At 39.0% G+C, this 60,948-nt stretch overlaps 1 protein-coding gene across 9 annotated transcripts; it reads right to left on the bottom strand.

Annotated features, from left to right (window-relative positions):
- Window positions 1-16,139: 16,139 nt before the first annotated feature.
- LOC147625427 (low-specificity L-threonine aldolase 1-like) lies at window positions 16,140-29,383 on the bottom strand. 9 transcript variants are annotated; one of them, XR_015268980.1, is made up of 13 exons: window positions 28,344-29,383; window positions 26,537-26,751; window positions 26,225-26,365; window positions 25,872-25,983; window positions 25,682-25,732; window positions 24,062-24,133; window positions 18,412-18,544; window positions 18,276-18,334; window positions 18,087-18,187; window positions 17,893-17,959; window positions 16,881-16,987; window positions 16,703-16,794; window positions 16,140-16,433 (listed from the first exon to the last, which is right to left on the bottom strand). XR_015268980.1 is itself a non-coding variant. In XM_086818764.1 (11 exons), exons 1-11 carry the CDS (start codon window positions 28,596-28,598, stop codon window positions 16,392-16,394), a joined length of 1,248 nt encoding a protein of 415 aa, XP_086674890.1. In that variant the 5' UTR covers window positions 28,599-29,383; the 3' UTR covers window positions 16,140-16,391. The 9 variants fall into 9 exon arrangements, 2 of the variants coding, with proteins under 2 accessions (XP_086674890.1, XP_086674891.1); XR_015268982.1 differs by having other exon boundaries at window positions 16,881-16,984; XR_015268979.1 differs by having other exon boundaries at window positions 16,703-16,987.
- Between the last annotated feature and the right edge of the window lie 31,565 nt (window positions 29,384-60,948).

Raw genomic sequence — 60,948 nt, 5'->3', positions numbered from 1 at the left:
ATTAGTAATCTCTCTCTCAAATTCTTCATTTACCTCTCTCCAGATTGGTCCCTGCTCCCTTACGTTGTTCTTAGAGACTGCCATGAAGTCACCATCTGGTCCTCTTGTAGATACCAAAAACTATCCATATCCTCCATGTCAATCACCATATCGAATGTGGATACTAGCCAAGAGTTGTCATGAGATGCCCACCTAATGGCCTCATGTGGAGGAACAAGGCGACATAGAGGAACTTTGGGAGGATGGGTAGAGTGTTTAACATAGAATGACTCCAAAACATCACTCATCAAGCCTAATGGAACTCTCTTACCCAATTAACGGCAATGATGAGGATCGTCTTTTTTGGCACCTTGGTCAGCATTCTCATGCTGCCCCTCAATGTTGTCCTCAACTTGAGTCACTCTGTGCCCACCATCTTGAGTACCTTGCACCATTGTGAGACCATTGCTTGGCTAGTAGTTGTGGGCCGCATGCTCTCATTGAGGACATTTGAAGCTTCCTCGAATGCTTCATCATTAACAAACATACGTCTTAAGGGAAACCTTTGCTTCTTAAATGGACTACCCACCCTAGACCTAGAGGAAGCCTCCTGGTCACTAGCATGTTTATGACCAGAGGGCCCATATCTAAGTTGCATGCCACGTCCTAGACATGCAATCAAAACATGAAACCATGCAAAAATCCACTATAAATATCAGCCCACTAATTTACACTCTAATTTACACTCAATAAGAATTTAGTATAGAAAAATCATTGACCTCTTCCACGCTTGGATTGACCAACATTATCGGCTCCATGCTTGTTGCTAGTTCTCTTAGGAGCCAGATCAATAATGTATGCTGCATAAGACCAATTTCAAATGAAATCACAAACAATTTCAAACGAATGCATACATGCCCACCACCACCACCACAAGTGAGGTTACTAGCACCATAACCTTACATGTCACCTCCTGCACAAAAGGTACCACCATCTAACTGTTCTTAGATATTTGAGCACCCGTGTGCGCGGGTGCTTCTTGAGATTTCCAAGTGTACTAAAGCAAGCCCAAAATTTTGTTTAGCACCCAGGACCTTCAAGGCTAAGTCACATAAGGCATGCCTTTTTTTATGTGTACATGAATTCTTATATGTGTGTATTGCATAGCTGTATAGCAGCCTAAAACCATGCCTTGAAAACCCTAATTTAAAGGGCACGCACATTCCCACCACCACCATAAGTGAGGTTACTACCACCACCTTTAGTATCACCCCTAAGATTTTGGCACATTTTGGGTTCAACATATAAAAGAAGAAGAGAGCTACTGATGAATTATTTACCTCGATTTTGTTCCAAGTGCTTAATTGCACATAACATGCCTCTAGAGGGAATTTCTAGTTTATGGTTATCTCCAACTCGGTGCACAGCTATCCCTTGCTATGGACTCTAAGCACCCATCACGGCAATACATGCCCTAGCGTGCACACCCCCCACCCATAATGGCACTACAAGCCCCAATGTACACACCCCCAACCCACCAATTATGGCACTATAGACCCCAGTGTGCACACCCCCCTAGTGTTTCTCCACAAGTGGAGACGGGGGCTATCCCTTGTGCTGGACTCTAACGGCACTACTTGCTATCCCTTGCTGCTTCTAATGGCAAAGCAACCGACAACAACCAATGACAAACCAACCATTCTGAGCTCTTCGAGCACCCATGCATGTGTGGGTGCTCCTTGAGATTTCAAAGTGTACTAAAGGGCACACAATGGGGTAAAGGGAACACACCTTAATGTGTGAATCTGCGAGACCAACAGCAGCAACTGACGGCAAAGCAACTGTTTTGAGCTCTTTGAGCACCTATGTGCGTGCGGGGGTGCTCCTTGAGCTTTCAAATAGTAGTAAAATAAATCCCTAAAAGAAACTCACATGTTCAGATGCCGCGAGTATGACTAGGCTGTTGTGCACAGTTAGCCACACAGTAGTGCAAGGTCAGTTCTTGATGTGGTATGGGACTTTCTGCCTTTTGAGGACTCTGTGACTTCTTCTGAGGGCTTTGTGACTTCTTCTACAAGAAGCCTTTTGTGATGGCAGCTCTATTTATAGTGCTCCTACATCTCAAAGCCAACGACATGGCTTCAAATTTCAATGGTTGTTGCTTTGAGGCAGGTGCTGTTGCCCGTTGTCTTCTTGTGCTACTATTCCCACAAGCTCATTGGTTTTCTACAAGAAGCCAACAATTTTGAGAGAGACAGAGATAAAGGAGAGATTGAATGGCCTATAAAAGCTATAAGTTACAAAAGAAACTCACAAAATCATGAGCTTAAGAAAAATCAACGGGGTAAGAGAGAGAGAGAGAGAGAGAGAGAGAGAGAGAGATTGAATGGGTGATAAAGAGAGAGAAAACATTGTTTGTGTGTGTGTACCCTTGAGGCAAAATTCGATTATGCTGACATACTATAGTTCGTTGATCAGCTTATTGTCAAACCCCTCAAGTCACCCAATAGTAAAAGAAGGCCCTAAAGTAAGTCAGATGCCATACTACCACCACATTAAGCAAAATGTGGTGACGTTAAATTTAGAGCTCACATGAACTTGGTTGTGCCCTTGGCTAATCACCCATGGAGTATTGCATCTACAACTTTGAACTCCTTGGATGACACACTATTTTGAGCTCTTTAAGCCTTCTCAAGAGTACTTCTTAAGGCTATCACATCATTGAACAATGCAAAATAGAGCTCATACCTCTGCAAGGGAAGCACTTCGTTTTTTGACTGAGAGGATGTAGAACCAAACTAGGAGATGTTCTTTTTTATGAGGTAGAGTTTTATTTTGAAACACAAGATAGCAAGGGTTGAGGCTCAAAGCATTCAGTTTAGGGCTGTAGCACAACGATGAAGGGTACCCCAACAACATCACCATCTTCCTTTTGCGCACCATAAACTCATCGTTTCAATGTACCATATTGATAAGGGTTCCGCTCCAAGTATTTTCTAATTTCAATGTCAACAATATTAAAAGATAATAGTAATATTAAAATTTTTTCCAAAAAAATCAAATCTTTAGATTAATTAAAAAAATGTAGTTCACATGATTTTGATGTTGATGGATGGCTTGCATTTAAAGCTTCCCTTATTTGATTGGTTCTAGCCTTGGCCTAAAGGATTTCTTTAAAGCTATAGAGATGTGAATAATAAATGTGCATCCAAAGAGTAATTCTTTTAAATAATGATGGGAAGTGGATAGAGTGTTTTATCCTTCCTGACAAGAGGATCTCATGAAAATCATTAGACATGCTCGACTTTTTATAAAGTAGTTATGGACTGCTTAATGAAATCAATGTGGCCCCTACTCTTACCTTTCTCCTTATTTAATGTCTAGTGGCTTGCAACCTAAGAAAGAATTGTTTCACAAGCAACTGTGGAAATGAAAAATGTAGAGGCTGTTATCTCATGGACTATTGGTGCACAAAACCTTAGTCGGCAAGTTCAGATGAGAGGGGATAAGGTCCTACTGAGTGCCTATTTCTTGCAAAGTCTATTACCTCTAGATTTCAAGCTTGTGACATTGAATGCAATGATTCAATTTGGTAGTGAAACTATAGAAGTCCAAGCACCCTCTCAATGGGATATTGAGGGCCTGCAATATTACTTGTTGGATGCTTCATTGTCAAGTAGCTATGTTACGGTACACACTATTACCTCTCTATATGTTGCTAATAGTGAAGAGGATGTTGATCTATGCAATGACAAAGAGGGACTTTTAATGATAATGAGGACATAGAGATAGTTGACCTTGAGGAGCCCACCAATAATTTATTCAACGTTAAGGGATGACTTGCTAGTGATGATCCTATAAAAGACCTCCCTAAGGGGTCAGATGGTGACATTTTGGACTTTGAGAAGATGGATAAAGATAGACATGCGAACGAATATAGATAGTAGGATAGATGATCCAAAGAAGAGGAAAATCATCAGTGTTTTGCCATGGATATTGGAGTTTACAGGTGCCCACCACGTGAGGAAATTGATTAATAAACCACAGAGACCATATCCTATTTCTGAGTTACCAAGGGAGTATGGGCTACTACACCTCCCAAGAGAGAACTCTACCCATTCATAATCGAGAAGAAGAAATAGACAACTATCGTTGGGTACTTACCAATGCTTTGAGCTCACGTCCCTTAAGGCTCCCCAAGCTCGCTTTTGGAAGCTCCACTCCAATCTCCACCTCCATGTTGTTACCCGGAGAGTTTCTCTCACCACAATGCAAGGCAATCTACCTCTCACTCTCCCACACACATGCATAGAAAAGGAACATGCACTAGAGTACACTCTCTCTCTCTCTCTCTCTCTCTCTCAAAAGACAAAGCAAGAGCTCTCATAGCACAAAGGGGGATTGTCTTCTTTCATTATGATAAATTGCCTTTTTTACATTTGGCCACCATGGCTAATAACCCATTGGTAGCTACGTGCAACAACCTCGTAGTTGGTTGGTGTCATTGGAATATTATTTGGTAGAAACATGTTGAGTTTATTGACACTGTCATCCAGGATGTCTGATTTTTGCAGCACCTGACACCAACTACAAAGGTTTAGCACTATGGGATGTAAGGGGAAAAAGAAAATATCAGCTGGGTCAGTTAGAATTATATCCCCTCGTAGGATCCCCATTATTATGGTTGGGTCTACATCCCTTTTTGTGTTTTGATGAATTAGGGTTAGGTCTCCTGAATTAAGGTCTTCGGTTAGGTTAATTTTGTATTGAAGAAGAGAGAGGGTTAGTGTAGGATAAAACAATGTTAGAGTTTGAGGAGGGGCCCGAGGAGTTACTAGCAACAACGAACCTATCTCCGAGGCATGTTCAGTAAGTCGGTGTAATTCATCTAGTTGATCAGTTCTTTGAGATCTTTGTTGGAGGGCGAGCTGGTATTCTAAATCCTATATTTTGAAGTCTTTGGTGGTGAAGAGTAGTGTGGAGATGGTTGCTTCCTGCGCATCTCGAGCAGCGGCCAGCTCTTCATATCTTATTGCAGCTTCCTTTGCTGCAATCCTGGAAGCGGTGGCTTAAACATTAGCCTCTTCAATTTGCTTAGCTGCTCCTCTGCTAAGTTTTGGTTGTGCTAGTTAATTGCTGGTGTACATGCTCAAGCACTTATTGATGTGTCTAACTAGCATCTAATCTATCTTCATTAACTTTGTAGTGATCACTTCATTGAGGGCTTTCAGTTTCTCAGCATGTGCTTTGTTTAGTTGTTCTCTTTCTGTTTGGAGGCTTGCCACTTTCTATTCTTCTTTAGCAATGGCTTCATTAAGTGCGTTGAGTTGCCCTGTATATCTTTCTTCCTTAGCTTGGAATGTGGAATGGGCTTCCTTTAGCTACTGTATATGTTGCTCTTCTTTCTCCTTAGTATGTGCCACTTCCTTTTGAAGTTGTTCCTTTGCTTGCTCTAATTTGGCCTTGATCTCCTCATTTTCTTTGGTGGTGTGGAGTATAGTCTTGCTGATTAGCCTATTATTGCCCTCCAAGGTTTGGAGCCTTGCCTCTTGTTCTTCGGTTGGCTGTAAACTCTTTAGGATCACTTCTTTGTGTGTGGCATCCACCGTAGCTATTTTCTCCTTAAGCGCCTTCACCTGGTCAATGGAATCCTAGACTTGTTTCCAGAGTTTGGCATTCCTGTCATGCAACATGTGAGCAGTAAGCAAATGACATATCCATACCCTTTTCTCTTGGGACCAAATATCTGCACTTGTGGAGGCTAAGTCTTCTATTTGGTGCAGCAAAGCATGTCGAGGCCTTCCATGGTCTCTTCTAGTAGGAAGCAATCAATGTCGAGGCCTTCCATGGTCTCTTCTAGTAGGAAGCAATCAATGTCGAGATTGTGCAAGAAGGATCCTTCTCCTATTGTGTCTTTAGTGACTGCCTTCACTTTTGCTGGGACTTGGAGTCTCGTCGGCTCTCTTTCTCTTCTCTACGTCTTGAGGTTCTTGAGTTGCCTCTAGTTGTGCTAAGGTGGCCTCTTTATTCCTCTCACCCACATCTATTTGTGGCAATTGTTGTTTTGCTAGAGCCTGTGTTGCACCAATCTCCGCTAAGGTGGGTTGATATGAAATTACTGAATCGCGGAGTGGGGAGAGGTTTTTGAAGACTAACTGGTCAGGGCTTGAAGGCGGTGTGTGTATTGCTGACTCTGGAATGATACTTGTTGTCAAGCTTATATTTTCCCTTTCTTTTGCTTCCTATTGCTCCAGAACTTGTTGAAAGGATGAGATGTCCTAGGCTACCTCTTCTTCCAAATGTTGCGTCTCTCATTCAACCTGTTGGAGGCTGCCCAACATCTTTTTACTTTTCTTTGATTTCTTACCACCCTTCAACTCTTGAATTAGCTCCTTAGCCTCCTTCAGGATTGCTTGTCCTTGCTGTAGCTCTTTTGGAATAAGGGTAGATGGCTCCATGGATTCTTTAGTGTGAGGTACCTCTGCCTCCTGAGTGCCTTGGGGAATGAGAAGATTAGCTGCATAGCTGAGTACTTTGGTTAGGAGATAAGGATTACACACCTTGGATGGGTGTGACTTGAGGTAATTCTCCATTTCTCGGTGTATATACCAAGCACAGTCCTCCTATTTCTCCTCATGGACCTTTGCTATGTGATTGAGAGGGACCCTGTTATATCTGTCCACTGGCTTTACTTGCATGAGCATTGACATTTCTCTCTGCAAGCTTTCTCATCTACTTCATCCTTGATATTTTCATACTCCCCCCTATTTTATTAAAGGAAACCCTCTTCAACATGTCCTCCATGGGCATCTGATCGATTGTATGGACATGTGCCGGTATGGGGAGGGGGTAACTGTAGAGATTCTTGTATTATTTCCTTTGTAATGATGAGGACCTACTCATTGGAGCCATCCGCCTTTGTGACTATACCTCACTTGGTATTTTTGTCATAATACTTAAGAAATTTGGCACATACGTGTGGGTTGATGGTGTGGGGAAGGACCTCTACCATTTTGCCAAGTCCTTCCTTCTCCAGTTTATTATTGACATCGGTATCTTCTAAGATCTTCAAACACTCTAGGCTATGATACTGGAATATAATCTTCTCACATGAGCTATCTAAATGTCTTTGTGGATCACAGTACCTTGTAATTTCTATGCATACGGCCTAAGGTAAGTGAGCTTGGTACCGCGTGGTGCTCTTTTCCTCTTTTGTGCTTGTGACCGTGTGGTACTGGCCTAAGTTATGGCCAGGTTTCCCTCAACCTCTGGTTTGGAAGTAGCGGAGGAGGCCGTCTGTAACATTTGAAAAGAACATCAGTCTCATAGTGACTGGTAGGAGCTAGCAGTCCTCCTTTTTTTTTGGTGTGTGTTTGTGTATATTGGTGTTTAATGGGAAGAGTGTTAGTGGGGTGAGAAATGAATCAATAAAGGGTGTGTATTAGTGTTTGTTGAGAATTAGTCCTAATTCGTGAAGTAGCAGGTCGTGAAATGGCCGAGTGCGAAGTAGCTATGCATGAAAGGTTAATCCGTGAGGTGTTAACCCATGAAGGGTTAAGTGTGAATTATTAACACGTGAAGTGTAAAGACGTGAGGGGTTAATGCGTGAAATCTTAACCTGTGAACTATTAGTTCGTGAAAGCTTAACTCGTGGTGAGGGGTTAAAGCATGAAATGTTATTATGTGAGGTGTTAACACGTGAAAGGCTAACTCGTGTGAGGCTAACCCATGAAAGGCTAACCTATGAAAGGCTTAACTCGTGAAGGGCTTAACCCATGAAAGGCTTAACCTGTGAACTAGCAGTAAGTTATTTTGTGAAGTAGTAGATTGTGGTGTCATGATTATCAGTGTGGAATGAGTGCTAGTGGTTAGCCCTTGAAATGAGCAAATGACTTTAAGCGAATGGTGCATTGTTATCCAAACCAAGAGTTTAGTTTGGAGTCTATGAAATAGCAGACTGCTATTTCACAGACCAATTTCCTTGTCATGTGAATGGATTTGGTGGGAGGTGTCATCTTCTAAAGTGGGCGGAGGATGAAAACCAGAAGGGAAAGGATAGACGCAATCGATTAAGAGTTGTAAAATGTAGAAATGTGTTTGAATGTGTCACCTAAGAGCTTTAAAAATGCTTTTATGCAAACAAATGAAACGATCGAAAGCATGAGGAGCTCCTACCTGAGAATCAATGGTCGCAAAAGCAATCAAATGATGATGACGAGCGCATTCCAAGAAGACGATGAAGATGATGATGCCAAGAAGAAGCAATGGAAGCAGGTCGATGAAAAATGCACAAAAGGGAGAAAAAAGATGTATTTATGATCTAGCCATCGGCCATCTTAATTGGGTATGCCACGTGTCCGTGTGTGATTTGTGGAAGTTTTTTAACCATTTCATGGCATGAACTAGCATGAGTCAGTTCACGACATGAAGCTGTACCCCTCGTCATCCTCCTTCCTTTTATTGCCACATGAACCAATGTGGTACTTTGGAGCCTATGGGTATGTGTTGTTGCAATCGCTTAAGTTCTTAGTGAGAACTATTGATTTTTCCTTCCATCCAGTGGAGGAGTACATACCGAATCCTGGTGAGTCTTTTTTGGTTCTCTGACATATCGAGAATATCTAGCTCAAAGAACCCTTAAATTGGGATCTCTATTTGGTGAGACTCAATTTGTTGATAGTTTCTCCATGAGAAAAAGTTGAACCAAGCCAAGGACAGGGTAAAGAAGACGTGCACCCACAAGCATAGGAAGCAAATAATTTTGGTATAGCTTGAAGGGATTGATGGTTATTGCTATTTGTGAGACGAAGGAAGAGGATGCAAAGTCAAAGATATTGTTTTGGGAGAACCTCAATGCTATCATGGTTTAATGTGGGCATCCCCAATGCCCACTTTGCTAGCTTCATGGGGGGAAGATGAAGAAGAAGCCAATTGGATTGCAATTCGGACACTGTACAATGGGGGGTCTAATAACGTACTTGTTGGACGAGAGAGATCATGTCTTTTCACTGGGGAACAGAGTTTGCAAAAGCACACAAAGAAACTTGTCCTAAACAACAAAAGAGCAGATCATCTAAGCATGTGCGAGGAGTGGAGGTTATGTAAAATAATAGAGGTTGCATCTAGGAAAGCTAATACAATTAGGAAATGGTGGTGAGATGTGATCGTGCCAAAGGAAAATATTAAAGTATTAGAAAAATGGTTTAAATGGTGGGAAGATAAAATCTCGCTGGGACTACCTACACATGGATATATGCAGTATGTCATCCTTGGTATTTTTTCCTTAAGTAGATAATAAAGGAATTTAGAGAGTATTACTAATCTTTGGACCTTGTAGGATAATAGAAGTCCTTGTGGGAGCGGGCAACCATTCTAAATACAAATCTTTATGAAATTGTGCATGCTAGGCTGGCTAGCTAAGGTGGAAAGGGGAAGATTTCATTGTATGATGCATGCGTCTCCGATGTGATCAATTTGTATATTTAATGTGCAAAGCAACTTCGATATTTGACTGGTCGCTAATGGGACTGAACTCGATATGGATACTTTTCTCCACGAGAGTTGGTTATGGGTAGCACGCCAGGTCCTGCTTGTGTTGCCCGTGTGGTGCAAGGAGTAGTTGTTGCTGGTACCCCTATTTTTGAGGAGCCATTACTTCATGTGGTGATAAAGAAACGATGCAAAGAAAGAAGAAGTCAAACACAGATAATAGTTCACATAGACTACGCAGGGTAATGGAATCAAGACATTGCAAGCCACATGGGCATCCATGAAAAATTAGGTTTGACACAACTTGTCAAACCAGCCACTGCATCCACACGAGACAATTGTTTGTTTGGATGAATTTGATGAGGTTGATGCAAAAGCTAGAAGAGAATGAGATGTGCAAATGGCACTCGACTCTAGAGATGTAGTGTTAGTTGTCAAGGAAAATGTGCATAGGACATTGTGGGCCATTAGAAGAATGCCGCCTCATTGCAAAAGAAAGTGTTTGGATTGATACAAAGAAGAAACTGCACAAACATGATGGACAATAGGTCATCAGGACTAGTGGCCCCTTCTTTCATGTCGGAAAAAACATATGATGGAAAGCAAATATCTCAATGGATGTGGTTTTTGTAATCATGATGTAGAGCATACATGGGGTGTGGACAAACTTGTCAAACATCCACCAGGGACACCATCTAAATTCTTGCATGCAAGCATATGTACTATGTTTATATGCATGTCTTAAGTTTGCAACGTAATCAACACTTGATTATTCATCAATCAATTATCTCCATTAGGGATGTGGCCTTCATGCTTGATCAGCCTCGTCTTATCAAACTAGCATCATGCCCATAGGCTAGACAATTCACAAGGAACTATTTCGTATTTTAGTATGCCCTAAACATATTTATTTAATCCTTAATAATATGTATTGTGTCATGTGACAAGTAGTGCTGACAACCCGATTTGTTGTGTAATTTTCCTAGCTAAAAGTAATTCCCCGTTAGAGTTTTGCATTACCCTTATCTTCTCGGTTACGTTTTAGGGTATTTCAGCTATACATCCCAATATATGTGCAATTTTGAGGGCTAAATCCCAGTTTATTCACAACATTGTCTTGATTTTACAATTCAAGGAAGTTGAGGAGGAGAGGGTTGATTTTTTTTTAACTTCATATTCCTTCTACTTCGTATGTCTATATAGTGGCACGTACATTGGATTTATTCTTTGGATAAATTGCGAGGCCCATGTGGCCCAACAGTCTACATTGTGGAGTAGAAGAGCCACCACTTGGACTGATTCTTCACTTTTACACTGTTAAATGCATTATCATGTGCTAGCCTTCCGTATTCTCGATGCTATTTGAGACGTGCATATTTAGTAGCCATTGCTTGAAGGGTTTCTTCAGGGAGAGCAGCATGAACGAGACCTCAAGCCTGCGTACACCATCATGGATGGGCTCTTAGTAGTAAGATTCTTTGTAAGGCTATAAATGGCTTCATTATAGTCATGGCAGGTGGGAGAGGTCCTTGGTAATCTCCTTTTTGCACTCTCTTCTACTTCAAAGAATAGGTTGGTGGGATTAAAATGGCCAAGTGGGGGATCATGTGCCCACTGTGGTGTGGTTGTTTGATGTGTTTTGGGTGGTAGATAAGAGGTTATCCATTCTTGTATGGTTCTCCGATCTGTTCCAGGCGAGACCTCACCTGCTTCTTGTGGTTTACTTCCCTCCTACAACTATGGTGGTTCCTCAAAAGCTGTGACTTTTAGGTACCCCCTGGGACATGTTTTCTCTCTGTGGTGGTAATTCGTTGGAAGCTCTTATCATCCTTTGGCTACTCATCTATAGATGTGCCCAAGGGTGACTCTTTTTCCCCTTCTTCTTGCTGGCATCCTCAACATGTTTTTTTTGGCTCCTTCACTGGGTCCTCTAGGGCTTGACCTTCCCAATTTTCCATGCTTATTGATGAGAATGGCTTTTACTTGACCATGCAGGATTATGCGATGCTAAATTCTCACTCCTGACCAACTTATACTCCATGGCACTATATTTCTTAGCGCCCTCTCTAAGGACCATATTCTTAGGGTTTACAACTTCAATACCTCCTGGGTGCTTGATTTATTACTCTCAAGTGATAAGGTTTGGTTATAACTCCTACACCTCTCCCTTAGTGCATTCATATACTACTTAAGGTGGATGTGGATAAAGAGAAATGAGATGAGATGGTTGTCTACTCATATGGTGACCCCTTTTACAATATTGAAAAAAAAAGCGCAGGCTTGGGTAGTGAGTTTTGTTGATGTAGTTCATAGAAGAGTCTGTTGTTGTAGATCTCCTCATTTGCGATTGCTTAACAAAGAAATCGATGTTGCAACCCTCAATGAAGGTTGTATTGTGGAAGAGTTTGTGTAGATATAGAAGCCCAATTTGTAGATGGTAAAAAAAACCCACACTTTCCTAGTGTGATCATCAATGAATGTACTTGCAACCTATAACAATTCTTGCAGTCTTACTTGGTCCCCATACATCTAAATATATAATATCCAATGGCCTTGCACTAACATGCATTTTATGTAGGAAAGCATGTGGCATGCTTACCAAGGTGGCATGCTTCACATACTTCATGCTGCATACTATCAACCTTAAACTTCAACAAACCTGCAAGAATATTTTGGGCCTGCATAGACTTCATCGTCATCTACTGGTGATCCAATAGAAGTAAGGGTATCTACAAGCCCTTTAACCTTCAGTGAGTAATCATTTATACTCAACATTCCTCTGGTCACATTTTGTAGCTCCTACATCTTTTGAGCTTAGGTGTTTATGATGTACATCTTCACCAAGGTGTCCTCAGCCTCCTTAGGCATTTATACTAGGCGTTTATGCATCATGTATATGCACAATCATAGAATCTTTCATATTGATAAACAATCAATATATCACCTTTCTGGGTCTTTCATCATGTCATGCTTTATATGCTTGCACCTTTTAAGGGGTGGCATTTTCGTCACCAATGTTTGGCTCCTTTTCATCACTTGTGAAATGAACTCACAATATCCTCTTCCCATAAGAAAATTAGTAATCCCAAACTTCCATGCTTGAAAGTTATCCTTGTCTAGCTTCTTGCTCACAATTTAGAATAGACTATCAGACATGATTGCAACTTACCAAATGGTACTTTAAAAAAGCTTTCACATGTGTTGCAACAAACTTGCTATCTCCAACATAGTGGTATTGTAAACTTGTTATATTGTAACTATATGTGAACTAGTTACATATACCTACAATGTTGAGAAATGTGGTGCCAAAGAGCACAAGGAAGAGGTTGGGAGTGAGTAAGGTACAAGGACATCTAGCAAGTTGCCACATCATCAAAGCTAATTTATCCACCATGAGCTCTCAAGCAACTTAGTAGCCACCTCACATAAAAGAGGCACCTTCAAATAATGTAAACACAATCAACTCATCTTAAGCAATATCAAGTAAGCCCATTTGGTTGCATTTCTTGTTCATGTCTTTTTAGTTATTCTTTACTCTTGCTCATATCTTATTAATCATGTTTGCCATTTGATTTAATCCACCTTAGCTTAAGCCTAGCCTTGGTCCATGTTTCTCAACATGGTATTAGAGCCGGGACAACTAGACTTGACAAGGTAAATAGGTTAGACTTGCATTACTCTACGTTGATAGGTTGCATTAGATTTTTCTCTTGCACTTGCTAATTGGTCTTAAAAAAAGACTGCTACACAAGGAAGGAGATAAATGGTCTTGCACTTGCATTTTAAGCATTAAGGCAATCAAGGGAAGAGAGATTAGTAGAGCATCTTGTTGTTCACCCCATCAAATAGCATCGACCCATCAACTTGTGGTTCATCAAAAGATTAAGCAACCCAAGTGGCCAAGTAAAACAAGCCTAGGCCATGTCAACAATAAACGCAAGAGAGAGAAGCAAAGGCAAAATGCTAGCAGGCAGCTAAAGAGGCATAAGAATCAACCGACGAAGATTTGATAGAGTATCTCTAGAGATGGCACAACACTGGTAATGGTTTCTACTATCATCTCGCTGTGGTCGCTCCCATCACTGCTCCAATTGAGGCTCTACATTGTAATAATTTTTGTGGTCTCAAGACCAACACTCTTTCTGCGCCCAAGTAGGGAAATCCCTTGAGCACTTCTAATGGGAGCTGCATAAGCTCCATACTCCTATGGCATCCATACAACAGCAAGCTGCTCGAGACAACATCCTACCTATCGCCTCTAACCCTGAAGCCGATCACGAAGCTTGCCGGCTTCCAAAGGCAAAACATTGAGGACCTTTGGATGGAGAAAGAAGACAACCACGACTTGTAGAAGCCACCATAGCAACAACCAGTTCACGATATCTCCAAAAAGCCAACTCGTGGTGCAGACAAGTAGATAGGGTCTTATCCTAATTCTCATTGTGGTTCACAAAAATTGGACCGTGCGAGTGACATAAGTGTGGAAGCCGAACGGGTCATCAATATCTACAGCACTAGTTGAGCTCGATATCTCAACACACATTGCTATGAGTTAGGACCCAAAGTGACAAGCACTAAATCTCTATAATCCTTTCATGATTCCCTTGCACCCTCATGCAATCCTTAAAAAGCTAGAAGTGAAGATCAAGAGAAAAGTGAAACCAAATACTTTGGTGAGCTAATCGCTACTATGAGATTTTGATTGTAGTGAAGAGAAAAGTGAGAAACCAAATACTTTGGTGAGCTAATCACTACTACGAGATTTTGATTGCACAGTCAAATCCCATTCACAATTTGTTTCAAGCCACTTAATGCTCTCTCTCTCACACACGTGGATGGATCTAATGTGGTGGTGTACGTAGAAGGTGTCTATTGATGATAAGACTAGTAATGCTAGTAAAGACATGATTTGATGCCCATGGACTTATACACTTTCAAGAAGAATAGGATTGACAATGTAGTGTGTGCACACAACTTATTAACGAGCATACTAACAAATGGAAAAGTGGTCTTCAAAGATTATAGATGGCCAATTTCATCTAAGATAAAAGCAAAGCTTATCAAGCTGGTGAAAATGGAGTCATAGAAGGTAAGCTTCATACATCTTCATAGAGGTGCCTTTTTTCAAATCATGGCATGAGAGATAGTCATGTTAATTTCAATTCATTGGTTACTATAGAGAAAGTTGATTATGGTCTATGGTTTGTTGGAAGCAAAGCATTATTTTGTTGGTTCAACCTCACTTATTAATTTGTAAAAGATAACACAATGGGATTGTTGAAGTTGGGGGGGGGGGGTGGGGGAGACAAGTTGGGATTTGAGACATTATATAGAAATGAGACAAGCATAACAATAATAAAAAGACTAGCCAAAATAAAGGGAAATTAGAACATAAAACTTGAGGGTAGTTTAATATTTTCTTCATAATTGATTGCTGATGATAGATAATATTAGGAGAGAGAGAAACGAGAGATATTAGAGACCAACTAATGAGATTATAATTAGTTTAAGTGGCAAAGATCAGAAGATTATATATCATATAGCATTGGAATGAACATTCAAGGTTATATCATACGTCATTGGAATAAACGTTCAAAATTTTTAACATTTCGGCTGGTTTAGTTAACGAATGCCTATAATTTAACAAATTGTTATGTTAGACAATGAAATAGGCCATGGATATGTGTGAGGGTTGAAATATTTGTATGATCAACTTGCAGCTTTTGGTAAAATAATCTAGAACAACCTGAGTAGATTACACAAACTTTCTAAGAGTAGTTCAAAGCATAGTGCCAAATCATAATCACCATGAACTACAAAATTTCTCAGTTGCAATCTCTTTCAATATTATCGAGGAAACGGAAAAAAATGATTGTATTTCATCATGTAGTCTATGATTCAATAAATGTTGTCAAAGAAAAATATCTACTAAGCTTAAAATAAAAAATACCTTGTTCCGATTAAAAATACCTCGCTCCTCGCTCCGATAGACAACGTGCATGTAAAGAAGGTTCATGCAGGTTGGACGTTTTCTTCTTCAAGGTATACCCTTTGTATTTGATGCTTTCCTCGGTTCTTGGAGAGAGTAACAAATTCTCATACGTTTCCCTATCAAATGAAAATTTCGGAATATCCGTAGTGCGTACTCTTACGATTTGCTCATACTATACAAGCCTCCTACAATTGGGAACTTGTGTTCTTTACCTACCATTTGCTCATTCCATGATTGCTTGTCTATATCTACTGCACCCTTCTTCGAAAGGCTTTTTCCAATGTTTCCCCTCGTCTATAGCTTCTGGGTTTAGACATCATATGACATGTAAGTACTATATGCAAAAAGGTTCAATTCAAAAGGATTTAAGCCCGAATTTAAGCTCCACAACTTGTCCATACTATCTCGTATCATAGATCTGTCCATACTATCTCGTATCATAGATCTAAGCCCCACAACTTGTCCATACTATCTCGTATCATAGATCTTTGCAGGGCTATGCATTGCATGCTCATGGCATCCCTCATGATTTATGTTTTGTATTTTTTGTTTTATCCCCCTGTATTTGCAAACCTCTTTTTGGCAATCCTTCGATACACAAATACCTTAACGACGTCTCTCTCTTCTAATTTCCTACCCTAGAAGCCGAAAACCCTCCCCGCAAGGCTACACCCGTGGGTTCTCAGGATGATGTTTAGATTAATCATGGATAATAAGTGTGTACAAATGTAATATCATCAAATGAAAACATGCTTCTTTTCAACAAGCACTTCTGCATCAAATTGTCATTTCCATCTACAACTTGTTGACTATCAATAGATACACAAATTATGTCTACTACTTCCGAAAAAATCTTCTTTCGGAATTGTGTACTAACACCAGAGCATACACATCCAAGCTGAAAAGGTTACTGTTTCAGAATGGCCATTGACTATATGCTTCCATTTGAAATTGTTGAATGCATCAACGTGTCCTGCATTCAAAAATACATTCCCCAAAAAAAAAAAAAGATTATATACAATTAAGAGTTTTTCTAGAAACTCTTAATCGAAATGACATAAGATTCATGAGGCAAATATTTAGTGAGCTCTAACATCTCTCATAGTGACCTAGTCTCAATCTTCTGGCTACCCCACCCCCCACCCCCTTCTTTCTCTTTTCCAGCACAGACAAAACCCTCCTACTCTCCCTTCTGGATCTTACTCATACTACCACCCTCTGGCTAAAGAGAACAATACGCACCACCTTGGTCCCATAACATGGGGTCCACGTTGCTCTCTCCAGTGTTTTCGGCAGTGGTTCCTCATTCACACACATGTATCTGCTTCATATTGCTGTATACCAGGCCCACAATCTTAGATGAGAGAAAATTTCCCCCACTGTAAATAGATAGAGAGACCAGATTCCAGAACATGTCCACCTTGCAGGATTAGGCCTTTTTGTTTGCATGCGACCTCCACCGCAGGCATGTCTTCACATGCTCCACCTCTATACTTTATGGTCACTTGCACACTCGCAGCTTTGCTGCTGGCATCCATACAAGGTGAAATACAGTTTCAGAAAAGTTAAGAAACAAAAGCATTGCCTACACTTAGCATCCCCGGCCGCCTGCACCCACTTCTTTCCCCTTCAATCAACAAGACAACCGTGGGGGTTTAGATCTCATTTTGCACTCACTTTGTTCTAAAGCCTCAGCTTTCCCATTCAGAACCTCACATGTATCAAACCAACTTTACGCTAAACAAGTCCTATGAAGATGGGTAAGATGTCATGGCATAACAATGCACAGGTGATGCCCCTTTAACAACAATCATGCAAGAAGCATGATTGCTTGTTCCAGGAGATGGATGCTATAAGGTAGGTCAACCCCTTTTGAGCTTGGTGCCTATACCTTAGCTCCTGATGAAGACCTACACCAGATAGCCTGTAAGTAGACGCAGTTGCAGCCTGCTGAAGATTCTGCAACTTCCCTAGATGAGTCACAGCATTTCAACAGCCTTGAAAGATAAAAGAATCAGAGTGAACCTATCAACGCTTTTGACTCTTTTTTGCATGTGCGGGGGTGTTTATGCTCTACATGGAAGAAGCCTGCTTCTTGCCCTCTCCAGGAACGCTATGAGGTAGGTCATCCCCTTTGAGCCTGGTGCTATGCCTTACCTGCTGATGAAGTCTCTAGAAGGCTTTTTGGGAGGGGGAGCTCAGTCTAAAAGAGGAGCTAAGCCTTACAGAAGCAGACACCAGATAGGCTGTTAGTAGACACACAGATGCAGCCTGCTGGAACCAACTTCACTAGATGACTCCCAGCATTTCAACGGCCTTTAAAAGAAGATTAGAAAAAGAAGAATAGTTCAGAAAGTAAACATATAAGCGCTTTTGACTTGGGGAAGGAAGGGGGTGTATGGGGGTTGGGGTGTGGGTTGGAGAAGCACTACCTGAAAGCACTTAATGGCATACTCTACATCATCTTGAGAGATCTGATGATGCATAACCACCCGAATCCTGCAATGCACAACATAACAGTCCTTGATATGCTACACTTGACACTTGCTAACTTAGAGAACCACAGCGATGCTCAGTATACCCTACACGTGCATGCATGTAAGCGAGGATGGGTAAATGACAATACTTATTCTTATGTAGAGCCAAAATTAGCACCCCATGTTTCTCCAGAGCTTCACAAATCTCTTCTACACTAAGTACCGATTCTTTTGTGACCTCCATAATAACCTATAAAAGGCAAGTCCTTGTCAGGCTAACAAGTCAAAGGTTAGATTTCACAAAAAAACTCACAACTGAGTGAACATCCCAAAATCACCATATTAGTTTCCACGGAGGCAAGATCAACATGTAGCCCCTTTATAGTGTTCACTCCATCTGTAGACATAAAATAAGAGTATTACACCACACAATGTACTGGAAGGAAGGTAAGGTAATGCAGAGAGCACATATACCTGCCAAAAGACGTGCATTTTGATGATCAAGATGGAGCTTGCAGGCTATGTCTCTCAGAGAAACCAAGGCTGGTGCTGCTAAAACTCCAAGTTGTCTCATACCTCCTCCAAGAGCTTTCCTCACCCTACGAGCCTTGGTCCACAAAGAAAACATCTTCAATATATGTATTTGGGAAGAGAAAAAAAAAATCCAGAAAAGCATTCGCCGATTTGGGCGCTTTTGGTAGATTAAACTTTTTTTTAAGAGTTTAAAGGCCCCCTCTAAGGTTTAAAGGTGTGTTTTTTTTAAAAGAATATATATATATATATATAAACACAAAAGCAAAAGCTCAAGTTGCTTTTGGGGAAGGTTATATAAACCCCTTAAGTTTTTGACAATTATGTGTCAAAAATCAGATTTTCAAGAGTTCAAAGTAGCTCTCGAAGCTTCTTCTTCGGAACATCAGGCACAAATCGCCACCCAGATGCAAGCCTTGCAAAACTCCCTCTCTCTCTTGACCACTACTCTGTCTACTCTTTTGGGTATGAATACCTTGGCCTCTACTTTAGGCCCCAACATTACTCCGGAACCGTTCGGGGGCGAGCAAAAGCAGCGTACCAAAGAGATCGTGAGGCACTTGGCTACATAAGTGGCAGTTCCATTTTCAGTTTCATCCATATGATGATGGAAAAAAGATCCAGTTAGCAATAGGTTTCCTCTCAGGCAAAGCTTTGCTTTGGTGAAAGGAACTCAATCCTAAGCCAACAACTTGCGCACAATTCGAAGACATCTTCAAGAAGGAATTCCTCAAGAAAGAGGATGATTATGATGATGTTGCCCGGTTTACAGCTTTGACCATGACCTCACAGCACCTCACTTATGAGGTCTACCTCCAGAAGTTTAGGAACTTGCAGATGAAAGCTACAAAGATGGATCCCACTACTCTTTTGGGGTTCTTCGTAGCTGGTTTACCATACTCATACCGTTTACAGGTTAAAAATAACAAATGCAAAACATTGGACGAAGCCATTCATTCAGCTCAAATCTATGATGATAGAATGGTCTCTTCCAAGTCTAAACCCGTTACCGAGCAAGGGAACAAGCACAAAAGAAAGTTCTTCGCACCTATGGCTAACACGACTGAAGGAAAGTCTTCGGACCAACCTTCGAAGAATTCAAGTTCGACACCCGCGAAGAAGAAACGACTCCTTAAGACTTTAAAGCTCAAGAAGGAAGGACGTTGTTTTATCTGCGAAGAAAAAGGACACATGCGTAACGAGTGTCCGAAGCAAAAGGATGCAAAGACCAACGCGAGACCCAAGCCAAAGGCAGCTAACCAATTGTCTTTGACAGGTACGTCAATTACTGTACTTTCTCGCCCTAGTACATGTTCTGATTGTTTGTTCAACTCTAAAGTTTTTGGCTTGCATGATCTTCTCCGAGTTTATGGAGAAGTGAATGACCATAGAATTCACATTCTTCTAGACCCTTTGTTAACTACAAACTTGTGCAAAAATTGAGCCTTGATACGACACCCAGTGAAAAGGCAAGTATGGGATCGAAAGGCGGAGATGCTTCCAATCCAGATTCAGGACTACAAAGATACTCTGGAATGCTATGTTATGCACCTAGAAAATGTAGACTTGTTATTAGGGATTGCGTGGTTTAAGACTCTCTTCAAGTCCAGATAGACTGATCTAATCATATTTTTTTCTTTTCAGCATAGGAAAACCCAGTATAGTATTTTAGGTGATTGTATACATCTCTCTCAGGGACCTCTTGTAAATACAGTTGACTTTGGAAATATAATGGATTCTTCTTTGTATACCGCTTTCCATTGTGTATTGTTCTCATACCTTCTATGAATGTCAATGATTAAGTGTATTTGAAAGCAAAGAATTACAAAAGATACTTGATTCATTTCAAGATGTATTTCTTAAGGAACTGCCATTGGGTTTACCACCTGAATGGGCAGAAGATCATCGTATTGACTTGATCCCTGGTGCTCATCCTGTCAGTATTCCACCTTACAGGATGAGCCAAGCTGAGGAAGATGAGTTGGCTAAACAACTCGAAGATTATTTGAGGATGGGCCAAATCCGTCCAAGTAAATCACCTTGGGATGCACCTGTGTTGCTTAGGAGAAAGAAAGACAACACCTGGAGAATGTGTATAGATTACAAGAGATTGAACAAGCTGACAATTAAGAACCGTTATCCTCTCCCTAGATCAGATGGCCTTATTGACCGGTTAGCAGAAACAAAATATTTCACGAAGATAGATTTACGTACTGGCTATCACCAGATATGTATTCATGAAAGGCATGTCGAAAGAACCGCCTTTCGAACTAGGTATGGCCATTACGAGTTTCTCGTATTCCCTTTTGGGTTAACCAATGCTCCAGCCACTTTCCAGCAAATGATAAACGATCTTTTTCGTGAACATTTAGGAAAATTTGTGGTGGTGTTCCTGGATGATATTTTGATATATAGTCGTACTCTTGAGGATCATGTTAGACACCTCACGATTGTCTTATCTATTTTAAGACAAAATCGACTATATGCTGACTATGACCGAGTTCAGAAGGTTCAGGACTGGCCTATACCGCGAACAGTGAAACAACTTCGTTCTTTTCTCGGTTTTGTTGTTTTTCTTCGGAAATCTATGCGAGAGTACTCTCAGCTCACACTACCGATGACCGACTTATAGAAATGTCATGGACGTAAGTCAAATCAACCTATCACTTGGAATAACGATTAGGATATGGCCTTCAGACTTTTGAAAGATAAAGTCAAGTAAGCACCTATCTTAGCATTACCTGATCCTAGTCGGCCTTATGTTCTTAAAACTGATGCCAGTGACTGTGCCATCGGGGCTGCTCTATTTCAAGATGGTAGACCGGTTGCTTTTGAAAGTAAAAAGCTAGACAACACTCAATCTCGTTGGCCAACCCTTGAGAAGGAGCTTTATGCTGTGATTCATGCTCTCAAGGTTTGGAGACATTATTTATATGGCTCCAAGTTTGTGGTATTGACTGATCATCAGTCAATCAAGTATGTATGTGATACGGATGATTTGAGAGGAAGGAAAGCTCGTTGGACTGAGTTAATGCAAGATTTTGATTTTGAGGTTCGTTATCGGAAAGGGTCCATGAATAGTGTTGCAGATGCGCTTAGTCGAATTAGAGAGGTGAATACTTTGTCGTTCACCGAGATTTCTCCTGACTTATTTCAGTCATTGAGAGGGCTTTGCAGGAGTGATAGTTATTTTGGTCCATTTTGGCAAAAGATCCAGCACGGCAGCTCATTGATTGACCAAGACTCAATGACTAAACAGTCTACCATTCAGGCTGCAGGAGGCCACTGGATGATTCGGAATGGTTTACTATTCCATAATGACAAAATTTTGTACCACAGATCTCGGACATTAGGTCCAAGATTCTTAAGGAGTGTCACGACGTCCCTTCTGTTGGACACCGTGGGGTACACAGGACCCTATCGTTAGTGACACACACTTTTTATTGGCCAAAGATGAAAGGGTATGTAGAAGATTATGTTCTCAAATGTCAAATTTGTCAGGGAAATAAAGCTGAACGCTTTAGACAGGCTGGGTTGTTGCATCCTTTGCAAATCCCAGGTAATAAATGGGAAAGTATTTCCATGGATTTTATTATCGGATTGCCAAGAACACATCAAGGCCACGATTCTATTTGGGTTGTGGTAGATCGCTTGACAAAAATGGCTAGATTTTTACCGACCCGGAAGACTATTACAGCTACGCAATTAGCACGGCAGTTTATCGAGCAATTGTTTAGATTGTACGGTTACCGCAAGACATAGTCAGTGATAGGGACTCTAAGTTTACGAGTGATTTTTAGAAACTTGTTTTTGAGAAGTTGGAAACAACTTTGAATTTGAGTTCCTCAGATCATCCTCAATCTGATGGCCAGACTAAAGAGTGAATCAGATTTTGGAGGATATGCTTCAGGCATATGTATCCAAAAGACAGAGTTCATGGGAGGATCATCTTCCTATGTTAGAATTCGCTTATAACAGTACTAAGCATACGAGTACAGGTTTTAGTCCTTTCATGCTTATGTATGGTTTTCAACCTAGATCACCTATTACAGTAGGATTCTCCGAACTTCAGCATGATCACCTATTACAGTAGGATTCTCCGAACTTCAGCATGATGCAGCACGTAATTTTTTGCAAGATATGCAAGAAATGTTACAAGTTGCGAAGGAATCTATTAGAAGTGCTCAAGACCGAGACAGATTTTATTCTAATAGATATCGTTCCCCCAGAGAGTTCTCTGAAGGAACGATAGTGTATTTGCGAGTTCCGAAAGATTCTGAGAATTTACGGACGAGTCGATCTTCGAAATTATCCCCTAGATACTGTTGACCATTTCGTATTACACGAAGGATTGGTTCAGTTGCATATGAATTGGATTTGCCTTCTCATGTGAAAGTTCATCCTATATTTCATGTCAGTAGACTTAAGGAGGTACTGGGTGGAACAGACCAGTTAGTTACTCCTCAAGAAATCATAGATGTTGAGAACATGACATTTGTTCCACACGAACCTGAAAAGATTCTTGGATTTCGTGAAAGAAGATTACGTAATACGCTTATCACGGAATACAAGATCAAGTGGAAGGATCGTGTTGAGGACGACGCTACATAGAAGACATTGACTACTCTTCAGAGAGATTACTCTAGCTTTTTAGTGAGCTCAGGAGTGAGCTCTTAGAGGAAAGGGAGTATGTCATGTGCACAGTGTGTATCTATCGTGTGCTACACGCACACAAGACTAGCTTCGAGGTTTAGGGAAGCTTGGAGCTAGGCAGGCTGATTGGCAAGCTTAGTTAGGAATAGACTAACGAGCGGATGCCCAAGTGTGGACGCCCGATGACCGGCCAAGAACCTATAAAAGGGTGGCCAAGGTTAGTCATTAGTCATATAGAGTCTCGCGAGATTTGTGAGAGCTCTATGGTCTGGAGCTTGGATCTAGTGCAGACATGCACCTGCTTTTCGCAACCAATGCCGACAGCAGTCTCGAGGCCCGCGAGGGTAGCTTCGTGGCGGTATGGGACGTCACGAGGTAGAGATTGGTTGGTACGTCAACCTAGTTAGCTCAGCTCGTGGCTCGGTGGCGACAACCAAGATTGTGGGCTTGCCCACGCTGCCATGGTTTGGAGGCGAGTCAAGTCTACACCCCCTTCTTGTTTGTTTGGTTTGTTTGCATGTTTCGAGTCTCGTACCAGGAGCATTCCACGAGGAGATCCGGTGTGGATTTGACAGCTATGAAGAAATTTGTTAACCAAAGTACCATTTTAGGAACACATGATCTGCTTTTTGCAGAGCGCTTTGTAAGGTAAGCATGGAACAGGCCCACATAACAGGTTTGCACTGATGAAATAAGTTAGCAGTGACAGTCTTTTTAAGGGGTTAAGCTGACAAGTCCTAGTGCTGCGGGTTGTGCGCATATATGTCCATGGTCAGCCCAATTATGGGCCAACATTGATCACAAGCCTACTCCCAACCTGGACACCTTAAACACGTTGGCATCCCCATGTTACTCATAGTTTTCTCATTTTTCCATTAATTGAACGTGCATGCATCCTTTAAACAAGGAACTGACAGAATCAAAAAGATAGTTATTCAACCTTTGCAATGAATTCAGAGGATCCAACAATCACTGAACCGATCGGTGCTCCCAAACCTTTTGATAAGCAAACCTACAAAAAACAAGCATTTGTGTCATGTGAGCATCGACAAAAAACCTTGCACATAAATGCACATTTGAAAGCAAACCTTTAAAATCACGAGTTTGGGTGTCATGCGGATACTACTGAGACTTTTGTTGAGATCTCCTTCTCCTAAACCCTATAGTTAGATGACACCTATGGTGTCAGCAGCAGGCCTCCATCCCATCCAGAATCATATGGGCCAAAAACAGATCCTGCAACCTGCAGACAGTGTGTGCAAGGACACACTCCTCAGGTCATCCTGGTACCTGAACATCAGTTCGTAAGTGAATACCACCTATCTAGTGGTGAGTCAGATTCCACAAAGCTAAGTGATTGGTTTAACTATTCAAAACGGGTAATCTTTGGATGTTCAATTCTCCATATAAGAGAATATAGTTCTTGATAGTACCTAACCCGACCTATATAGTGTGCATACTGTTGGATATTACTAAGGTTAGTTGTGAAGCTAATTAGGAGTATGATTAACCTAATGCTTCAATAACCTCTCTTCAAAATTCTGAGTGTTGAGCCAGGGGGTATGGGTCTCATAGTTGCCAAAAAACCAAAAGCATACCCGTACGAAAAACCCTCTTGTGTCTATTTTTACATGTGTTTGCTTTTCTTTTTTTTGTGAGTTTGCTTCATGTTTTATAGACATCTTGATTCTGGAAAGAAACCAATTTTAACAAAGTTTGGCTCTATCTTCTACAGTCAGGCTAAAGACATGCATGTTATGTATGTTTCGACATTCTACAGGTAACAATATGTATAAGCTATAATTTGGCATATTTCTGATACGTACACCGCCCTTTTTAAAAAAGGTTTATGAAACGGTTTTTTTTAAAACCGCTGGCAACAATGGTAGGACTGCCGACCCCTCTGGTGGTTGCCGGATGTGGTATGGGATGTTGCCAAGGCAGTTTATGGACAAGAGGTGGTCTATGGTGTCGGCAGGCCCCTTGACCCCATCCAGAATCATATGGGGCCCAAAACAGGTCCTGCAACCTGCAGACGGTCTGTGCAAGGAAACACTCCTCAGTTCATTCTGGTGCCTGAACATCAGTTTGCAAGTGTCAATTAACACCTATCTAGTGGTGAATCCGAGTCCACAAAGCTAAGTGATTGGTTTAACCATTGAAATGATTAATCTTTGGGTTTTCAGTCCTCCATCCAAGAGCACTCAATCAGAATTATCACACAAAAGCACGGTTGTTGATAGTGGTTGATAGTGCCTGCGACCTATACAGTAAGCAATTGGCCATGTTACACAACAGTGATCCCAATACCAAGAAGCCCTATCAAAGGCACCTTTTAAGGGAAATCATGCACTGCATCTGAACATGAATGATGGGGTGTCCAAGCCCCTGCCCGTTTGTTGATGCAGGCATTCCTCATGCGGGCACCAACGATACCAGCTTTGTCAAACCTTGTCATGTCCAAATTCAAGAAGTGAGGTGTCTCCTCAGCTATCAATGCTCTTTTATTACACTTTCTCACAATGCTTGCAAGTCAAGAGATGAGGGAAAGTAACCTCACCGAAGCTGAGTCTGCAGCCTGCACTAATCGTTCAACTGGTACTCCCACAGCCTGCAATCTTGCCAGTAGAGGATTTTAATTACTTTAATCTTACATACAATACCGATTAATGAAAAGTGTAAACTAACAACAGGAGGCTTTGACTGTCTGTGATACTGAGCCAGCAGTATATGATCATAGAGAAACCTACATCTGCAGCATTGAAAATGCGTGCTCCATCTATGTGCAGCTTCAAGCCATAACTCCTAGCCAAGGCTCCAATTTTGTCGGTGTACTCAGGACTAATGCATCTCCCTCCAGAACTGCAAAACCCTTTCTTCGTGTTACCATCTCATTTCATATACGTAATGGCTTGCAAACTAGGTTAATAATAATTCAATCATGCAGATAAACCATACATGTCAAGGATCTAAGCTACTATATAACAATCTACTGAGAGAGAGAGAGAGAGAGATTTAATATCATCTCTGAAAGTCTAGTATGGCCTAGGAGGCCAAGCACAAACTTGCATAGTTGCCTTTGCAGCTTTGTTATGCCACCTACATTCCACTCCAAAGTCGGTGTTTGCTTTGATCACCATCTTCCATTCTCAAAATATTTGTCCTCTTTTTTGTACCACCCCTCTGGTAATGCCCCCACTCGGATTTGATGGGACACCAACTCTCTCCATCTCCACTCCTCAAGCTGCAGCAGTTTTACCAGTGGGAGGGGAGAGAGAGAGAGAGAGAGAGAGAGAGAGAGAGAGAGAGCTCGTGAAGTGCGCGTGCTCACCACCACTAGTTATAAGCAAGCAAAAACATCGAAATTACACCATTGAAACTGGTTACTGAACCCAATGAAGAGCTAGAGTAACACCTGGCATGCGTGTTTTCAATGCAGATAAGCTGAGTCCTTGGAACGTGGAGATCATCAGGTTTGCGGATTGCCGCCTCAACCTTTTCTAGGTCCATGGTACCGTCTCTTTCATTGGGAACTATGTGTGAGTACACACTGCCAATTGTTGAAATCCCACCCTGCTCATAAAGATGTATGTGGCTTTCTGAGCCGATAATCGCTTCACTCCCTCGAGTCTGCAAATTAACATGTATTTAGCGTGCAGAAACATATTTCGATGTAAAATTACCAAAAAAAATTGCTACAAAATCAAGAGAAAAGAGGTCCTTTTTTTTCATAGTGTGATCGCTTGCAACACACAAGAAAAAAAAAGAAAGCTCTCTTCAACACCACTGATGAAAACCAGCTGGCAATTGATCTTTTGATAGGCAACATCCTCCCAACTGCTGAGAAGTCCTTCTCCAACTGGCAATTCTAAGAAAGCCCATTAATACTAGGTGAAGGAAACACACCCTATTGCAGCAGCTCCAGGGTGCATGACCAACTTCCTCTCTGCTTCCAGGCTTCCGCTCTAGAGTGCCTTAACCAACCATTCCCACCAGTTTCTTTTGAAATACGGTGTGTCAGTGAGAATGTGCAGCTGACAGCCTGGCACATTTAGAGTGCTCATTTTGAGGAGGCTATTGAGAGCACCTCCCTTTCCCCTTCTCTCCCTGTTAGAATTGTGCATCTCAGTGTTTTGGGGCTTTACTATTTATCTAGGATTTTACTGGATTTTCTCCTAATTATTTGTCCAGGACCAGTCGGCCAGCCCTAGAGGCAGTCGGCCAGTTTCCTCCTGCACTATAAGGAGTTCCCCATTATTCACTCTTTCATCCAATCCACTTGCACATAGTTCAACATTCAGTTGGCCGTTGCCATTGTAAAGCTTTACAGCTGTTATAAAAGGTGATCTTGTCCAACTCTCTATCTCCTTTTCTGCACTCTCTCATATGTTTATGCTTCCGCCTGTGCTATCTCCTTCACTCCCATCCCCTCCAAAACAGTCAATGCCATGTGGATTGGTCTCATCCACACTCAATAAGTACTATAAGCATATCTAGGTTGATTCATGCATCAGCAGACCCCTTCTCCTGATATGGAGCAAGTGTCCCTTCTTCAATGTTCAATCTCTCCCTTGTAGGATGTTCAGCTATCCTCAAATATAGACTTTCCGCATCTTGCAATGCTTTCCAAAGCACGACACAACAATATAGAGCATATTTACATGACTCTGTTTCATAGCTTTGAAACGCCACAAAATGGTGTGAACGGACAAATTGTCTTTAATGAATGCCAATTTTCTCCAGATTGGTGAACTCAAACTTCTACCTTTCTTTCACATTAGCATACCCCATGGGTTGACAGCTGCAAAGGTGGCAAAGCCTCACCACGCTTGGGGCGGAGCTGAAGCTGCACAAACTCTCAATGGTTTCCGCTATCTGCTCCTACCATCGATGCTCACCTGAGTCCCCCATTGATACTCAAGTAGCACCAAAGGGTGGTTGACCCCCACCACACTCGAGTGGAAGATGCGGAGGCACATCCTCTCTCCTGGTCACCTCCAACGAAGCCATGACTTTCAAGGACAAGGCCTCACACACATATATGATGGTGAGTCTCTCCAACACTTGCACATGATAGGCATGATACACATGATGCACGATAGGCATGCTATATACGACGATGTGCATGAGAGGCATGATGTACGAGGCGTAGGGAGACTGAATGGTGGTGAAAAAGGAACATTCAAGAGGAGAAAAATTGCATGAAGAAAAGAGGGGCTGACCTCGCAGTGAACCAGGACGCTGATGAGGTTGCCCATGGTCCCGGAAGCCACAAAGAGAGCGGCCTCTTTGCCGCAAATCTTAGCCATCTGCTGCTGGAGCTGATCAACGGTGGGATCGACGCCCAGCACATCATCATCCACCTCTGCGTTGGCCATGGCCTCGCGCATGGCAGGGGTAGGCTTGGTCACGGTGTCCGAGCGCAGGTCCACGACCCTCTTGGCAACACCGTTGGCTTCATGGTAGCAAGACATCATGTCTGCAGAAAACAAAATGTATAGACGTCTGAGCTAGAAGACGGGCTTTATTGGCGCTTGGGCAAATATATATATATATATATATATACATGCAGAGCCGCCATGCAGCTTTTATTATTGCATGCATGGTGCTTGTTCGCACGTGGCGCCTATGAATCCCTCTTGTTTACGCTTCTTGTTTTTTTAATCGTTGAATATTCCAATTTGAGTTCCAACCTCCTACGATCAGTCACCTTGCACGTTGCCCCTTATCTCTTGAGAATTTCACATGCCACTAGGATGGTTTGGGCCTTGGTGGTGCAGTGGTGGTGAGCTCGTGGACTCCCCCCAAGCCAACTTGACCCAAATCATACTTGCCTCTCGATCGGCTTGAGCTCGCTTCTCCATCAACACCCTAACCATCTTGGTCTCATCTGAGCGACCGTTTCCCTAAGTCGTCTTCTGAACAGAACCATAAGGATAATCAAACATGTTAGAGTGTGAGTTAATTTTTTTAAATTTGTAGAACAATAAGCTTTGAAAACATGTATGCACTTCAATTATCCAATCTTGAACTTATGCATTTGAGTTTTTTAGCCATTGGTGGTGCTACTCATGTCACCCATGTAACATGTCATCTTCCAACACCACATTGCCCCCTTGGACTCCACTGTGCAGTGCTCAAAAAATATGTTTTCCCAACTAATCAAAATAAACATAATGCTTACTAAAAACTATAATGTTGTAATTATGAGTAGACATTTCATTCTTGCCCCTTGAAAATCATGATTATACCAAATGTCTATGAATGAATCAAGTTTTTCGAGCATTACTTCACAACATGCCATGTACCCAAATATTGCATTATTGCAATCGGACTCCACCACCATTGGGATGTTTCCCCTCTCCAAACCTCAAGGCACTTTTTTGCCTCTTTTGGGGACCACATTACTTTTAGATTCCACACACCACACATTGATATATCATGAAACATTCTCGAAGTGGGGAATCTTTCCGCCGCCACAACTTTACAAATCAAGAATCTTTGATATTGTTCTTTTATGTTACACACTTAAAAGTATGCCAAAAAAAACGATGTTTCAAACAAACACTTATTCTTTTTAAATTGACAAATCAAGATCCCTTATGATGGTGGTCCCTTTGTAGTGGAATCAACACTTAGCACCACTTTGAACAACTTTATTGATATTGGCATCTAATGGCTTCCACGTCTCAAAGTGAGGAAAATGTGACTTTGAGTGCCAAACATGAGATAGCAAGATAACATAATTGAGCTTCCTTTAAAGTTTCTAACTTATATTTGTTGGATTTAGATTTGAGTTGGTAGTGCTCATAACTTGTTTTTGCACTTTACCTTAGGCTTGATTTTCTCACAAATGAGTGGATGCTAGCATCATTTGAGATTTCAAAAATTTCATATCATGATTTTTTAAATGCTTTAACCTATATGTCCATGCTCAAGTTGCCCCCCCCCCAAAAAAAAAATCCCCCCTATAATAGAACATAGTGGCACACTAGACATCAAATGTTAGTAAAGTGTTCATTACATTCATTTTTTCAAGTGATTGGAAAGTGTGTATTATATTCATTTTTTCAAGTGATTGGAAAGTGAAGACTAAATCATTTAAAAAACATTAGATGTTATATGTTCAAAACTTTACTCTTGGATTTATATCAATTCTTACTAATATAGGTCTTTTTCTTGGATTTACATCAATTCCTACCAAATTTACATCAATTCCTACCAATATAGGTCTTTTTCTTGGATTTACATCAACTTCTACCAATATACATATATTTCATAGGTTTTATTTGTTATTTCACTCAAATTCACATCAAGGAAATAAAACCCTTAGTTTTGCTATAACCTTATTTGCTTTAAAATGAATTATTATTAGTCTCTTATATTTAAATAGTTTTTGGAAAGAAAACATGGTAGAATTCACTTTCTAAGCCATTTAAAAATGATAGAGTTCACATAGTGAAATTTTTAAAAAGCCTTATACGACAATAGTTCTTATATTAGACCATAGCATAACTTCTTTGCAAATAAAACTTCTTGATTTACAAACAAGATTCTCTCTAAAGTCTTGTGAGTAAATAAAAGAATAAGACATACAAATGATACACCAATATCAATAATTTAAAAAAAATCATATGAAACTAGACATCTATACAAATTAATATACAACATATTTCCTAGTTCTAATGTTTATACTAGCACAAATATGGAAAAGTATTTGAGCTACAAAAGGTTTCAACTCTAGTTAGCTATAATTGTAGAGGTAAAAATAGCCAAATGGACACATCATCCACATGCATTTCTCTAAACTTCTGATATTTGTATTGGTACTGAAGTTCCAAAAAAATGCTAATGTGACCAACACTGCAACTAGAGAGTTAAATTATTTCATAATATATTGGGAAACTTTCTCAATTTGCCCTAGAACTTTATTATTTACCATAAGAGTGCATGCCATGCTTCATAATGGCCACAAAGGGTTGTAAAAAATCAATAAAAGAATAAAGGTAACGATGCTTCATAATGGCCACAAAGGGTTGTAAAAATCAATAAAATAATAAAGGGAGAAGATAAGGTTGACTCATCCTTAGGTAGCTTAGGCACTCTCTCCTTGTTCTTTAATTATGTCTTAACGAGCCCATCTTTGTAATTTTCTTTTTTTGTTGTAGGCTCTCCTCGTCATTGTACAATTCATTAAAAACATATAAGTATTAAATTAAATTTTGTAAATTAAAGAGTAACCTCCACAACATATACCGTATAAAAATAAATATAAAAGGTTATCTTATGTGTTATTCCATAGTTTAGGTATACCCTGTTGGCTCTCTAGGAGCTTTTATACCATTACACTTCCTCTTGCATATGTAAGCTAACAAATGTGAATGACAAATGAACCATCATGCTTCCTCTTACATATGTAAGCTAACAAATGTGAATGACAAATGAACCATGTGTTGGAAACCATGCTCCACCCTTGTTTGTCACCGTTACTACGTGAGTGACAGGTTGCTCTATCTTTTATATATAGACTTGGTAGTATGCCAAGATGCACCAAGCCTGGATGTAAGCTGGTAAGTTGTGAGATTGAAATCCACCTTGTAGGTGGTGAGATAGGCCCATGAGAATAGTGTAAATTATGCTCTCAATTGCTTCTAGACGTCTCTATTATCTTGGAGAGCAAATGGCACACAATGCCTTATTTGTGCTCTCAGTTTGGCCATTCGTTGTGGGTAGTGAGGTATCGGTTTTTTGTACACCACAAGGAATTATTTGAGAAATGTTCAAGTCATGTTTTATTGGGTCTTGCCTTTGAGTCACAATGCAACTCCTCGTCGATGTGGCTACACTAGCTCTTTTGTCACATCCTCACTCATTGTCACACTACAGTTCTCCTTTGCTAAGAAACTTAAGGTAGACGCATATTTACCTTGCCTGAGAAGAGGAGAGAGAATTAAGAAAAGAAGAAGAAGTGGAAGTGGAGAAAGAAGACAGAGAAGAAGAAGAAGATGAGGAGGAGAGAGAAGAAGAAGAAGAAGAAAAGAGAGAAGGAGAAGAAGAAGCGGAGGAGGAGAAAGAAAGAGGACAAGAAGAAGAAGAATAAAAAGAAAAAGAAAAAGAAAGAAGAAGAAGAAGAAGAATAAAAAAGAAGAAGAAAAAGGAAAAGAAGAAGAAGAAGAAGAAGGATAAGAATAAGAAGAGAAGGACGAAGGACGAAGAAGAAAAAAAAAAGAAGAGAAAGAAAATAATAATTTTATTTATACTACCAAAAAAAGAAAAGAAAAAAAAGAGAGAGAGACCAAAAATGAATATTATTATATGGTTATGACTAAACACAATTTGATGTGTCCTCAACTCTGTAAGGATTCGAGACTTTTGGTTATGCACCTATTCAAGGCCAACGTTATTCTAGGCTGCGTGATTATTTTTTAAGCAATTTATGTCATAATCATGAAGGTAATAGTCTTGACTTTGTACATGAGGATAAGCAGGTTGCTATGTGTGGTGTAAGCATGATGTGCAGGTTATTCCGATAATTTCTATCATGTAGCTGCGTTGAGCTTCCGACAACTATCAACTCAACCTATGCATAATAATTCACGTTGCCTTCTCACTTAATTCATGTTGCCTTCTCATTTTCCTCTCTAATTCCCAATGATGTATTTTCAATATAGAACATCATTGAATCAATGTAAGGTACGACCTTCTTATTCTTGACTCAATATTAGGATTGCCAAGTTTAATATTTATTATTCAACTTTCATTGTAATTGAATCAATGTAAGGTACGACCTTATTCTTGACTCAATATTAGGATTGCCAAGTTTCATATTTATTATTCAACTTCAAGTACAAATTAATATTTTCATCATCATCTCGTTTGACATTAAGCTAATTATATAGATTTAGACTTGTTTATTTAAACTGTTTCAAAACTTATTAGTCTTGTTTGAATTTAAAGTTTGTGAACTAATATATCCATTTCATTTGATTATCGTTACAATAAATTTTATTTGAGACTTTTTGTAAATTTCATGGAGAGTTCTTATGCATCAAAAGTAGAACTTCTTGGAGGAGCTAGCCCTTCTATCTTGAACTATACTTTATGAATTTTTCACTATGTATTAGTCTTGTGGTATGGGACATGAGGTTAATCTTGTGTGAAGTATTCCAATGCATACTTATCTCTAGATTTGTGTGGGATAATTTCTAGTGGTATGGGACACTAGAATTTATTACACATAGAAGTCCTTGATACAATGTCTCTTTTACATGTCTGTGAAGAATACTTAACGATATTTATTTGTGACGGATAACTTATCACAAATTAAGTGTTTAGAGGGTCACCCAAGTTGGTTGTGAGTGAATCCAATCACGTGTGAGGCATGTAAGGAATGAGCTTGACTATTGTGAGTGAATCTAATCAACTCTTCTGGTTAATTTTTGAGAGGGTGACCCAAGTGTGGTATAAGAATTAAGAGCGACTTTCATTAATTCTTTAGAGGGTGACCCAAGTTGGTTATGAGTTAATCCAACCAGCTGTGACACGTGTGAGACGTGTGGTGTGACTTTGATCAACTATGTGAATACGTGCGATGCGTATGAAAATATTTTGCGGTGCTGCACGTGTGAAGATGGGAAGCTATAACCACCAGAGTAGCCATTGCTAAGATCAAGAAGATTGAGCTTAAAAGGATGGTGCAAGGTGAGCAGCGAGAGTGCTAGCTAAAGGTTATAAAAATGCATGCTGTTGTTAGTCATAACTAGTGGACAACCAGTGATGTGAAACATACTATGGTCATAGTTCTTAGGAGGTCCTAACCTTGTGTCGAGCAATTGCTTTGTAGTAAACTTGTATTGATGAACTTGTACTGATTCTAGGAGCAATACATTTATCAAAGAGGAATGTTGTTACACTGACTTTATCTCTGTGTACTCTCCACAATGTGTTGAATCGGAATGCTGTATCTTTGTTTTACAAAACAAAGATACAACAATTGCTTTGTAGTAAACTTGTATTGATGAACTTGTACTGATTCTAGGAGCAATACATTTATCAAAGAGGAATGTTGTTACACTGACTTTATCTCTGTGTACTCTCCACAATGTGTTGAATCGGAATGCTGTATCTTTGTTTTACAAAACATGTTGTGCGCCCGAGAGAGAGAGAGAGAGAGAGAGAGAGAGAGAGAGAGAGAGAGACTTAGCAGAGTGAGAGAAAAGTGTGAGTGTGTGAAGTTCCAAAGTTGAGTTGTGTTCTGCCATGACCACTCTAGAGTTGGTATTCGAATCCAAAAGCTATGGTGGGTGGCTACACGTCTCCCATGCATTGCCTGACTGGTTTGATACCCCAGATTGCTGTCTTGCCATTCCGCTTTAAGAGGAAAATCAGCGAGAAACACCTAGCGATCCTGTTGGAAAACTCCCTATTGAGGGAAACCTCTACTAGAACTGGGTCGGGAATCTCTCCTTTTTGGAAAATCGTGGGGCGAAGCAAAAAGATCTCCGTCTCGCTGAGTAGCATTCTGTACCTTTAACAAGCAAAAGAAAGTTATGGTTCTGCATAAACTAAATAAATCCCCCAAACAAGTTTGTGATGAGAAGCCATAACATGGAGGGAATTTTCTGGGAAAGTCAGTACGGAGAACCTTTCACCACACAACCCAACCAGCAAAAATGGATTCAGGAATGCCTTTCGCATGATTGTGAACCTAAGAATGGAGAAAAGTAATGCCTTCCAAGAAACCCTCTAGGAAGCTTGCAGTTGGGAGTGTCTCGCACCGTTCCAACCAAAAACATAGTGCGAAAACTACAACACCACACGAGCAAGAGGGAGTGTCAGGTTTCAAGCATAACTTGGACCAAGGAAAGGAGTGCTAAGAGTTAGAAGCTATGCATAGTCCAGGTCCAGGAAGCCCAAGAAGGGTGGAGCAACAAAATCCGGAAGAACAACCATAACAACAAAACCCCTGGAAAAGGTTCAAGGGAGCCATGGCATCATTAGCCAAAAATTTCTCGGTGTTCTCAGGAGAAATTCAGGCAAAGGTACAATTGGCTTTTCTGGACGAGGCATGTTTGCAGGTATCACAATTGCTTGGGGTGCTAGGGCTGGCAGGGCCATGATGAAAACTTGGGGTAATGGTGGTTGTGTAGGAATGTGAGTTACTTGAAGTGTTTTGGGAGGTGAAATGGGAGTTATTTTACTGATACATATACCAACACTTGATTGTGTAGAATGGGGTGAACTAACCTAGGTGATGGATGGATTCAAAGTTTGTGCTTTCTTTTGAAGTTCTTCTTGATGCTTATATCATTCAACCCTCTCAGACTATCATTCAACCCTCTCAGACTATCTTAATTGCTTTTCCTAATCACTAGTACTCATGTAGTACAAGGCTCCATCTACCCAAGATTGTGAGTTTTTGTGTCACAGGACCCTAAACTAGAGATAGAGTCCCACCGGGCTGATATAAAAGACAGATGATGAGAGAGAGCACACACACACAAGAGCAAACCCTAATAGATAAATGTAACCCTAACCATAGAGGGAAGCCATATCCACTCTCACACAATGTATAATAGAAGAAGAATACACACCACACACTACATGTGTTGTGTTCACACACCAAATAACCCTATCTAATGTCCACACACTATGGCCAACTGGACACAGCCATTTACTGTCACACATATGCTACTGTCTACTACCATGCCAGCATATATCGTGCCTGGCTCTAGCTGTCATGAAAGCTTGTAATCTCAACAGTCCCTCTCAAGCTCATGATGTATAGCCATAGATGAAGATGAGCTTGGGCTATTAACACTCCCCCTCAAGCTCATCGCACATGTACTCCCAACATGGTATGAAAGTACTCGAACTTCTCTCTCCCAAGTGGCTTCGTAAATATGTCGGCAACCTGCTCTTCAGCCTTCACATACTTCAAGTCCACTATACCATCCAACACTTTCTCTCTGACAAAGTGATAGTGGACCTCTATATGTTTGGTCCGTGCATGAAAAACTGGATTATTGGCCAACTGTATGTTGCTCATGTTGTCACATTGTATGACAACCTTGCCCTCAATAGGCTCACCCAAATTAGCTAGGAGTTTTTTAACCATACTCCTTCACATGAATGCAGCTATGGCTGCTTCTCTGTACTCAGCCTCTCTACTGTGGATAAGGGAAGATTGTGTTGCTTCTTGCTACTCCAACTCACCATGGCACTCCTAATTGTAAAGGCATAACCACTAGTAGATCTCCTGTCATATACATCTAAGCCTTTACCATGCTCATAAAGAAGACCATAATGTGGAGTGGTCTTTACATAACGCATGATCTATCTCACTGCGTCTAAATGAAGCTTCCTAGGGCTTTGCATAAATTGACTCACTAGCCCCACAACATAACTCAAGTCTGGCCATGTAATAGTCATGTAAACAAGGCTGCCAACCATCTTCCTATCTGTACATAGATGGATCTTCTAACTCTTCACCAAAATCAGCCCTCAACTTCACATTTTGCTCCAAGGGTGTACTCATGGGTTTACATCTAGTCATCCCATATCTAGCCAAAATACATATTGATGCTGGAATAGCCATATTCCTCCATGATCTTTGACCACTTCAATGCCAAAAAAATACCTCAAATCACCCGTCTTTTATATCAAATTGGCCACTCAATGCCTCCTTGAGATGCATAATATATGTAGCATGATCACCTATCAGAGTCAAGTCATCCACATAGATGACAACCATAATAATCCCATAATCTGTCTTCTTCACATATAGTGAAGAATCTGCCATAGAAACCTGAAAACCAATAGAGATGAGATATATGCTTATCTTCTCACTCCAAGCACGAGGTGCTTGTTTCAGCCCATAAAGTGCTTTCTTCAACTTGCATACGTGAGTGGGGTACCTTGGGTGTACTAACCATCTGGCTGCTCCATAAAGACTTCCTCTTGCAAATCACCATTTAGAAATGTATCCTTGACATCCATTTGATACATTTCCCAACCATTTGTTGCTACAGCCATGGCAATAACTGACCTCACAGTTCCCATCTTCGTCCACTGGACTAAATCCATAATATGTCAGCTTGTCAACTCGATACCTGACTCTCTGTGATCTCCATAAAGCTTGTGGATCACTTTGTACACCTGTCACTCTAGCATGTAGAGGTACATATCTCTCTTGCTTCGCACCTGGTGTGCGTAATACTGGTATGCCAAGTTCCTCGTCCAAACTCTCCGAACTAGATGACTCATATCTTGTAATGCCAATACCTTCAACTTTCTTCTTTCCTTTGTCCACAACACTACTACTAGTGCTTCCACTATCATGCCTCAAACGCGCTGACCATGGAAGTACTGTAAGGTCCCCTACTTCCTAAATAGGGAAAACCTTTAAGATAGTCTACTAAGTCTAACTTGGGATAGTTTCCTACTCGTCGACACCTTGACCATGTAAGATACAAGGATACGATTCGTAGGTATGATCTAGTTCTATCTCGCAGGGGAAACGTGGTCGTTTTAAAGGATTTCTAAAATCAAACCACTCATAGAGTGATTGACTTTAACTCGGGAAACCTCTATTCTTGACTTCTAGAAATGTTTTTTTTTCTCATCTCTATGTAAGGCACAACCACTAACCTAGTCCTCTAGAGTAGGGTTTCCCAGGGATTTGTTTATCTAACGTATAGCGCTTTAATTAATTTATTGGAAAGTTACCTGACTAATCGGGTCCACCTGTCCATAGGATGTTGCCGTTAGGGCATTCCATCCTCCCACTTTCCACCCAACTCACGCGTCAATTTATTTTCTAATTAATCCTACCACGCTGTTTGACATAAATAAATAAGTTCCTTAATTAAAGCCTTACACATGGTTCATTTAAATAATCTTTATCAAGGATACACAATGTTTACAAACAAAGAATTTTTAAAAAATAGATGTAATGCTCAAAATTATTCATTGCCAAATCCAGTCTCTTTACTTTATTCTGCCGATGATCTAGAATTCGGCCTTCCAGCCTCTAAAGACTGGGCAGTCCGTATATGGGACCATACACCTCATCATCGGGACAGCTGGCGAGGACTCAAGCCGGCCTGTCACCCTCTCAGGCTCCATTGCTTGATCCTCCCGCCTCTCCGAGGAATGTCTATGTGCTAGGGAGGGCTTATTCACCACACTAGCCTGGGGCCGTAGAACTAGGCAGCATCATAATATTCGCCTCCATTAGCGAAGTCTTATTCTCCCAATGGTATGAGGGATACCTTGGGTCGACTCCGGGCCTCGCTAATGTCACCGCCTGTCTACACAAGCACAGAAACGGGGTTAGCATCGAGGTGGGGAGAAGATATACATGTACTTCTTAACTCAATCAAGATAACAATTTTATAAACTAAACTTCAGAATATGACATATTTCATTGCTTTTCTTGAGAAAAAAACAATGTTACAAAAATTTTGGTATAAAGAAAAGTGGCATCTTCTTAAAACTTGGAGTGCAATCAGATTCTCCTGCGTGTTGTGCATGCGAAAGGCGAGTGGGTTAGTGGAGAGTTTAATCCCCTTGTGTGGGTGCATACCCATTGTACGTCGATGGTCGACGTATTGGGTCTTGCATGGTGGTGGCCTCTAGCGGGTGGCTTCTTCACGAGGATGAGTGGGCGATTGGATGGGGAGACTGGGATCCTGAGACAGCAGAGGAGGAGATGAAGTGCAGAGGTGAGGAGGTCGAGGTGGAGTGCATCAAGAGGAAGTGTGGTCCTGACTGGCTAAACGAAAGACTCTGTAACCATGTGAGAAGTAAGGTATGCCTGAAGCTGTGAGCCAAGAGTTCATTAGAAGCCAGATAGGGTTATTCTCAATGTGTAGTGTGTTTCTTTTCTGCCCCAACAAGCCTCCGTCTCAAAGGGCGAATTAGGCAAGTGGCTTTAGGAAAGTATCTTGCATGACTGTTCTTTGTCTAAGATTTTCTATCTGGGAAAGGGTTTTTTCAATGTGTTGTTTATCAAAGGGCAATCTATGTCTAAGATTTTCTATCTGGGAAAGGGTTTTTTCAATGTGTTGTTTATCAAAGGGTAGTCTATGTCTGAGTTATTTGCCAAGGGACCCTTGTTTTTTGGTCAAAGGTTGGTACATGTCTTCCCGTTTGATCCTTTGTTTGATGTCAATAAAAGTGTTCAGAATGCATTAGGACATTTTGGAGGTCATTTGTAGGGCCTTGTAAGAAAATGGTTGGTTCTAATTTTCTCTCTCTAGAAAAAATCTTAAAATATTAAAAGAAAGAGAATGTAAAAGTCATAAAAGTGTAGTCTTTGAGCCAGAGAGGTAAATTTTCTCCCAGGCGGTTGTCATAAAGTTTGTTGGAACCTTCTTTGAAATGATACATTCGAAACTGCAAGAATAAAGTTAGTTCAGGAGGATATTATTGCACGAAAGATAGTTTGGAGGGAATTAGAACCTTCATCTCCAATTTCAAAAGATAAATACAAGTCTTCTCTCACCATAGTCAGTCATATTCTTTCACTCTACATCATATAGTATACTTACTCATTCCTAGAACACTCCAATGGAGAATAACCATGTACACACTCATTCTATTGAAGAGTTTAATCATGAAAGCATTAAGAGAAAGTACAATCTGCACATTGATCTAGATAGTGCATATGCGCCCATTCAAAAACGCAGAAGTGGACAGCTATTGCTCTCATCAGATGTTAAAGATCATATGAGGTTGTTGGGGAAGCAACACATAGACCTTTGGTGTGATGGCTCCATCTATCCTATTGACCCCCGTACTGCTTCATATCCTCCCTTTTCAAATCCCACAACTCTCTTACATTTTGCAGGTGATGGCGCCACAGGTTTACTAGGATATTGCAAGTCAATTTCTTAAATGCAAGAAAGAGAAAGGCATTATTCACAACACTTAGCAAATGAGCTTCTTGGCTTGTCTGGTGAATGCAAGACACAGAAAGTTAGATTGGAAGAACAAGAATGTCAAATCAATAAACTAAGAAGTGACCTCCGTAGATATAGAGAAAAAGACACAATCATTGGACGTCGCATATACGGAAAAGAAAGCTCAAAAACGTCGAGAACTTGAGGCTCGGTTGTTCTGGAGGCCTGAAGAAGAGAATCCAAGCCATAAGGTAAGATTGCACTGAATGCATTCCCATTCACATGTCTTTTGTGTTAGCAGTTAATATTATTTTATTTGCTGGGCTTCTTTGGGATTTACATGTTCTCTACATTAGTAATGAGTAGTGTTGTATTTGTAGGGTTGTCATACATCCTGACAAAGAGAATATCAATCCCAATCTTAATCCAGCAAAGCAACTAAAACCATTCGTGACATCAAAGAATGGCAAGAGAAATGATAAAATAGAAGAAGTTCAAGGTGGTTCAATGAGTTATAGTGGATGAATTTGTAACCAACAATACAGTTTCAGCTGCGGATATTCAATCCACCATGGATTCAAGTGGAGTCAGTCGTAAGGGTTATAGTGCCATCCAGAAGTCAGTGTCATCCCTCCTTGAGGCCAAAGGCATTAAAGCAAAGCTACTTCCAACACCTACAAAAGTTTGGAGACATAGGGAGGAATTAAATACAGAACAGCTTCACTATGTTGGTCACTCATACCACATTGTAGAAGAGTTTGAGAAGGTGGTAGCATATTCTACAACAATGAACACAACAATATATTCATGGACTTGGAGCTCTTGCAAAAGAGAATGGTGGAGTTCCATGATATTATATTTGAGGAGATAGGAGGTGTACTTCAGTTTGTCATCAAGCTTGATTGAGTGCGAGATTATCAAGGAGAAAAAGATGGAAAGGGTCACAATAACACTTATGAATAGGGCTCTTTCTAATTACAGTAGGGATGATCCAAAGTATTTTAGTGTGCAGTCTGAGACGAACATCTGGTTGCTAGGTTCATTTGAGGTCAAGGAAGAGTACCATGAATCCTTGTTTTGGATATTTTATCAAACACATATCCCCAATCCCATCAAGAATAGATGAATGCAACCAGGATGCTCCATGTAGAGAAAAGAGGGAAATTTCAAGTCCAATAGCATCTTGCGGGTGACTTGAAGACTCTCAAGTGCTTATTTAATTGCTGCAAAGGGGCCAATGCAAAGTCTCCATGCTTTTACTACATGGGCTTCGCAAGGGTGATGGACTCTAAGTAGTGGAGAGACGACCACCGAGCAGACAAATTTTGGATGAGAACTTTAAACCAGTGTTTGAGGTTCCTCTTTCCAATGTGCATATATGCATGATTCATGCTTGTGTTGTATCATAGAGAAACTGGTATATCTCCACATTGGCTTTTCTTGGATGATCAAGAATGTAGCAGAGAGGAAAGAAGCCATCCGTGCATTGGAGAAGGTGCTATCAGAAATTGGACTACATAGAGGTAATGTCCAGAATCTAAAGGACACTAAAAAGTTATCAAATGAAAAGGAAGTTCCAATGAAGCCCTCCATTGGAGGTGTTAAGGCAAGAAGATTTCTTTCCAAGCCAATGAATAATCAGCAACACAAACCTACAAAGCTAGGAAAGTAATATACAACAACGTACAAAAGTCGAATCCAATACCAACAGTGGAAAAAGCTTCATAATGCAGTGAAAGACCATGAAGGTGCTTCAAGGAATGTCAAAGCAGATGTTTGGCGTTTAATTGATACTCTGTTCTAAATGTGTGAGAAAGTCAACTACTCCCAGCAAGACAAAAAGAGCTTTCAAGACAACTTATAAGCGTTCAAAAAAGCATTCAGAGTTGCTTGGACTGACATCAACATTACACACTACAATGTGGTATGTTTTTAGCTTCCTGTTGTTTCCTAGCCCTCAAATACTAACTTACATTATATGTTTTCTTATGCATATTCTCTACAACCACATGCCTTACTTTATCAACAATGGAGATCCTAGCATTTGGAACACAAGGACTCGATAAATCACACGATGACTCGAAATGCATATTTCAGGCTCACACAACATGGTGGTGGAAAAAGTAAGGCAAACAGCCTACAAGAAGTGTTCCAATGGTTCTATAGAAGGATACTACAACAACTACATAAAAAAGAAACATTGAGGTCATGCAAACTGATGTAGACACTCAGACATATGGAAGGGAAGAGATTGAAGCATTCCAAAGCATTTAAAAACTCAAATGCCATAGAAGCACAAAACAAATGGAGAGAACAAAAGATTTTTGTTAATCATCGTTGGACAGATAGATGTAACACATGTCTTTTATAATGTATCTTTCCATTCTAATGACTTTGGCAATTCTAGTGAATGTGGATTTCGTTTATACCTTAGCAAACGATGTTTGCCATACTCTTCTAGTTTCTTTGGATTCTCTATGCCTAGAGACATTGCTACTGCAGCATATGTATGAAAGTACCCCTTTGCTGGCATAACCAGGGTAGCATCCAAAAATTTCTAAGGCAGTAGACTTCTCTATCAAAATAATCTTCTCATAACTTTTAGGAATAAACATTGCACCTAGGAACAGGGACAATGTCTTGAATACAAAATTTGTAACTTTCCCTTCCTGGCTCATGGCATTGTGGTAGATTATAATCTTTGTCTTAGACAATTTGCTTTGGTAGTGAGAGAGAGCTGCGTCTCAGCCCCCACAATACTCCCTTTTATGGCACTGCAAGAATTCATCTTTGACTTCAAATGTACTTTACAAAACAAAATAATTAAGGAAACATAAGTCTACATATCACATTCACATGCACATTGACACATAACACGCACATACACAAAGAGAGAGAGAGAGAGAGAGAGAGAGAGAGAGAGAGAGAGAGAGAGAGAACCTGAGTCTCATTTGTCTCACAAACAATTGGTCTTACCAAAGGTTAACAGAACTTTTAGTATCTTCTCCTACTCTGTTCATCCACTTCTTTATGGAGTCATTCAACTTATCAAAGCCATATTTGGCCTGTAGCTCCATGAAGGTTTTATTGTTTGGCATAAATTCATTCTCTTTGAACTTTTGTGCTTTGCCCAAACATATACTGAGACACTCTTTACTATTGTAATTTTCCTCCAATGCTATGTCATCGCTATCGTCTTTTGAGACAAAACCACTACCCTCTTCCTGAAAATTGGCAATATCACATAAAGAAAAATCTTCCCTAAGGCTGAAAATATTCTGAATGTCAGACAACGGTACATAACGTTTGTTATCAACAACAAATTCTAGTAGCACTGGCAATACTAGACCACACTGGTCCACTTTGAAGAGATCTACATCCAGAGGTCTCTGTATTGTTGACGTCTTAAGAGCACCAATATCCATCGATTTCGCCTCCTCTTCCTCCTATACTAACTCAATCTCTTCCTCAACTTCTGCCTCCTCACAAGGTAACTTATCTTCTGAGGGAATTTCATCTTGAATAGTACCTTCATACAGTAGTTCTTAACCCCTTTTAGAAAGCTCTTTATAGAGGCACTGCAAGTAGCCGAGGAATCCAGATGGCTCGTACAATAGTCTACAGCAACTTAAGTGCAAGGTACACCAAGAAGGCTTGTAGGAAGATGGGAGTTGAATGACTTTGTTTGCCTTCTTGCTTAGTGCACAATCCAGCAAGTGCATATAAGCTTGATTGTTTAGCAGCAGCCTTCCTTTGGATACTAATTTTTTGAAACCATCCCTGTGTTTTGACACGTACTCTGCATGCTGATCCAAAATTGACTCTACTTGCAAAGGCTTATTAAACATCTTAGCAATAATGTGAAAGTCTTCAGTAGCTCCCACGTACAAACAAAATGGAAAAGTTTCTCACAATTAGAGCAATATCATTGCTCTCACAAATTTCCTCCTTCTTTTCCTTCATGTTAGTGCTAAGACGCTCCTTCTTCTTCTGCTTCTTCCTCTTCGTCGGCATCTCTTCCTTAGCCTCCATTGAGAAATTGAAATCCCTCTTAACAGAGAGACTCTGGCAAGCAGGTCGCTTAGAAAGGGACACCAGACTTAGAACACCTGCTTTCTCCTGTTCATCTACCTCCATGTCCTGGTCTTTTGAATGGGGTTCCTCATCACTATGATCCTTTACAAAGTAAAGGGGGTAACTTGATTCTCCCAGCTCCACAGTTGGAAACCCTTGATCTTCTGTCTGTTCTCTCACAAGCTGTGGCTCATCTATCCTTGCCATATCCTCTGTAGGGTCGCTAGTAGTGAAGTTAATAGATCGTTTCTTTGTGCTCATCAACACCTTTGTAGACTTCATCCGCATGTCGCTCCTACCCGCAGCACTAAACTCAGGATCCAGCTCAGTGACTCCCTGCTTAAGCTTTCTTTTTTCTGATAAGTAAGACATTGGCATGAATTAGAAAAGGAGAGAAACCCCTTCTTGTACTTGTGCAATTTGGCGTGATAAAGCAACTCCATTACCCCTTCAAGAGCCATATTGCGCCAAATTGTACAAATTTCTCTCTCCCTCTCCCCCCCCCTCTCTCTCTCTCTCTCTCTCTCTCTCTCTCTCTCTCTCTCTCTCTCTCTCTCTCTCTCTCTCTCTCTCTCTCTCTGGGGTGTACTGTATGTGTGTGTCTGTGTTTTATATGGTTCTCTGTGTGTGTGTTGGTGTGTGTGTATTTGTGGATGTGATATAAGTGTATATATATGCGTGTGCAATTTGGCGCGATAAAGCACCTACATTACCCTTATTAGAGCCATATCGCGCCAAAATGCACAAACTTCTCTCTCTCTCTCTCTCTCTCTCTCTCTCTCTCTCTCTCTAGGTGTACTATATGTGTGTCTGTGTTGTATATGGTTCTGTGTGTGTGTGTGTATGTGTGTGTATTTATGGATGTGTGTAAGATTGCTCCCTCTAGCTTTTGAGGTGTAAAGGTGTAAGAACCTCCCCTTCTGTTCTTGTAATTATTCCCCTCTCTGAAATAAAAGAAAGATCTTGTTTTACCCTGTTTTGGCCTAGAGAGAAAATGTCTAGAGAGGTAATTCAATATTGAGGTATTTTTGGATAAACAAATTCTCCAAATATCAAAAATATATTTTCCTGAAATAGAAGTTCAAAATAAATTCTCCAAAGTGCATTAGGAATCAATTAAAATGAAAGACCTTAGCCTAAGGATCAAGATTTTCTAAAAATTTTAGATTATGGTCTAATTAAGGTTCCTATGGGCCAATAAGATTAATCCAAGTATTTGGATAAGATAAATCTAAAGAATAAAATAAAATACCAAAAAATGAGTAAATGCTTACATAAGATGAAGAGTTGACTCAGTACAAGGTTTATTAGTTAAAAACTATGAGATATTTTACTAAAAAAATGAGATATTTTAGAATAGTGATACATTTTTGACACCTTGGTAAAGAGGGGGGAGACTTTAAGGTAGGCATCTATTTCACACATGTGAATGAGTTTTTAAATAAAAAACATTGTGATGTTTTTATCTCTCCTCTCTCTTGGATCAAACTGGGAGCTAAACTGGTCCAAATCTTGTCCAAATTCAGCCAAACTAAAGCTGAAAAATATTGAACTTAGTTGGACTCAGTTAGTGGCCTCCCTCACCTATAAATAGACCCTCATTCTTTTGTATTCTCATCTTTGAGCTATACTATGCCAGTATTACATTAAAATAATGATATTTTTTATTATTCCTTAAAAATCATCTACATTTTGGAGAGATTGGAGCTTCTCTCTCTCTTCAACCATCCTTGGAGCTTTCCTCTCAACACACTAACCAATTAATTGGTTTGGGGCTTCTTCTAAGATAGAGAAGCAAGTAAAATCAAGAGGTAAGATATAATTTCATGGTTTTTCTCTACTATTCTCAATGTTTTCACTTCTCAACCCCTCTCAAGCTTGAGAAGTTTTTAATTAAGTGTTTATAATGCAAATCAAGCTTTTATTAAGAGTTATAATTAATTAAAAAAGTTTATCTTTATGCTTAATTTAGGATGTTTTTTATGTATATCTCTCTCTCCCAAAAAAAATGGTCATTTATATGACCAATTCTCTATTCAAATGATGCTTCTCATTGATAAATTCTAAATTTAAAAATCAAACTTTATGCTAGTTAAGCTAAAGGTTAAAGAAATGGCTTTTTAATACCTATATGTTAATAAAATTATAGTAAACTTATGATTTAAATCCATAAATTGGATTTAGGTCTAATGATAGTTATTCTATCATAATGGTACCACAAAGTCTTATTCTTTTCAAAAATATTAAAAAATATTGAACTTAGTTGGACTTAGTTTGTGGCCTCCCTCAACTATAAATAGACCCTCATTCTTTTATATTCTCATCTCTTTGAGCTATACCATGCGAGTATTACATTAAAATAATGATATTTTACATTATCCCTTTAAAATCCTCTACATTTTGGAGAGATTAGAGCTTCTCTCTCTCCAACCATATTTGGAGCTTTCCTCTCCACACACTAACCAATTAATTGGTTTGGGGCTTCTTCTAAGATAGAGAAGCAAGTAAAATCAAGAGGTAAGATGTAATTTCATGGTTTTTCTCTACTATTCTCAATGTTTTCACTTCTCAACCCCTCTCAAGCTTGAGAAGTTTTGAATTAAGTGTTTATAATGCAAATCAAGCTTTTCTTAAGAGTTGTAATGAATAATTAAGAAAAGTTTATCTTTATGCTTAATTTAGGATGTTTTTTTAATGTGTATCTCTCTCTCCCCAAAATAATGGTCATTCCTATGACCAATTCTCTATTCAAATGATGCTTCTCATTGATAAATTATAAATTTTAAAATCAAACTCTATGCTAGTTAAGCTAAAGGTTAAAGAAATGGCTTTTTATTGCCTATATGTAAATTAAATTATAGTAAACTTATGATTTAAATCTATAAATTAGATTTAAGTCTAATGATAGTTATTCTATCATAATGTTACCACAAAGTCTTATTCTTTTCAAAAATATTGAAAAACATTGAACTTAGTTGGACTTAGTTTGTGGCCTCCCTCACCTATAAATAGACCCTCATTCTTTTATATTCTCATCTCTTTGAGCTATACCATGCGAGTATTACATTAAAATAATGATATTTTATATTATCCCTTTAAAATCCTCTACATTTTGGAGAGATTGGAGCTTCTCTCTTTCCAACCATCTTTGGAGCTTTCCTCTCAACACACTAACCAATTAATTGGTTGGGGCTTCTTCTAAGATAGAGAAGCAAGTAAAATCAAGAGGTAAGATGTAATTTCATGGTTTTTCTTTACTATTCTCAATGTTTTCACTTCTCAACCCCTCTCAAGCTTAAGAAGTTTTGAATTAAGTGTTTATAATGCAAATCAAGCTTTTCTTAAGAGTTGTAATGAATAATTAAGAAAAGTTTATCTTTATGCTTAATTTAGGATATTTTTTTATGTATATCTCTCTCTCCCCAAAAGAATGGTCATTTCTATGACCAATTCTCTATTCAAATGATGCTTCTCATTTATAAATTCTCAATTCAAAAATTAAACTCTATGCTAGTTAAGCTAGAGGTTTAAAAAATGGCTTTTTAATGCTTATATGTTAATAAAATTATGATAAACTTATGATTTAAATCCATAAATTGGATTTAGGTCTAATGAAAGTTATTCTATCATAACGGTACCACAGTCTTATTCTTTTCAAAAATATTAATAATTATTAGTAATAAAGCGGAGCTATGGCAAAAGTTTTTAGAAATTAATACATAACTCATTTTTATGCATAATATGAAAAGAGGACTTCCTACCATATTCTAGGATTGAATATCCTAGGCTAAAAGAATGATTTTCATCAAATTCATAGTAAAGTAATTTTTAAGATTTATGTATAATTAAATAATTAAGAAAAGAGAAAATTTTGGTAATTTTATTTAAATGATAAAAGAGGAATTTCCATGACATTTAGAATTCAATCATTTAAATGGTAAAAGTAAAATTCTTGGCATAATTAAATTAATGGATATTTTTATTAAAATTCAAAGAGAAATTTTAGATAAATTTATTTTATGCATGAGAAAATTTAAATGATAAAAGAGAAATTTCCATGACAATTGGAATTCAATCATTTAAATTGAAAAATTATAATTCTTGGCATATTTGAATAATGGATATTTTTATTAAAGAAAAGAGAAATTTTAGATAAATTTATTTTATGATAAAAGGAGAATTCTCATGACATTTGAATGTAATCATTTAAATACAGAAAGAGAAATTTCCATGATAATTGAGATCCAAGAAATTAAATGGAAAAAGAAGAATTTTTAGCATAATTCAAATTACGAGTATTTGTCAAAAGAAGAATTTTGAGCATTATTGAGAAATATGGGTAGAATTTTTGTAAATCCCATGAATTCTTTTACTTAAAAGTATAATATTGAATATATTCACTTGAGAAATTTGAGAAAGAATTTGAAAATATCCATCGAGAAAATGTGCCTTTATTTAGGCCAAGCAATTGGTAGAAATTCAAAAAAAGTTTCATTATCGGTATTGAAGTAGAAAAAGCTACTAAATGTGCATGAGATGTGAATGGATGTGAATGAGATGTGATAAAATTTGAATGGATGTGAATGGATGTGATAAGATGTGGTGTGATGTAAATGGGATGTGAGGTGGTATAAATGGATGTGCATGTGAATGATGAGATGAGAATAAGATGTGAGGATATGTGAAAGGATATGATGTGATATAAATAGATGTGAATGTGATAAGATGTGATGGGATGTAAATGAATGTGGATGTGGATGTGATAAGATGTGATGTAATGTAAATGAATGTGAATGTGAATATGATAGGATGTGATGTGATGTAATTAAATGGATGTGGATGTGGATGTGATGTAAATGGATGTGGATGTGGATGTAATAGGATGTGATGTGATGTAAATGGATGTGGATGTGGATGTGAAAGGATGTGATGTGATGTAAAGGGATGTGGATGTGAATGTGATAAGATGTGGATGAAATGAGATGTGATGTAAAGGGATGTGGATGTGAATGTGATGAGATGTGGATGAAATGTGATGTGATGTGAATATATGTGGATGTGAATGTGAATGTATGGATGTAATGTAATGGGGATAGAATGTATGTGATGGGATGGGAATACAATGAATGTGATAGATGCAAATAGATGCGATGAGATGTGAATGGATGTGAATGTGACGTGATGTAAGTAGATGTGAATGGATGTGTTGTGATGTAATGTGAATAGGGATAGATGTGATGTGAATAGGGATAGATGTGAATGGATGAGATGTGATGTGGATGTGATGTGAATCGGGATAGATGTGAATGGATGAGATGTGATATGAATGGATGTGATGTGATGTGAGTCGGGATAGATGTGAATGGATGACATGTGATGTGAGATGGATGTGATGTGGTGTGATGTGAATCGGGATAGATGTGAATGAATGAGATGTGATGTGATGTGAATCAGGATAGATGTGAATGGATGAGATGTGATGTGAATGGATGTGATGTGGATATGGGTAGGATGAGAATGGATGAGATGTGATGATGATAGATGATGATAGATGTGGATAGATGTGATGGGATGTAATATAATGTGATTGGATAAAGGACGATGGGAATACATATGATTGAATGTGGATTAAGCAATGTGAATTGATGTAGAAGAATGTGGAATAATGAGAAATGATGTGGTGCAATGTAGAAAGATGAGAGTTCATTAGAAACTATATTTATGAACTGTTTTTAAAGGACTGTTTTATGTCAAGAATGCTGGGGAAGCATTTTAACCATCTTGTGAATGAGGTTGTGGTAGGAGACCTAAGTGATAAAGTTGCAACAGCTGAGACATGGAGAGTCAACAGAGGACGTCTCGCGTAGCAAGGTTGGCCGAGGTCTTGACCAACCTCGGTTCGATTTAAATGGTGAGCTCCGGTACGGTGGATGAGGGACCAAGGAAGCGGCCTATGAGTGAAGTGCTAGGTGACCTGCGAAGGATCCTAGAGGGTAGTTGGGTCTTCAAATAGAAGTACCACAATTGTATGGAACTCATGACTTGCTTGAGACCTAGATATATTTACCTTATAATTCCAAGGATCGTGACTAACTGTATATATTGTGGGTATAACTGCAGCTCTTTATTGACAATATATACGAGTAAATCTAAGACCTTGAAATTATAAGCAAAAATGCTATCCAGATGATGAATTCGAATGCTGGTTGATATGATTTTAGAATTCTAGTTGAGAATTGATGAGTTGCTTTGGATTCGGATTGTAACATAATGATTCCTAAATTCTAGTTAAAAGAAGATAAGTTTAACAAAACTACAATGAGGATGAATGGGAGGAATCCTAGTGATGATGATAGTAACTGGAATGATGATTGTGACTTTAGCAAATCACTATGAGATTAGTGGATTGTGCTAACAGATTGCTACTATTGACCTTGACCTAGTGACTCTATCTAAGGGATGATAAATTGAGAACCTCCATAACTTAAATTCCCATGGAGGAATGTTCAGATGGAATTTTCGGTCTGATGGACTATTACTGTGTTAAGAATATGAATGAATTATTCTCTGATAAAATGAGTTCTGTATGTTCTTATGTTAGAAGGGATCTTTATCCCATGATTTTGTGGGGGGGCTGACTAATCTAAAGAACCCTAGAATCAATTAGATCTAAAGTCGGATTTGAATTATAAATAAAGGGACTTAATAAGAATTTTTGTATTGATAGGATCATGGATCGAGGTCGTCATGGTAGGAATGATAACCCCCAACTCGATGAGGAAGAGCTCGACTTGGATGTTCGTAAAACTCTTCATAGATCGTAGCCCGGACCTTTCAAGGGTGAAGGAGAAAACTTGGGTGAGGCTGTGGAGAAGTGGATCGAAGCAATGGAAGAATACTTCGATGTCACCTGCTGGTACAATGAGAAAAGTAAAATGGCTCTTTGCTGAAGATAGTAGAAACAGCCAGAGTGGCGTGGAGAAACCACTGCGAGACAATCACTTATCATGCATGGGTTCACTGATAGTGATTGGGCTGGTTGCTATGATACACGCTGATCCCATATAGTGGCAATTGTTTCATGCTTGGCTCTTCATGCATCGCTTGGTTCAGCAAGAAGCAAGCAACAGTTGCCACATCTAGTTGTGAGGCTGAGTACAGGGTAGCTTTCACAGCTACAGTAAAGTGTGTTTGGCTACGGAAACTACTTGCAGATCTTCTAGTTGGTCAGACTACTCCTATAGTCATTCATACTAACAGTCAAAGTGCTTTGGCTATTGCACAAAATCCTGTGTTTTATGCTCGCACGAAACACATTGAGGTTCATTACCACTATGTGAGAGAGCGATGGTCAGATGGACCAAGATGAACGAATTCTTAGAGTTAACCCAGGGGAGCAAAACTATTGAAGTGTATCACCAAGCATTCGCTTTTCTCCTTTAGTACTTGCCACCGCTGGATGAAGAACAACTAATGGCTAGGTTCATTTCGGGGACTCAACGAAGATTTGAATATCCTAGTGAAGATGCCAGGCGAGTTTTCATGGCCGAAGCAGTGCGGATGGCGAAGGATTTTGCCAAGGCCTTTGATGTCAAGGTCCAGCCAAAGCCAGCACCATCATCTTTCAAAAGATTTCTAGCTCCAGAAGGTGATTCCAACCTTCCAATAGACAACAAAGTCAAGCTCAGGAGATGGAAAGTTCCAGAATGGAAGAAAGGTCCTTTTCCCGGAACTCAATCCCCTGGAATTCAACTTCAGAAGTTCCACCCTTGAACAAGGAAGTGAGATGCTATAACTGTCAAGGATTTAGACATCTCAGTATGGATTGTCCAACTCCTTTTGGATCAAGGTTTTCGGGGTGAAAAAATCAGGAACTAAGATTTCAGACTCCAACTCCTTTCTTCCTCCAGAGTAATCAGGTTCCTTTTCGCCAAAATCAGGGAAATCCCAGAGGTACGCCCTCTAACCAACCCTATGTTTTTCAATCCAAAGTAATGCAAGACCTCTGCCTCACAATAGGGGAAGTCAAAGAGAGATGTTCCTGAATCGGCCATCCACTTCCAAGGCAGTAACGCTGGAACTCATTGAAGAGAAGAAGAAGATGAAAGAGATTATACTCCACCTGCAAGATGGAGGACATCTCGTGTTTTTTAAGTGGGGTAGGATGTAAGTTTTCTCCCTCCATCTTTTGAGGTGTAAAGCTGTAAGAACCTCCCCTTATGTTCTTGTAATTATTCCCCTCTGAAATAAAAGAAAGATCTTGTTTTACCCTGTTTTGGCCTAGAGAGAAACTTTCTAGAGAGGTAATTCAATATTGAGATATTTTTGGATAAACAAATTCTCCAAATATCAAAAATATGTTTCCCTGAAACAAAAGTTCAAAATAAATTCTCCAAAGTGCATTAGGAATCAATTAAAGATGATTTAAAATACCTTAGCCTAAGGGTCAAGATTTTCTGAAAATTTTGGATTATGGTCCAATTAAGGTTCCTATAGGCCAATAAGATTAATCCAAGTGTTTGGATGAGATATATCCAAAGAATAAAAGAAAATACTAAAAAATGAGTAAATGCTCACATAAGATGAAGAGTTGACTAATTACAAGGTGTATTAGTTAAAAAGTATGAGATATTACTAAAAAAATGAGATATTTTGGAATAATAATACATTCTTGATACCTTCGTAGGGAGGAGGGAGACTTTAAGGTAGGCACCTATTTCACACATGTGGATGAGTTTTTAAATCAAAAAAATTGTGATATTTTTATCTCTTCTCTCTCCTGGATCAAACTAGATCAAAATGGGAGCTAAACTAATCCAAATCTTATCTAACTTCAGCCGAACTGAAGTTGAAAAATTCTAGAACTTAGTTGGACTCAGTTAGTGGCCTCCCTCACCTATAAATAGACCATCATTCTTTTGTATTCTCATCTTTGAGTTATACCATGCCAGTATTACATTAAAATAATGATATTTTCTATTATCCCTTAAAAATCCTCTACCATTCTGGAGAGATTGGAGCTTCTCTCTCTTTTCAACCATCCTTACAGCTTTCCTCTCAACACACTAACCAATTAATTAGTTGGGGACTTCTTCTAAGATAGACAAGCAAGTAAAATCAAGAGGTAAGATGTAATTTCATGGTTTTTCTCTACTATTCTCAATGTTTTCACTTCTTAACCCCTCTCAAGCTTGAGAAGTTTCTAATTAAGTGTGTATAATGCAAATCAAGCTTTTCTTAAGAGTTGTAAAATGAATAATTAAGAAAAGTTTATCTTTATGCTTTATTTAGGATGTTTTTTATGTATATCTCTCTCTCCCCAAAAGAATGATCATTTCTATGACCAATTCTCTATTCAAATGATGCTTCTTATTGATAAATTCTCAATTCAAAAATCAAACTCTATGCTAGTTAAGCTAAAGGTTAAAGAAATGGCTTTTTAATGCTTATATGTTAATAAAATTATAGTAAACTTATGATTTAAATCCATGAATTGGATTTAGGTCTAATGATAGTTATTCTTTCATAACGATACCACAATCTTTTTTTAAAAATATTAAAAATTATCAGTAAATAGAGCGTAGCTATGGTAAAATTTTTAAGAAATTAATACATAACTCATTTTTATGCATAATATGAAAAGAGGACTTCCTACCATATTCTAGGATTGAATATCCTTGGCTAAAAGAATGATTTTCATCAAATTCATGGTAACGTAATTTTTAAGGTTTATGCATAAATAAATAATTAAGAATAGAGAAAATATTGGTAATTTTATTTAAATGATAAAAGAGGAATTCCCATGACATTTGGAATTCAATCATTTAAATAGTAAAAGTGGAATTCTTGGCATAATTGAATTGATGGATATTTTTATTAAAATTTAAAGAGAAATTTTAGATAAATTTATTTTATGCATGAGAAAATTTAAATGATAAAAGAGGAATTCCCATGACAAGACAATTGGAATTCAATCATTTAAATAGAAAAATTAAAATTCTTGGCATATTTGAATAATGAATATTTTTATTAAAGAAAAGAGAAATTTTAGATAAATTTATTTTATGATAAAAGAGGAATTATCATAACATTTGAATGTAATCATTTAAATACAAAAAGAATAATTCCCATGATAATTGAGATCCAAGACATTAAATGGAAAAAGAAGAATTTTTAGCATAATTAAAATTACGAGTATTTATCAAAAGAAGAATTTTGAGCATTATTGAGAAATATGGGTAGAATTGATTTTTGTAAATCCCATGAATTCTTTTACTCAAAAGTAGAATATTGAATATATTCACTTGAGAAATTTGAGAAAGAATATGAAAATATCCATCGAGAAAAAGTACCTTTATCTAGGCCAAGCAATTGTGTTTGTAAAAATTTAGAAAAAGTCTCATTATCGGTATCGAAGTAGAAAAAGCTACTAAGTGTGAATGAGATGTTATAAGATGTGAATGGATGTGAACGAGATGTGACAGGATATGAATGGATGTGATAAGATGTGAATGGGATGTGATAAGATGTGAGTGGATGTGATAAGATGTGGTGTGATGTACTTGAATGTGAATGGGATGTGAGGTGGTGTAAATGGATGTGGATGTGAATGATGAGATGAGAATAAGATGTGAGGATATGTGAAAGGATGTGATTTGATGTAAATGGATGTGAATGTGATAAGATGTGATGGGATGTAAATGAATGTGGATGTGGATGTGATAAGATGTGATATAATGTAAATGAATGTGGATGTGAATGTGATAGGATGTGATGTGATGTAAATGAATGTGAATGTAGATGTGATGTAAATAGATGTGGATGTGGATGTGATGTGATGTAAATAGATGTGGATGTGGATGTGCATGTGATGAGATGTGGATGAAATGAGATGTGATGTAAAGGGATGTGGATGTGAATGTGATGAGATGTGGATGAAATGTGATGTGATATAAATATATGTGGATGTGAATGTGAATGTAAAGAAAGATATGGATGTGATGTAATGTGGATAGAATGTATGTGATGGGATGAGAATGCAATGAATGTGATGGATGCGAATAGATGTGAATGTGACGTGATGTAAATAGATGTGAATGGATGTGATGTGATGTAATGTGAATCAGGATAGATGTAAATGGATGAGATGTGATGTGGATGTGATGTGATGTGAATTAGGATAGATGTGATGTGATGTGAATCGGGATAGATGTGAATTGATGAGATGTGATGGATGTGATGTGATGTGAATCAGGATAGATATGAATGGATGAGATGTGATGTGAGATGGATGTGATGTGGTGTGATGTGAATTAGGATAGATGTGAATGAATGAGATGTGATGTGATGTGAATCGGGATAGATGTGAATGGATGAGATGTGATGTGAATGGATGTGATGTGGATATGGGTAGATGAGAATGGATGAGATGTGATGAGGATAGATGTGATGGGATGTAATATAATGTGATTGGATGAGAATGGATGAAGGACGATGGGATGTAATATAATGTGATTGGATGAGAATGGATGAAGGACGATGGGAATACATATGATTGAATGTGGATTAAGCAATGTGAATTGATGTAGAAGAATGTGGAATAACGAGAAATGATGTGGAACAATGTGGAAAGATGAGAGTTCATGAGAAACTGTGTTTATGACTTGTTTTGAAAGGATTGTTTTATGTCAAGAATGCTGGGGAAGCATTTTGACCATCTTGTAAATGAGGTCATGGAGACCTAAGTGATAAAGTTGCAACAGCTGTGTGATGGAGAGTCAACAGAGGACGTCTCGCGTAGCAAGGTCAACCGAGGTCTTGACCAGCCTCGGTTCGATTAAAATGATGAGCTTCCAGTACGGTGGATGAGGGACCAAGGAAGCGGCCTATGAGTGAAGCGCTAGGTGACCTGCGAAGGATCCTAGAGGGTGCTGACCATACGGTGCCCGGGCTTTGGGGGTCACCGAAGATACCCATGCGTGCGTCGAGAAAGAAAATGGAACAAGGTGTTAGAGTTGGTTTTTAAACTCGGGCATAGATCTGGTTGATTGACCTTGCTGGTCCTCAACGGATGAGTCCATCGCTCTTTTATGAGTTGATTTGGATTTTGATTGAAAGATAATGATTCCTGAATTCTAGTTGAAAGAAGATAAGTTTAACAAAGCTAAATGAGGATGAATGGGACGAATCCTAGTGATGATGATAGTAACTTGAATGATGATTCGGACTTCAGCAAATCACTATGAGATTAGTGGATTGTGCTAACAGATTTCTACTATTGGCCTTGATCCAGTGACTCTAATTAAGGGATGACAAATTGAGAACCTGCATAACTGAAATTCCCGCGGAGGAATGTTCAGATGGATATTTCGGTCTGATGGACCGAAATTCCCGTGGAGGAATGTTTAGATGGATATTTCGGTCTGATGGACCATTTTTAATGTGTTAAGAATATGAATGAAGTATGATTTAAAAGACAGCCTAAGGGTCAAGATTTTCTGAAAATTTTGGATTATGGTCCAATTAAGGTTCCTATGGACCAATAAGATTAATCCAAGTGTTTGGATGAGACAAATCCACAGAATAAAAGAAAATACCCAAAAATGAGTAAATGCGCACATAAGATGAAGAGTTGACTGAGTACAAGGCTTATTAATTAAAAACTATGAGATACTACTAAAAAAATAAGATATTTTGGAATAATAATACATTCTTGACACCTTGGTAAGGAGGGGTGAGACTTTATGGTAGGCGCCTGTTTCCCACATATGGATGAGTTTTTAAATCAAAAAAATTGTGATATTTTTATCTCTCCTCTTTTGGATCAAACTGGGAGCTAATAAACAAGTCCAAATCTTATCCAAATCGCCAAACGGAAGCTGGAAAGTTCTAGAACTTAGTTAGACTCAGTTAGTGGCCTCCCTTACCTATAAATAGACCCTCATTCTTTTGTTTTCTCATCCTTGAGCTATACCATGCTAGTATTACATTAAAATAATGATATTTTCTATTATCCCCTAAAAATCCTCTACATTTTGGAGAGATTGGAGCTTTTCTCTCTCGTCAACCATCCTTAGAGCTTTCCTCTCAACACACTAACCAATTAATTGGTTGGGGGCTTCTTCTAAGATAGAAAAACAAGTAAAATCAAGAGGTAACATGTAATTTCATGGTTTTTCTCTACTATTCTCAATGTTTTCACTTCTCAACCCCTCTCAAGCTTGAGAAGTTTCTAATTAAGTGTTTATAATGCAAATCAAGCTTTTCTTAAGAGTTGTAATTATTAAGAAAAGTTTATCTTTATGCTTAATTTAGGATGTTTTTTAGGTATATATCTCTGTTGCCAAAAGAATGGTCATTCCTATGAACAATTCTCTATTCAAATGATGCTTCTCATTGATAAATTCTCAATTCAAAAATCAAACTCTATGCTAGTTAAGCTAAAGGTTACAGAAATGGCTTTTTTATACTTATATGTTGATAAAATAATAGTAAACTTATGATTTAAATCCATAAATTGGATTTAGGTCTAATGATAGTTATTCTATCATAACGGTACCACAAAGTTTTATTCTTTTCAAAAATATTAAAAATTATCAGTAATAGAGTGGAGCTATGGCAAAATTTTTAAGAAATTAATACATAACTCATTTTTATGCATAATATGAAAAGAGGACTTCCTACCATATTCTAGGATTGAATATCCTAGGCTAAAAGAATGATTTTCATCCAATTCATGGTAAAGTAATTTTTAAGGTTTATGCATAATTAAATAATTAAGAAAAGAGAAAATTTTGGTAATTTTATTTAAATGATAAAAGAGGAATTGATTTTTGTAAATCCCATGAATTCTTTTACTCAAAAGTAGAATATTGAATATATTCACTTGAGAAATTTGAGAAAGAATATAAAAATACCCATAAAGAAAAAGTATCTTTACCTAGGCCAAGCAATTGGCAAAAATTTAGAAAAAGTTCCATCATCGGTATTCGATGTAGAAGAAGCTACTAAAGGTGAATGAGATGTGAATGGATATGATAAGATGTGAACGCGATGTGATAGGATGTGAATGGATCTGATAAGATGTGAATGGGATGTGAGAAGATGTGAGTGGATGTGATAGGATGGAATGGATGTGATAAGATGTGAATGGGATGTGAATGGATGTGATAAGATGTGAGTGGATGTGATAAGATGTGGTGTAATGTAAATGAATGTGGATGGGATGTGAGGTGGTGTAAATGGATGTGGATGTGAATGATGAGATGTGAGGATATGTGAAAGGATATGATGTGATATAAATGGATGTGGATGTGATAAGATGTGATGGGATGTAAATGAATGTGGATGTGAATGTGGATGTGATAAGATGTGATGTAATGTAAATGAATGTGAATGTGGATGTGATGTAAATGAATGCATATGTGGATGTGATGTAAATGGATGTGGATGTGGATATGAAAGGATGTGATGTGATGTAAAGGAATGTGGATATGAATGTGATGAGATGTGATGTAAAGGAATGTGGATATGATGTGATGAGATGTGATGTAAAGAGATGTGGATGTGGATGTGATGAGATGTGGATGCAATGTGTTGTGATGTGAATATATGTGGATGTGAATGTGAATGTATGCATGGATATGGATGCGATGTAATGTGGATAGAATGTATGTGATGGGATGGGAATGCAATGAATGTGAATAGATGCAATGAGATGTGAATGGATGTGAATGTGACATGATGTAAAAAGATGTGAATGGATGTGATGTGATGTAATGTGAATGGATGTGATGTGATGTAAATAGATGTGAATGGATGTGATATAAATAGATGTGAATGGATGTGATGTGATGTGATGTGATGTGAATGCATGAGATGTGATGTGGAGGTGATGTGATGTGATGTGAATCAGGATAGATGTGATGTGGATGTGATGTGAATCGGGATAGATATGAATGGATGAGATGTGTGTGAATGGATGTGATGTGATGTGAATCGGGATAGATGTGAATGGATGAGATGTAATTCTAGAATCAGTTGGCTTGGTTAGAAGCTCACTTTTTCCTATAAATAGAAGCCTTTCCCTTTCTTGAAACTCAATAGTGTTTTGCATTGTTACCCTGCCTCTCCCAAGTGCCAAAATTATGAATTTTACTCATAATTCATTAGTTTTTGACCTTCCTTCTTCTAAAAGATTGGTGGCCACTCTTGTTTCAAACAAGAGTAGAACCCTCAAACCATCAAGCCAAAGGAAAGCTCTCAAATTATCTATGTAAGTTGGAGATTCTTCTCTTTTCTATTTCTTGTTGAAATTTGAGCATTGTGATGAGCTATGGTGGATCAAACACTAGAATCAACATCATTAACAAAGTGATTAGCAAATAATTAAGATATAATTAGCAAATAGATTAATGTAGGCATGGATACTCAAAAACCAGCAAATTCTTATTAGGGCTATGCCTCAATTTATAGAGTTTACATCAAGCATCAAATCCCACTGATTTCTCCATGATTCACTCTACCTCTTTTCCCTGATTCTCTCCACCTCTTCACTTTTCCCAGAATATCTCCACACTTCCTAAATCTTCTCATGCTACCCTTTATTCTCTCCCAGTAGATTCTTCTCACCTTTCTCATAGGTTCTTTCACAATTACATCTTCTCTTTTGCAGCCTCTAACCAAGGGCTTGTTCCCGCACACACCCTATTCACTTGTATATTTCAACACCTCCCCTCAAGTGAATACTGTCTAGCACACCTAGACCCTATACCAAGTTTCCCTCTTACTTGATAGTCCGCGACCAGTGCCTCAAGTCCCTAAACTCCATAGTCCTTGACACACTCTCTCTCTCTATGTGTCCAAGGCTACTATAAGTGCCCGTGACCTTGACTAAAGTGCTCACACATACATCTACCACGTGGCCTACATCATCGGTGGCTCAGAGTTGGTTTTACTCTGTTGGGGCAGGTTACATTAGGTTGTGGGGTCTCTCTCTCTCTCTCTCTCTCTCTCTCTCTCAGAAAAGATGATCCGGCTCCACTTCCTTTGGAGCCTCCATGAAGTTTGCCGATGTCGTTCCTTCTCCACTGGGTTTACTGTAGCAGTCTCTCGCCATGTGTCCTGGCTTTCCACATTTGTGGCAAGTGAAGGTCCTTCCTCCTACTCTGCCTCTTCCTCGTCCTTGTCCTCGAGAGAATCCTCCTCGAGTGAAGAATGCTTTTTCTTCTCCTGCTGTTGAGTCGAGCCATTTCTTCTCTTTGCCTCTGCTCTCTTGCTCTAGTAGAGCTGCTTCTATCTCATGTAGCTTCAATTCAGGTACATTCTTTAGTGTTGCTACAATGTTTTTATAATCTCCTTTGTCCACACCTCTTCAGAAGCACTGCTAGTGCCTCATCATCTTCGACCTTTTTGCCAATAGTAGCTGCCAGCTGTTGCTTAATGCTTTTATATTTATTCAAGTGTGTGATTAAAGGTTCACTTTCCTTCATGTCCAATTTGTAGAATTGCATTAACAGATTTATCTTTGAATTTTTTGCTTGTGTACCAAATAATTTATTGAGTTCATCCCATGCATCTTTTACCCATTGTATCCCTGTGATGTGATGAATGATTTCATCATTTAAACTGAGTGCAATAAGTCCCAATTCTTTTTCATTCCTGCTCTTCCACTCATTTTTCCCTCTCTCTGGGCATTCATCTCTTCCCTCAACTAATCCCCATAGATTTTTCCTCATGAGCAAATACATGGTTTTTGTCTGCCATGTGTAAAATTGCTCCCCATTAAATTTGGCTATTTCCTGTGCTGTACTCATGGTGATGTGAAGGGGGTCTTACCTCTTGATCCAAT

This window comes from Cibotium barometz, chromosome 24 (assembly GCF_041138505.1).
Source record: "Cibotium barometz isolate CiBa-2024 chromosome 24, ASM4113850v1, whole genome shotgun sequence".
NCBI lineage: Eukaryota > Viridiplantae > Streptophyta > Polypodiopsida > Cyatheales > Cibotiaceae > Cibotium > Cibotium barometz.
This window is presented reverse-complemented; position numbering and strand designations above follow the sequence as displayed.

Excerpts from the sequence above, each read along its gene's own strand:
- LOC147625427 (XM_086818764.1), bottom strand. The coding sequence starts at position 28,598 with ATGATGTCTTGCTACCATGAAGCCAACGGTGTTGCCAAGAGGGTCGTG. Across the intron at positions 25,984-26,224 it reads CACCGACTTTGGAGTGGAAT|TTCTGGAGGGAGATGCATTA; the intron begins GTAGGTGGCATA and ends AGGGTTTTGCAG. Across the intron at positions 24,134-25,681 it reads AGGCTGCAGACTCAGCTTCG|GTTTGCTTATCAAAAGGTTT; the intron begins GTGAGGTTACTT and ends TGTTTTTTGTAG.